The sequence below is a fragment of the Mytilus trossulus genome, chromosome 10, assembly GCF_036588685.1.
Source record: "Mytilus trossulus isolate FHL-02 chromosome 10, PNRI_Mtr1.1.1.hap1, whole genome shotgun sequence".
NCBI lineage: Eukaryota > Metazoa > Mollusca > Bivalvia > Mytilida > Mytilidae > Mytilus > Mytilus trossulus.
Genome location: NC_086382.1, coordinates 62,413,077 through 62,485,165, shown reverse-complemented (window position 1 = coordinate 62,485,165; position 72,089 = coordinate 62,413,077). Strand labels below are relative to the sequence as shown.

At 31.9% G+C, this 72,089-nt stretch overlaps 2 protein-coding genes across 2 annotated transcripts; both read left to right on the top strand.

Moving 5' to 3' along the window:
- Positions 1 to 25,756: 25,756 nt before the first annotated feature.
- On the top strand, positions 25,757 to 53,863 carry LOC134688060 (uncharacterized). The gene is made up of 19 exons (XM_063548527.1): positions 25,757 to 26,018; positions 32,089 to 32,290; positions 33,036 to 33,139; positions 33,629 to 33,783; positions 34,363 to 34,531; positions 35,333 to 35,545; positions 36,111 to 36,337; positions 36,857 to 37,038; positions 37,796 to 37,947; positions 41,171 to 41,368; positions 44,245 to 44,449; positions 45,604 to 45,707; positions 46,589 to 46,743; positions 47,078 to 47,246; positions 48,250 to 48,462; positions 48,905 to 49,131; positions 50,326 to 50,507; positions 52,095 to 52,246; positions 53,487 to 53,863. Exons 1-19 carry the CDS (start codon positions 25,873 to 25,875, stop codon positions 53,581 to 53,583), a joined length of 3,252 nt encoding a protein of 1,083 aa, XP_063404597.1. The 5' UTR covers positions 25,757 to 25,872; the 3' UTR covers positions 53,584 to 53,863.
- LOC134688345 (organic cation transporter protein-like) lies at positions 36,089 to 39,220 on the top strand. The gene is made up of 4 exons (XM_063548967.1): positions 36,089 to 36,337; positions 36,857 to 37,038; positions 37,796 to 37,947; positions 39,054 to 39,220. Exons 1-4 carry the CDS (start codon positions 36,094 to 36,096, stop codon positions 39,151 to 39,153), a joined length of 678 nt encoding a protein of 225 aa, XP_063405037.1. The 5' UTR covers positions 36,089 to 36,093; the 3' UTR covers positions 39,154 to 39,220.
- Positions 53,864 to 72,089: the final 18,226 nt, after the last annotated feature.

Below are 72,089 nucleotides of genomic sequence, written 5' to 3'. Positions count from 1 at the left end.
GCATTCCAAGTTTTTACAATTAGCAAAAAAAAATGAAGGGTCATTATACACCTTCAAATTTATTTCTGAATAGTAAAATGAAAGTACAATTAAGGTAGCACAATACAAAGATTTTTTACTTCCAATTACTAACCTTTGAAATGCTGTAACTTTCTTATGAATGCATAGAAAATAATAAAAGAGGTAAAAATAGACAGATAAAAGATTAATCTTTTTAATGAATGCACTATTTTTATAATACATTCATCATGTAATCAATTATTATGTAATTAGTTACAGAATCTAGGTATATTCACTTAAATGAATTTAGCTCTATCATCTATTTAACTATACAGAAAAAATTTACGATTTATAAATCAACACATCATAGGCTTCAAAGGGGTGTCTTTCAAATTGTCCCTATGGTATTTCATTCTCTCATCAATCTATAATTAGTGTAAACATCCTAACCACATAAAAGAAGATAATGTTGAATTAGGTGTAAAATTTGTTCAATGCATTCTATCTGTAATCTGAGACACCCTTTTGTAGATAATGGCCATAGGAACAACATATAATAAAATCAACCCTCTAGGGATACCTAGACACAGTTAACATTATAAGTTGTTACATAATTGTCGCATAATACTAAAATTGAATTAATTTGAAAGAGTTATCTGTTAGTTATCCAAAACTACCAATTTTATAAATTTTCATGCATTATTAAGAAAGTTACAGCATTTTAAAACTTGGGAGTTGGAGTTATAAAATCTTTGTATTGTGCTACCTTAACTGTGAATGTTGAACTTTTTGCAGTGTTAGAAAATTCTAAAAAGGTTGTCATTATCCCTTATGGACCGGGAAATACTACCGTGCCATCTATAGATAGCACGGTAGTATTTGCTTTCCGGAACTTATGTTAACATTTTGTGTACCTACCTAAGTCAACGTATCTGAATAGTGGGATTGGACAACACATACAGTATCAACTGAACATATTTTGTAACTGCGAGATGAATCAAATGTAAAAAATATGAAAACGTCGTACATACAGATGAAAAGAAATTTTGGAGATATTTTTAAAATTTTGTATGCACTGCACGATAAAAGACCTAAATGCACCAGTTGCCTTATGTTTTTAAAAATAGCCGAAAAAGGAAATGGTCATGATACACATTCAAACTCATTTCCTGAATAGTAAAATGAAAGTACTTCAAAATATATGAATATAGAATTTTTGGAAGTGTTAGAAAGTGGAAAAGAGTTATCAAAGGTACCAGGATTATAATTTGATACGCCAGATGCGCGTTTCGTCTACATAAAACTCATCAGTGACGCTTAGATCAAAATAGTTGTAAATCAAAACAAGAACAAAATTGAAAAGCATTGAGGATCCAAAATTCCAAAATGTTGTGCCAAATGTGGCTTAGGTAATCTATTCCTTTGATAAGAAAATCCTTAGTTTTTCGAAAATTTTAATATTTTGTAACAGGAAATTTATAAAAATGACCATCAAATTGATATTCATGTCAACACCGAAGTGCTGACAACTGGGCAGGCAATACCCTCTTGGACGAAACGTCTACCAACAGTGGCATCGACCCAGTGGATTAAATAGTTACCTAAGGTACAAGGATATCTGACAAAAGTTATAAAAAGGTTATCATTATCCTTTACGGCACTGGAAAAACTACCGCGCAACTTTAAAATATAACATATTTAGAAAGTACACGAAAGAACTACTGTATATAATCAAAATTAAAATAGAGATATTATTTTACAATTTTAAACAATATCCAGTCGTGTGTTATTCCGGAAAATTAAACTTACTAACTAAGCCCCTTTGGTTTTATTTTAATTATAAAACATCATTAAAATTAAATTTAATGGTGTATTGCCATTTAATCTGCTTCCATTGCAATTTGGTAACAGTTAATTGTTTACATGTATATTAGTTTGCGTACTGTTTAGTCCTGCAACTGACCTCAAAAGGGCACTGAGTTTACTTGTTTCATGTTAAATGTTTAATGTTCCGGAATAACACACATCTAGTCGTTACAAGTTTCTTTGGTCACATTTTTGTATTTAAGACGTTTAATGAGGTACTAAATTAACGGTTTGGAGCAGTCACCCTAACATACAAAATGTAATTATTTTTGTTAAATTTCAGGTTCTGTCTGTAAATATTAAGGATGCACATATCAGGAAGGATCGAGGAAATGATTAAGATATAAACTTAGTAACATGTCCGAATAAAACTTATAGCTTGTATGAAAATTTTACGCATTTTGTTTTTTGAAAACTAGAAAATTTGTGATTGAAAAACAATATTTGACATTTGAGAGGAAGCAGTTTATTATTGTGATGCTACTCTCAAAAGTGTAGGTCCGGTAAGGACCGATTTTGGCCTCAAATTTCAGGTTTATCTGACAAAAGATTTTGACCACTTTTCAAACACTTAAGTGTCTATTTCATTTGAATCAATTTGTTTATCTGAAAGATTTAAACTGATTTAGTCATTAAAAACGATCCGATTGAAGCTCAAATATAAAAAAATCAACCAAATATGCCGAAAAATGTCACTTTTCGGATGTTTTTGTCAAAAATGAAAGTGGCCGCATCCGTGTTCAACCTTTATATATATTATGTATTATCATAAAATACAACTTCCATTTCAATATTAAGGATGAACACGAATGCGCCCACTTTCGTTTTACACGAAAACCGTCTAAATTTAACTAAAATGCTAGAATTGTGAAGAATTCAGTAATTTAGCATGACTTTAAGGTGCCAGTACCTGATATATGTTCATTGTATAGTAAAAAAAAAAGCCCATATTTATGTAGCAGAAGCACTCTTCTGTTCAATCAATAACTAAAAGTTAACATTTTATCAATTTTGTAAAACTGCTATATTTTGAGGGCAAAAGAGACTCTTACTGGACCTACTCCTTTGATTGGCAAGTTTTAAACAATTCTGTCGAAAACTCAAAAATAAAATATCACTTGTACCTTTTTTTATTACTGATATTGTATAACCGTCAATTCGCTCCATCATTTACTTTTTCCTCCACAATAAATTTGAAAGTAATTATTGAATTCTGTTCATTTTATTTGATCAGTAAATGAATTTCAAGTTTTGGTTAAGTGTTAATTGATTATATCTATTATATTATATTTTTTACGTTTATTTTCTAAATAAGTTATAAGTATAGTGATTCAACTTTGATTTTTTTTTTAGAGTTACCCAAATCCTCTGAATAAGATGTTTTCCCGGTTAATGATTAGTTGTGAATTTGCTCCTGCTGTTCCATACAGGACCGTTTAAAATTTATCAGTTGGATCGACCGGTGCAAAATGGGACGGGGCAAGCGCTCTTTTGTGGAAATATTTGGAAAGAAAAAAAGCTCAAATTTTCAAGATGGAGCTTTTTGAAAGTTGTTGCTGGTCAAAACACATAGTCGTAATGAATGATATTATATGCGATGTATTCAATAAAAAATAACATCATGGCTTCGATCATAAATGTTATGTTTTCAATATTGTATAAATAATCTGACCGTTAAACCTTGGTACAGTATTATATATACGTTCCTTGTTCAAACCATAATAAAATAATTCCCATAAAATCAAACAGCTACAGATCGTCATATGGAATGAAAATCTTAGCAAAAAAGCCGCACCCACTTATAAGATATATACATGCAATGTCTTTACTCTGACTGTTGCATTTTGAACAAACGAGTGAAAGTCCAGCGCCATGTAGAACAAAATAGTTTCATCCTTCATATATCATTATCATGATCTTGACCTCATGGATATATGCATTTAACTTGCAACTGTACGGTTAATCAAAACGGTTATTGATGGCTGCACGAAAATCTTTAACCTCAGACAAAACATGAAATTAACTGTTCAGGAAAAACGAAGTCCATCTAGTAATAAAATACGGAAAAATGAAAATAAATATATGCAAAATTTTGCCCTGGATACTGTATTTTGGACATACAGAAGCCAATGTCCCAATTTCCCGAAATTCCATTATGTTTGACAACGATTTTGATGTAAAAAAAACTTTAACCACAGACTGATCCTTAATGCTGACGACGGAACCTAGCATCGCTAAGTATCGCTTTCGCAAAACCTGTCAAAAAGAAGAACGTATGTCAAAAGATCCAAGTAGGCAGCTATATAAATATATTTAATTTATAAAAAAAAATCTGTTTAAGATCTTATACTGGACCACCCAGACCCCCTCCTTTCAAAAATTGTCAATATCCGATGCATTTGAATTAGGCACAACCAAATTATGTAAATACACGCATGCAATTAGGGCTAGCAGTTTGAACATATATTTTAATGGTACCTAACTGTCAGAACATGATAAAGATTTATATTAAGGGTATATTAATTGTGTCTAACTGTCGCCTGGTGAGATTAATAGTTTAAGGTAAAACTTTATGATACCACATGGCCTAGGTGTTGATTCACTTTTATTTTTATGATCTAAGATCAGTTCCTCAGATATGGTAATGAAATAGCACCCGTACCTTCATGAATATACAGACGATCTGCTAAGTGAACATCACAGCATGGATCTGTCCATTTTTGCGTGTAGGTAACACTCAAAGTCAGGTGACATATATCAAACCGTTCCTTTTGTAATCAAGATTAATTAACATTACGGTCAAAATAGTCTGTTTCAATATGTCAGAGGAATCTTCAGCTTTAGAAAGAATGTAACAAACTTTGTATTTATTAACGATATAAAGTAGTATTTGGCTTTGAAAGATACTTAGATTTTCATTGTAATGTATCTATATTAACAAAATTGCGTATCAGCACATTTAGAATAAATGTTGAAATTGGGTGTTATCTGAATACTCAAAGAGAAAATAGAATTTGTATATGATGCAGTATGAATGTTTTGAAGGACGAATATCATTTTGTTTTATCATGTCCAACGTATAGATATGTGCATATAGGATTTTATATTTATTCTACTGTTCTTGGCCAAATCGGCACAAATAAGATAATTTATTCTAAATCTCTAACAGAAAAACTATGCATTTATTCAAATGCAGCCGCATGGAAAATTAGATCACAAATAATGTTAGTGTATACTCTGTAACTTCTGTTTTCTGATGCCTTTTGTTTGTCATATGTTGAACTTGTATAAATTTTCGTTTGCCATAGCATGTGAAAATAAAGTATGCATTAATCTGACTACAGTTATAACGATGCCGATCTGATAAATCAATAATGCCCCCAGTTTATCAAATCTCGTATCTAATTAGTCGATAACGCAAAATCACGATCGATCTTGCACATGCGCATTGTTTCCCTGAACTAGAGTATTAGGTTTATATTATTGTTGTAATTTTTATGGATTTAATTAATAGGTAATTTAACGTCTTTAGCATAATATAACGTGTTTACTAGTTGAGTCTAGAGTTCTATGGTCACAAAAGAGGGAAAAGTGGTGACTCTCAATTATTCAAAAGAACAAAGGCCTAAAAAGAGATGCATTAAACTGTTCAAATTTAAAGTGAACTCAGATTTCCGGGAAAAAAGACTAAGAACATTTAATAGAATTATTAATTTTTCTTTATATTTTGTTTTACTATTGTGAGCACTGCCGAAGTCTCTATGAAAGGCTGGCTGATATGGTATGCTATTACTTGTGTCTTGAGTTTTAATTGTGCTATTGTATCTGAGGCTACATATGTAAAATCAAATCAATACATGTATATTCATAGTTTTATCCTCCTGATTTTAAAAACCATAAAATGCATGCTTCTGTTTCTACATTTACAATTTATTTATATGGAATCATAAAGCAAACTTTGAATTTTGTATTTATACACCAGTCTATTCTTTGGTTTCCAGACGTAAATATGCAAGCATTGATGATGAAAAACAGAAAAAAAGAACCAAAATCACTTTTGATTATCTTTAAGTTTTGGAAGGGTAAGTACTTTGTTATAGAGTGTTTTAGATGACTTTTTTTAAAGAGTTTAAACTGATGGGCATCAACTTTGTGAATGAAACAGTATTAATAATGCAATATTAAAATATTCGTGCGAGCGGTGGGGAAAAAAGTATAATTAAATTTTCGCAGATATTTTGTATGCAACAGGGTGATGCAACAACTAATCTTTCTTGATATTCTTCTTTCTTTGGAGGAAAGAGTTGTCTGTCATCAGTGATTTAGCAAGACTTACATCAGAAGACAAAATTGTAGCATCTTTGAGTTAGAAACAGAAAGCAAAATATGTAATCAATTCGATCCACATGTATCCTCACAACTTGGCACCATTTTACGATCTCTCGCTCAGTTTCCTCCTTATAGTTTGGATAAGAAAGCATTTTTTTTTGCGTAAAAACGAAACCACAAATAACTTCATATTCTTATTAAGAAAAAAATCACTTCCCTAATTAACTGGGCAAGGGAAAAGTCAGAATATGAGTACATATGTTCAAACTCTTTTGGTCATTTTTCAGTAGCAACAAACAAAAGAACTATGTCAATTGGACATGCTTCGATTTTATATCTCCTCTTGAATTTTTTATTTGATAACATTTTTTTTTCGTTTTGGAGATTCCATATATCGTCAAGTTATTGGAATTCCAATGGGGACTAACTGTCCACAACTTATTGCCGACCTGTTTTTTGTATTGTTATAGGTTACAATTTAGGACTTAAATTGGCAAAGACCAACCGAAACAACATTTGATACAAAAATTTAACAATGCTTTTAGATACTTGGATGATATTTAGGTTCTAAATAATGACTACTTCAGTATGGACACTAAAGCAATTTATCCTGTTGAACTTACTTGAAATCAAGCTAATACTAACAAAGACCACAGCCCTGTCCTCGATCTTTATATCTATATCATTAACGGGAAGCTTAATACAAAAAAATATGATAAATGAGTTCCTATCGTAAATTATCCATTCTTAGATGGTGACGTTCCCTTGTCACCACCTTATGGTGTTTACATATCTCAACTTGTACGATTTGCTCGTGTATGTAATAACGTAGATTATAGCGAAAAAATGTATATAGGTTGGAAAAATATTACACTAGGGTTTTAGTAGTTATCAAAGGTACCAGGATTATAATTTAGTACGCCAGACGCGCGTTTCGTCTACACAAGACTCATCAGTGACGCTTATTTCAAAATTGTCATAATAGCAATTATTGTTTATCAGATAATTGAATTTAATGAGGCTACTGGCGTATGTCTTTTTGGATTATGTGTTTGAACTATAAATCAAAAGTGTCCACTTACACTGTCTTACATTTTGGAACGCCTCTTTCTGTTTTAAGAATTATCACGTGCAGTTTGTTCTTAAGAGTGTAAAGCACGTTATAACTTTCTCACATAGCATCTGTTTAGCTTTATACAAACATTTCGTTATAACAAAAAATAATTTTTGTCTTTATTCTTAGTATTTTGTGTAATTTCCACCTGCGTAGTAATTATTGCCGGAGTATCACCACAAACAAACATTTTGCTGACTTTAGAGTTTGTTTATAAAGAAACATTAGCCGTATATAAAAGTGTGACGTTTGTTGTCAAAAATACGAACAATCCAAGCTGTTTGTTTGCTGTCACTTTTTTTCAATTTGGTGCTTCCCTAGATTTTCATTTGCTGACCAGTTTTCCAATCTACCATTATGCCAAGAGAGAATTCAAAGAAAGGAACGCCAGCTAGAGGGCAGGGGATAAAACGCCGTAGAATGGCCGACCCTAAGCAGAAGGAACAAGCTACAGCTAGTGTAGTTAATCCAAGAATATCTGGTGAGTCGGTTATTGATTTTAGTAGTGACCCAGGGCCCTCCCAAATGTCAATTTGGACAGAATCGAACATATTTAACGAAAACATTCAGTTTTCAGAAAGCCTTCCGGGTCTTGAGGAAAGTGTGTTTGACCAAATCGGGTGTTATGTACCCATGAAACTAAAAGATAAAATTTGGAAACATGAATTTATCGACTTAAATTTGTTGATTTAATCTCCCAGAGAACTGGCAAATTTTCCTGACCATGAAGGTGATTTAGTTGTAAAAGGGGGTCACATGCGGATTGAATCTTTACCATGTCGCACTATACCAAATATACACACATTGACAAGCGCTTTCATGATTTATATGAGTATTTTGCTAGAGAAACAGAGTTCTTTGGCTCAAGAATTGCTAAAGTACATGAGAGATATTCGTTTTGCGGCAAATAAATCACACGGTTGGGGAACATGCGATGAGCAATTCAGACTCCGCAAAGCACAAAGACCTCAGTCATCTTGGGCTGTCATTAACCAAGACTTATGGTCATTTTATATAACAACAGCTATGAAAGATCAAGGTCAAAGTAATGAAAGTAAAGTAGGTTACAGTTCTCAAAGTGAGCCTCTTCATTCCTTTCGTCAGTCCTCAGGCCAGCAAAATGGTCAGCCACCTAGAACATGCAATGCATACAACACAAAAGGGAAGCGGTGTAATTTTAACCCCTGCAGATTCAAACAGGGATGCTCAGCATGCGGCGGTCAACACCCAGCTTACTTTTGTAAGAGACATTAAAACGGCAAAACAAAGAGACACATTTTCACTTGGTTTTTCCCCAGTTAAAGTTGAAAATATAGAAATATATTTACATGATTATCCCCTTGTAGAAAATGCCTCGTATTTATTGTCCGGTTTCAAATTTGGTTTTGCTTTACATTACTCAGGACCTCGTTTACCTACAGATTCCAAAAACTTGAAAAGTGCTATTGAGAAACCAGATATACTTCTTCAATTGGGATTAGTTCCAAAGGGAAAGGACGGTCAGTTTAGAGTAATTCACCACTTATCCTATCCCGAAAATTCATCAGTCAATGATTTTATTGATCCAAAGAAATGTTCAGTTGTCTATTCAAATATTGATGACGCTGTCGATGTTATAAAATTATACAGAAATATGACATTAGCCAGCAAGTCCGACGTCCGCTCAGCATTTAGATTGCTCCCTATCTCTCCGATTGATTTTGATCTTCTTGGTTTCAAAATTAATCAAGAATTTTATTTTGATAAAACCCTCCCTTTTGGGGCCTCAATTAGCTGTGCTTTATTTGACAAGTTTGCGTCATTTCTAAACTGGGTGGTTTCTGTAAGAAAATCTGAGGGCGCCATTGTACACTATCTTGACGACTTTCTATTTTTCGGGAAGGGGCGGAACCAGCCACTGTGCTGACCTGCTTCATACTTTCAAGGCTAATTGCAATGATCTGGGAATTCCTTTAGCGGATGAGAAAACAATCTCTCCCACGACTCGGCTTACATTCTTGGGTGTAGAAATTGACACTTCCGACATGACTCTCCGCTTGCCTTCAGATAAGCTTGATGAATTGCTTCGAAAAATTTCCTTTGTTTGAAGAAGGTCACGCTAAGAGAAATGCAATTCCTTTTGGGTTCATTTAACTTTGCATGTCGTGTTGTCGCGCCGGGGAGAACTTTTTGCAGAAGATTGATTGATTCAACGATTGGTTTAAATAAACCACATTACAGAATAAGAATAACTTCTACCATAAAAGCCGATCTTTTGATGTGGAAATCATTTTTGATAAATTTTAACGGTCTTACCATAATGCCAGATAGATTATGGACCTCTAACGAGTCGCTCGAATTTTACACAGACAGTGCTGGGGTCCACACTTGGTTTCGGCATATATTTTAAGGGTAGATGGGCCCACGGGTTATGGTCGAGAACGTGGCATAAGCGCGGTTTATTGTCTAACATTATATTTTTGGAACTATTTCCAGTCATGGTAGCGATCATTCTGTGGGGGTCTGAACTTAGAAATAAACAGGTGTTGTATCATATTGACAACGAGGGAGCAGTGCACATTATTAATAAGAAATCACCAAAATCATCGGATGTCATGATTTTAGTTAGACGTTTAGTTCTAGAAACATTACATTAAAACATATTAATTAAAGCAGATCACGTCCCAGGTAAGGTCAATACTATAGCTGGTGCTATTTCTCGTTGCCAGTGGTCCCGTTTCCGGAACCTAGCACCAAATGCATCTCTGACACCAACTCCAATTCCGAACCAAGTATGGATTCTATAACAGAGGAATCAGCTAGACTTTTTTACCGATTCGTTAGCTGGAAAAACATGGAAAAGCTATTCAAGAGCGAGATCTGTTCTTGATTCATTCTAACTTCTATATACACTAGATAAAGTATGGCCAGTTCCTGTTGAACAGTTAGTACAATTCATCGCTTATTTATCGTTGAAGCATTTTTCACCAGCTACAGTTCGATTATACATAAGTGGCATTTCTTTTTCTCACAAGGAACGTAATTTAGAGGATACTACTAAGAATGTTGTGGTATCAAAAATGCTTGAAGGTTTACACAGTAATCACCCACAGAGAGACAATAGGGCCCCGGTAACATTACCATTATTACGACAGATTACAGACGCTCTCCCTAGTATTTGTTCAATCTTTATTATTTAAATCTTCATTTATTTTGGCATTTTTCGCTATGTTACGTGTTAGTGAATTTACGACAAAAAATAAATCTGATTCTAGTACCGAGGCACTGCAATTGTCGGATGTGGTCGTGTCAGATGGTCAATTAAAAATTAATATTAAGAAAAGTAAAACAGATCAGAGAGGTTATTCAACGTGCATTGTAATAAATAAGTACAGAGATAACGCGAGCATTTGCCCTGTGTTAACCTTGAAGAAATACTTAGCTGCACGTCCTGCTGTTTCAGGCTGTAATCATTTATTTATACATTTTGACGGGTCACCGCTAACACGTTATCAACTGTCAGCTATGCTACGAAAGTCAGTTAATTTTTGTAACATTCCAAACCCTCACCTTTTAAAATCGCATTCATTAAGAATTGGAGCCGCCACAGAGGCGAGCAAACGTGGTATTAATGATGAAGCTATTAAAAAATGGGGAAGGTGGTCGTCAGGTGCATTTGAGCGTTACATCAGGATTCCTTGGTGAAAATAATTTCAAATTTTCAATTTCTTTATAGGTACATATAGAATATAAAAAAATTTGCAATCAAAATTATAACAACCTCCTTATATAGTTCTCGGTTTGTAGGTCATGAGCTGCAGTCATCTGTTGTTTGGATAATGGGATCTTCTATTCCCCATTGAGCTGGTATAACAGCTGCTAGCCGATCTGGTGGGAAAAACCTTACTTTGGATAGGCTAGGAGTACAAGTAAAATTGATAACTAAATCGGGAATGAAATGGAAAGATCTGGATTCATCTTTTGAAAGCGAAATTAAAAAGTGGCCAGGCCCTTATTATTTATTTATACACCTAGGTGCAAATGATTTGGTATTTATGAAATCTAAAGAGCTAATGGAGAACATCAAATGTTCAATTTTGAGAATAAAGGTTTTTGCACCTGACATCAGAATTATATGGTCAGACATTTTACCAAGGCCCTATTGGCATGGAACATTAAGGCCAAAATTAGTAGAAATATCTAGAAAAAGAATCAATTGTGCCGTAAGATCGTTTATAAAGATCGAAGGCCAATATATTTCGAGGTATCCAGCTATCAAAGCCTCTGAACACAATTTATTTAGACATGACGGCTGCCACCTTTCACAAGTCGGTATTGGTATTTTCCTTAATAAAAACATCCATTCTTAATAAGTCTTGTTAAATGTTTTGTAAGCTTACGAGGGGAGAAGTAGAAATATGCGTTTAATTAAGTTTTTATGTTTCAATAAAGAAATAATTCCTAATATATAACTCAACATGCAGACATCTTATACATTCAGGTATTTCACATCCAATCTTTTATGGTAATATTCTTAACATAGCACACACATGTCAGTGTTCCCCTCGAAAGCTTATAAACCATTTAACAAGACTTATTAAGAATGGATGTAGTTACGATCCTGGTGTCAGGTAATCAACGATTGCATATTTTGGCTTTAATATTGATTCACTTATAGGATCTCTGCATCGGAACTAAACACATTTATGTTAAAAAAGCAACAGTAGTGGCATGACACGGGTTATGTTCTTCTCATATATTTTATGATAGTATGATACTAAACCCCTAACGGGAGGGATGGTGCCTGATATTCATATGATGAAGACATAATCTTTCAATCAGTTTAGTTGGAGTCTGGAGCTGGCATGTCAGTTAACTGATAGTAGTCTGTTGCTATTCATGTATTATTGTCATTTTGTTTATTTTCTTATGTTACATCAGCTGACAGCAGACTCGGACTGAATTTTAATGTGCGTATTGTTATGCGTTACTTTTCTATATTGGCTAGAGGTATATGGGGGTTGAGATCTCATAAACATGTTTAACCCTGCCACAATTTTGTCCCTGTCCAAAGTCAGGAGCCTCTGGCCTTTGTTAGTCTTTAACGATTTTTAATTTTAATTTCTTGTGTATAATTCGGATATTAGTATGATGTCCATTATCACTGAAATAGTTTACATAATTTCTAAGAGGCCAGTTGAGGGACTATTCCGGGTGCGGGAGTTTCTCGCATCATTGAATTTCCATTGGTGGCCTTCGGCTGTTGTCTGCTCTATGGTCGGGTTGTTGTCGCTTTGACACATTTCCCGTTTCATTTCCCAATTTCATGTATTTAGTTTAAATGTTTAATGTTATATTTGTAATTCTCATCGGATTTTGTCAAATGTGTTGACGTCTTTTTTATTATATTTATGTGTTATGGAAAGAAAAAATTAATCACCACCTACATTTCTGAGATTTTAATTTTGTTCAACGTAATCTGTACGATAATTTACGTTTCAAGTTGGATTCATAACAAACTGGACATCAAATTACCATAGTTTTTGGATGTTTAAAAACGCAGTCTCTGTTGCAACTGCTCTACAGTTGTCATATTTAAAATATTATACCAGCTTAGATCGGACTGTTTATTGGGACTGTATCTCCACGCAGTTGTTAAACATCTGAACTGTCGCCACTTTTGGGAATTTAAAGTTGTGGCAGTTCACATCGTAAATTGCTATTTTTATTTTGCATATCTTTGTAGTCTTTGCACCGTATTTGGAAATTTTAAAATTTAATTGTATAAATTCAATAGTTTGATAGAGACTTAATTTGAATTGACATGATTCATTTGTCATCGTGCAATTACCGAGGAAGGATATCATTTATCCGCAATTTCTAACATATTGTTCGTTTTATTGTGTTTTTTTGGTGATGTTGTACTCTTTTAGACTTGTTATAGATTAAAACTGACGAGGAAAGGTAACACACATCCAGCGAAAGCTCTATCATTGTACAGCCCATGCGGGACGGCTGCAGTGCAGGCAATTTGGTGTCATGATATCACAGTAGCATGGGTTCGAATCCAGGCAAGGAAAGAACCAAAAATTTGCGAAAGCAAATTTACAGATCTAACATTGTTGGGTTGATATTTAGACGAATTGTATATATGCATATATATTATAGTTAATTGCTATTAATAAGTATTGCAATATGCGTTGTGTTTCAATGTAATATCAGTATTTAGTTCTATCTTACTTTTGAAAAATAGTTTTTCATATGTGACATCATTTTTGTGCTGTTTCAGAAATTTCATAAATTCAAATATGACGTCATTATTGTGCCTTTTCGCAATCGAAGGTGACGTCATTTTTATGATTTATTGCGTTGAGGCCTGAACTGAGTCGGGTGTGTCTATTCTGTGTTGGTCTTAGCATTATTTATTCGGGTTTTGTTTTCTGTAATTAGTTAATACATCAGTTTCATTATGTATATCTTTTATATTCATTTGATAAAATTTACTGTTTGCAATAGCATTAATTGTTCTAAATAATAACCAGTTTTATTTGCTAATTGAAAATTAAGCGGAATAAAATAATTTAAGACAGCAGAGAAGATAATTCTGTTTAATTGGTTATTCAGTTGTAACTATATGAAATAAAAATCATAAAACGTTTTGGCAGGCAATGCTGACCCAAAACAAGACAGTTGTAATTATATGAAATAAAATCATAAAACGTTTTGGCAGGCAATGCTGACCCAAAACAAGACAGTTGTAATTATATGAAATAAAATCATAAAACGTTTTGGCAGGCAATGCTGACCCAAAACAAGACAGTTGTAATTATATGAAATAAAATCATAAAACGTTTTGGCAGGCAATGCTGGCCCAAAACAAGACAGTTGTAATTATAAGAAATAAAAATCATAAAACGTTTTGGCAGGCAATGCTGACCCAAAACAAGACAGTTGTAATTATAAGAAATAAAAATCATAAAATGTTTTGGCAGGCAATGCTGACCCAAAACAAGACAGTTGTAATTATATGAAATAAAGATAATAAACGTTTTGGCAGGCAATGCTGACCCAAAACAAGACAGTTGTAATTTATGAAATAAAGATAATAAACGTTTTGGCAGGCAAAGCTGACCCAAAACAAGACAGTTGTGATGGTATGAAATAAAGATCATAATGTTTTGTCAGGTAATACTGACCCGCAACAGCTGACGTATAAAGTTCTGATACTAAATTTATTCTTTTTAGCTGTTAAATTCTATAAACGTATTTGACTTCAATCCTTGAATCACGGATACTATAAGGACCATTCCATCCATGAACTGCGGTAGAAGTCTTTGGTTGTAAAGATATTGTTTCGGTTAATCAAAGTACTAATTGTCTGTGCTAAAATATATAAAGGATTCTATATTTAAATGTCTGGATGTAAGAAGAAATATGAATTCTGAATCATACTTACATTGTAACTGCGATTCTATTGTAATTTAATTGCTGTGATCCTGGTCGGAATAAGATTTACACCTTTTATCATTTTTACCAGTAAGAGATAATTTTAAAGTAATATCTTGGTATATGAAAATAGGAACTTTTAATATTTCTGCTAAATGTGGAAACGTTTTACATAGTAAAGTGATATGTGTTTGGTGTACATGTATGTGAATGTATTTTTTTCCCAAGTCATATATAATTATATTCACGTCGCCAGAGTCCTCGGGTGGGGGATCCACTCTTTTAGCTTTAGAGTGGATTTCAGATCCACTCTTTCAGCCAAAGAGTGGATTTGTGGCAGGTTTTTCTCCCCACCTTTGCTATTCTTTGTCATTTATTCAATTGACATGATATTAGTTGATGTAATTTCGTAGTAATTATGTATTATTATTTCATATTAAATATGAACTTTTATGTCAAATGTTTTATTTTCAAAATGTATTTTTTGCATTTTATGATTTTGAATAAATGACCTTTTTTCGTCAGTTTAGTTTTTATATCATATAGCAAATCAAGCTCAGACTCTGGCTTGTGTATACGTAGTATGTTTATGGTATCTAGCTGTCTGTCTTAAAACCAGTTTTATTTGCTAATTGAAAATTAAGCGGAATAAAATAATTTAAGACAGCAGAGAAGATAATTCTGTTTAATTGGTTATTACTAACCGACTTAAATAAAAGAGTGAGCTTTTATTACTGTAAATGTATAATGTCTCTAGTCTGGTCAAAGGGTCAGAGTGTCCTACTTAATTAAACGATAAATTGTGGAAATTAGATAACTTGTTTTCACGTGCAGAGAAATTTCTTTTATGACCAATGCATGATTGGATATCATCTTTCTTATTGGTCAATGGCCTTGCGGGTCAGCACGAGTTCACGTGTAAGTGCATTGTGGTCACTTCCTTTTATCATCAGCATTTGATGTGTTAACTTGTGATTCTTATCAAACAATTTGTTCAAAATTCCCACCCACATACCGCCCTTTATATTATCTTTTGAAGTAAATATGTTTATTTATGGGGCAGGTTTTTCTCCCCACCTTTGCTATTCTTTGTCATTTATTCAATTGACATGATATTAGTTGATGTAATTTCGTAGTAATTATGTATTATTATTTCATATTAAATATGAACTTTTATGTCAAATGTTTTATTTGCAAAATGTATTTTTTGCATTTTATGATTTTGAATAAATGACCTTTTTTCGTCAGTTTAGTTTTTATATCATATAGCAAATCAAGCTCAGACTCTGGCTTGTGTATACGTAGTATGTTTATGGTATCTAGCTGTCTGTCTTAAAAGGATATTCTTATCCCAAGCATAAAAACATAGTCGTATTTGAAACAACCTTTTTCAATGTTTTCTCTTCAGTGCTGAACAACTTTGTACTTTTTTTCACTCTCGATCTTTTATATCTGGGCGTCACTGGTGAGTCTTGTGTGGACGAGGCGCATTTTTGGCGTATTGAATTTCAAACCTGATGCTTTTTGTTATCTATTTATCATGTGTTTCTTTGTCTAATACGTTCTCCTATTTATTTGTATTGTAGTCCTGTAATATTATGTTGTCATTTCAATGTTATATTAAACATTGCCATTAAAGTGCGAGGTTTAGCATGCCACAAAACCAGGTTCAACCCACCATTTTTTCCTTTAAAAATGTCCTGTACCAAGTCAGGAATATGGCCATTGTTATATTATTGTTCATTCCTGTGTGTGTTACATTGTAACGTTGTGTCGATTGTTTTTTCTTAATTTTGAGTGTAAATTCACATTGCGCGAAGACGTGTCACGGTACTTGTCTATCCCAAATTCATGTATTTGGTTTTGATGTTATATTTGTTATTCTCGTGGGATTTTATCTGATGCTTGGTCCGTTTCTGTGTGTGTTACATTTCAGTGTTGTGTCGTTGTTCTCCTCTTATATTTAATGCGTTTCCCTCGGTTTTAGTTTGTTACCCCGATTTTGTTTTTGGTCCATGGATTTATGAGTTTTGAACAGCGGTATACTACTGTTGCCTTTATTCAATATGTCAGTAAAAGTTCAATAATTTAGTTTAAATTGATATTAAAGAGGGACGAAAAATACCATGAGGACAGTTAACTCATCATAGAACTTTTACTATTAATATAATATCCCCTCATGGTGAGCTGCTTAATCGGCATCTAGTCCATCTACTAGCTTTATATGAAGTAAACAACTTTGATAGCTTGTATTTATCATACAAAATGGTTCTATTATATTTTTCCTTAACAAAATGAAAGAGCACTGTAATTGTTGTTATAAAAAATTTATGTACTTCTTGAAGAGTTTGAACTTCTATTACCTTGTTTACCATATTATAAAGGGAATACTGTTTTAATAAAAAGAAAAATTAGTATTGAATGAATAGGGAATATAAATACGAAAACGAAAATGATAACAGGAATCACTAATAATACTTAGCAGTTCTAAAGACAACATCGTTTAGGTGCAAAACTTGCTGTAGCATATCGATGTAGAAATCTCACAAAAATCATTTAGAACATAGAAAAAACACCATGGAAATTCGCTCAGTCAAATTGTTAAAATATAAAGCTGTATTCAGGTCAAATAACTACTCTTAGTGGTAACTTGAGTTTGAAGACCGCGTAATTGAGTCAATAGCGAGTTGGTTCCGGTTGATCGTATCGATTACCTGATCAGGTGACCGTAAAACTTATTCAAAAATGCGTTTATCATAGATTATTTGATAGCAAATTGTATGCACCTGACGTCATGCGTTTTGTTTGAAAAAAAATCATAAGTATAAAAGGCCGAAAAAGAACGACGTAAACAATCATTGAGGACCCAAAATTGCGAAAGGTTTTGCCAAATAAAGATAGGAGGGTTACACATTTCTAGGGTTGAAACTCTTGGAACATCTTTTTGGGAGAAAAAAATCTAATTTTTTGCAAACAGTTAATTTATACATGAAGTTACAAAATATATCACCATATCATTATTTATTCATGTCAACATTGATGGCAAAAAGTAGGTAGTATTGGAGAGACAATCAGGTTTCATCAACTATTTTGTACATGAGAAAATATCTGTATAAAGTCAGGTATATGTGATTTTACTTTAAATCGTTGATTTCATGCGTTCTATCGCATATTCCTATTGAAGGTTTGTGTGGCGTGAGGTTTTCAAAGAAAAGATCAAGATATGAATCAGACAATCAAGTCTCTGAAGTAGCATTACGTTTTACGGAATAGCCTCACTGAAAAGTGGTTTAATGAGTGACAAGACGTCATTAATATAAATAGTTGAACGATGTCGTCTGACGCTTTATTTATTATTCATTTTTTTTTTTTTTTTTGCCTTTTCACACTTTTTGTTAACATTTTTTGCATATTAAACCATATTCAAGAGTCTAATGATGTCTATACCACCTAAAATGCGAATGCGGTCCACTTCAAATAAATCCCATAACACACATATAAAATATAATAAATGAATTATTATCAGCAACCAAGGATTTGTATAGTAAGATCTCACTATACAAATCCTTGTTACGACTATCAACTTTCTAAATAAATGAGTTATACGAAGTATGTGCATCCACTTTAAAGAACTCTAAAGAATAGCCCTGGAAAGAAGAGAACAGAGGATTTTAGAAACGTTCTCAAGATACGATGTATATTTGCTGAATGTCTATCATAAAATCATAATTAGATATTCGATCTACTTAAATATTTACATTGTTTACCATTAATGTGTAAATATGTAGAAATGCTAATGATTTGCATACATTATAAATGTTCACGAGATAAAAGTAAAATTTACAGAAAGGTCACATAGTTGAGCATAAAATCATAACATTTTATTTACCTTTCATCATTTGAGGGGAAATTGTTTTTGTGTTTACAGTTGAAATGTTATAAACAATTAACATGGGCAATTTAAAGATGAACTTTGACGAAATATTAACAACATATCTGGGAGAATTCGGTACTTATCAGAAGAAAATTTACTTTTTATTATGTTTACCGTCCATTAGTGCAGGATTTCATATGGTTGTGTCTGTGTTTCTTCTTGGAACTCCAAAATACAGGTAAGAGTAGTATTTTCCAACATTAAATAAACTGACCGTTAGCAATTCAGAAAGTTTTCTTTGAAATTTAGAAAGTTTCTTATGGTTTGCAATAACTATTTTTTCAGAATATATGGATTTTACTTAAACAATAATTCAGAGTCGTGACCCTTTGGTCAAACAAATGTCAACCATTGACTGAGCTAATTTGTAAACGTTTATTTGAAAATAATTATTATCAAAAGCATGATTTATAAAATGACTCTGATTGTCCCAGATATTCCTTATTGGTTCTAACACCAGTGAGGAGCAAGTCATTCATAATCAAATTATTTCTCTCAGTAAGGAAATCCTCCGTGAGTCCTCAAAATGTTTTCATTTCTATACGCTTTATTGTGATTTGAAGATCAAGGACAAAAATAAAATATTTGTAGTCCTATTTGGGGTTTTAACCATGATTCATATATATCAATATTGTCTCACGTACATTTACTCCATATCCCTTCATATTGTCATTAGGTATACGACAGACTGGGAAACTGCTTATATACTAAAACTAAAAATCAGAAAGCTTCAGACAGTTTTGCTAATTATTATCTTCGTATCAGCTGAGAAATCCTTGGCAAAGTGTTTTCGTTTCTGTTGGTTTTCAGTAAAAAAAACCAAAGAGTTCATATATAACAAACACCAAGTGGATATTTGAGAGGCTTGAAAGTCACTTTCAGTTTCTGAAACATGCTCAGGTAACATATTACCTATTAAAACTCCCGAGTTCGTTTACGTTGAAAGTAAAGATATTTTTATCATGATTATCTTTCTAAATGATTGTTGATTGATTGATTGTTGGTTGCTTAACGTCCAGTGGAAACTATTGCATGCATTTTCAGGACGAAAACAAGTTCACAATAAAAGGAATATGTAGTTCTTGTAATAGAGGCCATCCGGGATGATGGTCGGGGAAATTTGAGCTGTCACTGGAACGTAAGTGAACATTGAATAGGGACAGAAATTTTTCCTTGCAACAGGTCACCAACGGACCCCTCAAAGAATTGTTGCAAATGTTCTTAACGTGCAAAGAGTGCGTTACACGAGGCGTCGGATTTAACGTCCCCATTCTGACCGGACTTGGCTGCAAACTTGATACATTCCGCACAGCCAAACGGACGCCCCACTTTGGCAAGCGTTTTATTGCCGGTTTGGAGAAGACCAAGTCACCCTTGGGGATTTCTAAATAATGTAAACTGTATGTATAATAATCAAAATAGAATTTTATATAACTATTTTAAGAAGATAAAACGCAAACTATAAATTCTTTCCCATGTTCCGACGACGAGTTATTGTGAGGATTTACATTTCTAAAAACAACCCGGTTTGGAAATTTACACGAATATATTAGTCACGCATTCTTTGCATAAAAAATGAATATGCATTGCTATAAATAAATTTAAGTTTGTTTTTTTGCATCTTCCTTCATAAAAATTAATAAAATGTATATATTTCAGTTACCTACAAATCTTTAATTTGCAAATTCAGAAAATAATGTAGATCATTTAACAATTTCAAACACATATCACAAAATATACCGGTTCATAATAACTAATTGTTTTAAAAAAAAGTATTTCAGGTTAGCGCATAAAATATATATATACCTCTAAGAAACAATATTTTCGCCAACGCAACATTGCCACACATGAATTCTGGTGGAGATATATATGAGAGCAAAAGTAGAATTTCATCAAAAAGAGTTAGGATTGATATAAGGAATTCTGAATAATTATGGTAAACATATACAGTACGTACTACCTATGCGCTAAAATAACCTGCCATTCTTTCACTAGACTATGCTTAAACATTAGTAGGTACTAGTAATTGGTGCTACAAGTAGTAAGAATTAGTGTGTATGTGTGTGAGGGTTTTTTTCTTTTTTTTTTTTTCCTCTCTTGTTTAATTTACATATATTTGTTGTATGACGGATTTTTATTTGGTTATTTATGTTATTTATCAGTTATAAACAATTTCAATTTTTGTAAGCTCTTCTTTGATTTACGATTTCACACATGCTACCCATCTTCGAAGATTTTGATACCTATAAATCTTTTCGATTTTATTTCAATTGTTGTGAAACTAATGATTATCATACGAGTTTCATACTTATGTCTAACTTAATCTTTTTTCGACATATTTAACATGAAAAACACAAATAAAGTTGCATTCTTTATCGATAACTTCTGTTGCCATGACTACAAATCTTAAAAGGTTTTTATTTTAGTACAATGTTTCTTGTTGTGATATATATACACTGAATACATATTCATTAGTAATTGCAGTAATTTTATAAACATCTATAAGACGTCAATGTAATAAATAACAATACATGAATACATGTTTACGTTGACAATTGCACAAGTTTGACATGTGATCTTTCAATTTTAAACAATTTCACCTGAAAAGACATGTAGTTACTTCAAGTTTTGTCTCACCGCAGTCGATAATGTATGCCGTTATGAAACCTAAAAAAAGTGTATGACATGCATCTAACAAGGTTGACTAATTGTTTTCAAACAAATATTTACACGGTCCTACATTCTTTATCATATAAACAGAGGTAATTGTCATATGTGTCGCATAAAACACATTCAAATACCATATTTAAGGAACACCAATTGACATGTTATAAAATCTTAATGAGATGCATTTTGACGATCTCTTAGTAAATGATATTGGAGAATTCGGAGTTTATCAGAAGAAAATCTATTTTCTATTGTGTTTACCATCAATCAGTGTAGGATGTCACATGGTTATTTCTGTGTTTCTGATGGGTAGTCCAGAACGTAGGTAAGAACACTTCAGAAATCGTTTATGTTATAAAAATGCATTAGTTAAGGTATAGGGTACAATTAATGAAGGAAATTGTGTATAAATTCCTAACACACCATCCCTTGATGCTTTTGACAAGACAAAAAACTCTTCTGTTCGCATTCGGCACGATCTTGATGCAAACAGGTCTTGAAGGCATAAAACTTTGTTCAGTGCTCTGAGCACAAAAATCGTGCTCGAAACATGAAATCCAGCAATTTGATTTGTTGATTTTCGAGTCTGAGTACAAAAATCATGCTCGAAAGTGTTATGACCATGAGGCCTGGACTCATGCACGTTTATGATGACGACGTCCAGAAAACACAAAACATTATTACGATTTTATTCTGATACATCAGAATCTGACACGTCATAGTCACGATTTTTATCTAGCTAGACAAATACGGCTGACTTCCACAAATGTTACGGGACGCATCTAACGGTCAGGGTGCATTTCCTACCTCTACGGACCATTCCTGATTTGTAGGAATCTGAGACGAACGTATACTTCTTCGTTAAGATAATGTTAGGACATCCCAGACTTTTCGTCGGCTCGGTTTGAACGCTGCATTAGTCAAGATTCCAAATATACCGAGACTTTTAATTCTGAATATATATATATATATATATATAACTCGTCTAAACATCAACCCAACAATGTTAGATCTGTAAATTTGCTTTTGCAAATTTTTGGTTCTTCCCTCGCCGGGATTCGAACTCATGCTACTGTGATATCGTGACACCAAATCGCCTGCACTGCAGCCGTCTCGCTAGACCACACGACCACCTGGGCTCTCAAAAAAAGAGCCTTCGGTGGGCATGTGTTACCTTTCCACGTCAGTTTTAATCTAGCGGCGTACTACAGTACATGATATATAAGGCATGAAGATGTTATTGTTACAGATCAGCTAAATTATCTATAGTATATATCATTGTTTATCCCGTCAATATCGTCTTTTCATTAAGAACAAGGATACAGTGTAGCCCAGTACAATCATATAATGAACATATACCTTTAAATAGAGGATTGAAAACATTATTAATTGATTTAACATATTATATGAATAAACAAACACAACAGTGATGTGAAATACAACATTTAGTGAATATTAAGTTTAAGTTTGATTGAAGAAGATATGATGAATATATTACAAGGTTTATAACTTGTTTGATATAAGTGTAAATAACACCAGCAGTGTTATGTTTTTTATTGTGTGAATTATACTGATGAAAATGCCTACGAGCATACAAAATATACCACTTTCCTTTTCATCAAAGAAAGTATTATGTGCCTAATCCGGCCATTTTTGTTCATGATAAAGTTGTCTTACATTTGAATATAATAAATCTATTACATAAGTGTCAGAATTCTTAATTTTAATTTTGATTTTAATAAATTAACATGCATTTCGTCACATGGCGCGTGAAATTTTAAAACTTCAGGGTTTTTTCAATGGGGTTCAAAATCCAAGGCACACTGTCTGCATCGCATACATATATTCTACTACTGAATCAAGTGAGATACGATGTTTGACAACTCAAGGCAGTTTAACGATAGAAGTCAAGATTGCATATTATGAATGGTTGTGAAAATAGCCATATTATATATCATATAACGCAATTAATCGTACGTGCAGATGGAGGTGAATAAATAAACGTCCATTTTTAGGTTACATCATTGTTCGATCAAATATCACTTAATATCAGGGACTTCGGGTATTAACATAATAATTAGTAAGGTTAAATTTTTATAAGGATCTATAATTCTTTGTTTTAATTAATACATGAAAATTATGTTCATCAGTATATATTAGACGTGTCCGTAATTTTTTAAACATCATGTGTATCGTGTAACGCATTCATGCTTTTAGTTCTTTGAAATCCAGCTTTTAAGATTTTTGATTAAGAAACAATTGATGCAACCTATACTTTATTGTAGTTTAAACATGGTAATAGGCATTATATCCATGAGTATTTTGCCCAAGCGATAGTGAGGGCTAAAATAACACGAATATAATACATACCAATGTTAAAACTACAATAAAGTATAGCTTGCATCAATTATTTCGATACTGATTAGGACAATTAAGGTAATTTATATGTCCAATGTGAAGTGTGGACTATTTGTGTAAGCTCTTCCATGAACCTCCCATTCTTGTTTTTAAACAAGTAAACGACTGCCAATGTGATTTTTAAGAGGGGGGAGTTTGAACAGCCAGCATGAACGGTTGTCGTATCTAGTTCAAATATGTCAATTTCGAATTGCAACACGTTACAGTCATAGTAAATGAATAAGTTACCACATGTGCATCATTAAAAGGTTGGAGGTGTTTTAAGTTGATCAAATATATGAAATGCATGCCAATTTGATCCAACTCATTATTCTGCAGTAGTCAATGTACGCATTTGCAAACAAATTTTATTTGATTTAGAGCATGGGTCACAAAGCGAATGAAGCACGTCATGTTAGAATCCTATTTTAATATATCATTCTACATAAGAAATATATGGCGTATACAGTGAAAATTGCATTTCAGGATTCGCAATTTATATACACTGATTAAATGAGTATGTCAACAATGAAATTGCCATTGTTAGTACTTAAAAATATTCGTACATCTAGATAAACACCAAGCTGTCGTTAAATAAAAATTGATACCTGCATTTATCATGATTATCAATATCCACAAAAGTCTTTTTTCTTCACACAATTTTCTATATATATTTATAAAGCACTCAACAAAATAAATGATAATGTGTTTTACTGTTTGATATTTACTTAATAACCATGACAACGCAAACCCTACACCGCATAGGGCTATAAGATGAATTTTAAAGTACATCTATTTTAATTTATTACTTTCGTTGCACTGGATGCGTATATTTTATTGTCGCTAATGCACAATCTACAGATTACAATTTCATTTTTGTCATAACTATTATACACAAATTTGACAACTATAAGGCTGTTTGCTCCTCTGCTAAAAAAAAATAAGCTGGCTGAATAAGTTATAAATCAGTAGTGTATAAATAACTGAATTTAACAAGTAGGAAAATGCATAGGTCTGTATCCTTGCTTTTAAGATATAAGTAACTGACACTTTGGCGATAAATGATTCTCTGTAGATTATTTTTTTTATAAATATTTCATATTAGGACCCTTTTCCTTCAAAAACCATGAAAAAAACAAGATTTTCAATATAAAGTGCAATACAGTTATGACAGAAAAGTATGGATAGTGGGTAAAATTGTAATTGCCTTACATGGATAAAAGTAGAGGATTCTGAATAACTGACAAAAATATCAAAAACAAGAGTACCGAACATCCTTAAAATGTTGTTCACTACAGTTACTGAGAAAAAAATAAAAATATCACTTTCATCTAAAACTTTTAAAGATGTGCATTCTTACAGATGTAGAAAAAATCGATTATAAGAATTAATCACTGGAGTGCGAATAGAAATGTAGAATAAATATATAAAAAAAAATCTTTTGCATTTAAGAGTACGACAAAAAGAAGCAATTAACCCTGGCGCCAAATATAATCTGCTAGTTAAAATTTACAAATAAGTTTACCTACAGTTACATGTACACTGCTAGATGTAGATTTGAAACCATTATTTTTGTAATATTATTGTTCTGTTTGGCGTTGAGTAGAGTGAACCGTTATAATTGATAAAAATCATTATTATAAAGTAAAACGAAACCCGAAAAATTGTTAAGTTTTAAAAAATCCGGTTGAAAGACGCACCACATGCACTTTAAGTCTATTTTCATCTTTAACAATTTAACATTAAAAGAGTGATGTCCTGTTTAGAAAACAAAGCTATCCTTGTCCTTCTATAATAGAACATTTTTATAGTTACAGATTGATTTAAAGTTGTTTTGAATAACTTTGATGTGATCTTCGAATAGATAACTATTCATGACTCTATAAAAAAATATCAACAATTGTGACCATTTTGAGTCAAAATTGAAAACGGTTTCAAATTTTAGTAAATACTATTTGTTAAAATGAAAATGATTTTTTGAAACGTAGGTAATTTTAATAAACTCAAGTGTGTTTACCGTATCGACCTCATCCTTTCTCCATCAATTTCATATTTAAATTCGCCATCAACACATACACACCTATTTTTCTCAACTGCCATTTAACTTTTCGCTAAATTTGGAGATAGTGGATGAAGAAAGATGCATTTTGACGATCTTTTAGTCGAAAAGCTTGGTGAATTCGGCCCCTACCAGAAAAAGACATATTTTTGGTTGTGTTTGACGTCAGTTAGTGCAGGATTTCATATGGTTATTTCTGTGTTTCTCCTGGGGACTCCTAAATACAGGTAAAGATGCATTATGCTATTATTATATGAATGACACATATATTTTTAGCTAGATTAATTCCAAATACAAAAAAAATATGCCTCCAGAAGTACACTAATTAAACAAAACTATATAAAAAAGAAGATGTGGAATGATTGCCAATGAGACAACTATCCACAAAATACCAAAATGACACAAATATTAACAACTATAGGTCACCGTACGGCCTTCAACAATGAGCAAACCCCATACCGCATAGTCAGCTATAAAAGGCCCCGATAAGACAATGTAAAACAATTGAAACGAGAAAACTAACGGCATTATTTATGTAAAAAAAATGAACGAAAAACAAATATGTAACACATAAACAAACGACAACCACTGAATTACAGGCTCCTGACTTGGGACAGGCATATACATAAATAATGTGGCGGGGTTAAACATGTTAGCGGGATCCCAACCCTCCCCCTAACCTGGGACAGTGGTATAACAGTACAACATAAGAACGAACTATAAAAATCAGTTGAAAAAGGCTTAACTCATCAGATAGACAAAAACTATATACACTTTCTCAGTCATTAAAGTACCTACTGACATCAAATGCTAAAACAGGAAATTTTTGTAAAAAGCTTTATCATATGGTTACATTTGCTATAATCCATTTATAATATTTCATTGAAATGTCTTACAATATTTTTTTAATTTGGTTGAGACTTTCAAATTATAATGAAAATCAGCGAAAGAAGGAACATCGAAAGTAAACCCTCCTTCCAGGGAACACTTTGAGCTTGGACCATTATTCTACATATATTATTTCCCCTCCTCTATATACATGTAAGCCACTTGTGGTTCCATAATTGGTAGTAAAGTACGTTGTTGTTGTTAAATAGATATTAATCATATTATCGTTAGCCAGATATATTTATGGTGCTTGCCGCAGTTTATTGATGTTGCCATACGTTTTATACTGCCTACTAAGCTTGTTATCTATTTTCTTTATATAATATTTTGCTCCTTGATGAAAACCTTCCTGTGACATTGAGATGAAGAACAGCAATGAAAGAGCGGTTCCTTTGCTTTTTGTGCTTTTTTCTGTGCATGTATTGATTTCGAGTAATTGATTGATACCCTATATCATCTCATTTCTATTCCATACTCCACATAAGATAATACACTGAATGTTCAACTAAATGAAAATCCAGAAACCATAATCGTCTTTTGATAAATTTGGTAATAAACGTGAATATTTCGTCTATCAACGAAATAATAAGTCAAGCGTCTTCTTACACTTTATAATAACTTTTGATTATGTAAAGTTTATATGGTACATTCGGTACTATCGCTACGATTTATCTACTGAGACTCTACATGTGTATTGTCAACCAAAGCTCGGTTATGTAATACTTATAATGAGTTGTCATAAATAAAGAAATATACAAATTGCTGCAATTGAATGCATTTATATTCTTATTTATGTATGTATATTGATTTAATCGAAAAGAAATACTTTATGAAGTTTATACATGTACTAATAGTCAAAACTCTTATAAATTAAATAAACTTTAATAAGACAGTTTCTCATACTGTATGTCTGACTTCGTGTCATGCTGACTGTTACAAAAGGAAACAGTTACATGTATGAGCTGTTAGATTTTCACTTACATTTAATACCCTTACTTTAAATGTTAACAGTGGTATCGTGTCTAACAGCTGACCTACTGGCTCGCTTGAATTAGCTATCATTCATTAGCGCATAACTGATAACAATTTTGAAAATATGTAATTTTTTGCAATAAAATTTGCTGAATCCTAGGCTATCTCACGTCTAATTTAATCAGTTAAAACGGACACTGATAATACCGATGCTGCTGATGTTTTTATTGATCATACTGACGTCGGCATCCTTATTTCTAAGATCTTTGACCACATTGCTTGGTATGCTTGTTGTTTATTTTAGGTTTTCTAGGGGGCCTTAATTTTTCAAAATTAACTTGACATATTTATCACACAAATATAGCTGCATTCAAATTGGAAATTGTGGGTGTAAAGGTAGAACTTCGAATTCTAGACTCTGCGACTAATGTTGTTACGAATTTACATGTATTGCATTGTTCAGTCGTAAATACGCAATTTGTTAGAGAAAAAAAGTTCCTTTGCATAAACAGAGCAAACGCAATGAACCCAATGGCACGTATTTGTTTTAACAGCGCGTAAGCTTAAAAAGACTTAAATGATAGAAAACGGGTTGATTTATATCAGATTTAATTGTTACATATTTTATATGACAAAATTGATTTTTGTAAAACGTGGCAGCTTTTTTTGTAATGTAAACATTGGGATTTTTTTTTAATTAGATCAAAGGGAAGCTAAACTCAATTCTTGTGCTGGTATCATAAAAGGTACCTTTTTGCTCGACTTTAATTGTTATATGAACATGGACCTTGGTGTGTACTACACCGTCATCCTATATCGCATTTGAAAAGTTCAAAAGGCACGTTGTTCTGACTGACAAACAGTTTTTGGTCTAACTCATTAATGCCGCGTGCTAATTAGAAATGCAGCAAAATTAATGCTTATTTCCAAGAATTTGGCTTCCATCCCACGACATCTTGGCGGTTCACTCAGGCTGACATCTTCTTGACTAAAAGATTAACAAAATTAATATTTAGTCAACAAACTCAATGAAGTTAATTGAATTGCTTCCAATACTTTATCTGGAACTTACCATCAAAAATCGTTTTTAATCAAAAGGTTCAAAACGTGAAAGTTAAATTAATTCTGAAAATTGGTGGATTGATATCTCGATTATATAGCTGTTTCTTTTATATACAGTAACAAGAAATATACCGAAAAGTAAATATTCTGGAATTTAAGTTGAGCATGCGTTTTAAATTTGTAGGCGTTATCGTACTTGGATAAAGCAGTTTTAGTCATTGTAAACTTTCTAGGATCGTATATAAGAGATAATTGAATATAAAAATTCCAAACTTTATATCTTTCTCTGTAACAATATGCCCTTGCAATAGTCCTAACATTCTTCTTCGTTTGTGTTAATTTTGTTTTCTATCCAATTTATATAAATAATATGCATGCACTTATATATTTTGTATATTGAAGTGTTTTTAAAAATTGGAGAATGGAGAAGACAACATTTAGTATGTTTGACTTGTGTCTAATCCAATTTGTATATCAACTACATATATTTTCAAACTAATTTAAATTACATTATATATCGAAAGTTTCAATTGTATACAAAACATGCATATATTCTTATTAAATAATGAAATACATTAAAGCAGATGGAATATTAAAAAAATAAAAATAAAATTGTGTTGAGTGGTGAACACTTTATATAATAACGGAACCTTGGATTGATTGATTAATTGTTGGTTAACGTCCAGTGGCAACTATTTCATGCATGTTCAGGACGAGAACACGTTAACAATAAATACAATAGGTAGGTCTTGTAAAAATAGAGGCCATTCTGGATGTTGGTCGGGAAAATTTGAATTGCCACTGGCTAGGGACAGAAATTTTACTTTGCAACAGGCCACCTAAGAACCCCTCAAAGAGTTTCCTAGGAACCTTGGAAGAGCTATTTATTACAATATACAAAGTATCCAAGTCCAGATAATATCAGTTCTGGTTTAGGTCATTATTATATTTTAAGGCTTAAATGAAGATCATTTTGTATTGGAAAATGATTTATTCTAATAGCGTTTCGAATTGTTTATATTTCCATATGTTACTTTTCTGATAATTTCATTACAATGCGAAATGGGATGCTCACTTCTAAGTTATTTGGTCTTTTGTGAAGAGTTGTCCACATCTCATTATTTCGAATTAGAAGTAAATTTTACACTTGAGTATTAAGACCACACTGATTTTTTTTAAATGTACAAGGTTAGATCTGGATCAAAATACCTTACCATAATTTATATTTACTTTTAGATGGAAATCAAATATCAGGTATCTAATAACTTTATGTCAATGCATTTTGAAGTTGTTGACAGAAGATTATAATTACATTTCGTGTGAAAACTACTAAAGCATTTATTTTCTTGTGCCAGAAGGTACGTTTCTTCATTGTACATGTAATGATATGTGCCATGATAAACGGTAAACAACTATAAAAATGTAAATTGCAAATTTTATCTTGACAATCATCTCTCAGAAGAAACTGTTGTTCGCGTGCACTTTAATGCCCAATAAAGGATAACCTTTGATGAAAGTTTTGTTATTCATAAAAATCTAGGTGCTCTGGAAGTAAACTAAACTAATCATGCACTTGGGAAATTGTTATTTGTATTTCCGTGATCCACCTTATAAATCAAGGCGACTTCAAACATATATATTTTATATATATTATCAGGTAAACGTACTTTTATTTTAGTTTTTTTTTGTGGTATATGGTTACTGCCTCTTTCGTGTATAACTAACCTAAGCTAAATATCCAAGCTACTCTGAACAGTTTTAAAATTATTATGTGAAATGTACTGCAAATGTGTTCTGTAATATATACTAAGACTGTAGCAGTGGTTACATTGGAAAAATTGAAACTGGAATCGGGTTTTTGACAAACACAATTACTGCACTGGCGTTAAAAGTGCGTAATAAGCTAAATGGTTATTTGAGGTTAATTGAAAGGGTTTACTATAAGTCGCATTTCACTCTACCAGTCGGACACATTATTTGAGGCGATCAATATCTGTTCCTGCTCACATGTCACATGTTTGGAAAATAAGAACCAACGACAAATTTTTCATTGTTTGTATTTACCTGGTCAGGGAATAAACCCACTACCTTTAGCACTCGGACATGCTATACCTTGATAGCACCTGAACAGTGGTTGATATAACTAATGCAAGGCAAGTCCTTTATTATCATCAATTTAGATAAAAGGCAGTTATCGAAACATTTCTAATAATACCGGTATGAGATGGAAGTCATATGAAGACAGTACGCCTATATTAGGAATTAGAGCGTATCAAAAGGAAAACATCCGTTTAGTGTTGTATTTGTCTTTTTCCAAGTCAAATTGATGTGTTAAAGAACGTCTCGTCCTTTAAAAAAAGTTCATCGAAAGATACCAATACCTTGAAGATAACTATTCCGTATCAACCTCACATATAATAAATGATGGTCTTGATAATTTAATTATAGGTATTATAGTACTCTTTCATTTGTCTTTGTAAATTATTACTTTTATCAACTCTTTAGTCTTTTTTGGAAATATCTGTATGACGTGGCTCGGTACTTATGCATCCTGTAACGTTTAATTGTGCTATGGTAAATTTTTGTATTCTTGTGTTTCGTTTTTGCTTATGTGCTTTCTCTCTATGCCTTTTTTGCTTTTCTTTGTTGACATATTTGTTTGTTTTAAGATTATAATACAATGTTGTTGACTGCTGTACCCCTAATTTTGACAATTTAACCTATAATGATCGGGTTATGTTCTTCTAATATATTTTATAATGGTATGATAATAAACCCCTTATGGGAGGGATTGTGCTTGATTTTCATATTATAAAATAATAACTTTTCATTCAGTTTAATTGGGGTCTAGAGCTGGTATGTCAGTAACTGATTTAGTAGTTATAGTAGTCTTTTGTAAATTCATGTATCAGTCATTTTGCTTAGTATCTTTTGTTTCCTATTCTGACATCGGACTCGGAATTCTTTTCAACTGATTTTTAATGTGCGCATTGCTGTGTGTTTCTTTATTCTACATTGGCTTGATTTCACAAAACATATTTAACCCCACCGCATTTTTGTGTCTGTCTAAAGTTAGAAGCCTCCGTTCTTAGTAAGTCGTGTATGTTTTTTAATTATACATGTAGTTCATTTGTTTTGGTGTTTAGTATGACGTCCATTGTCACTAACTTGTATATATTTATGTTTAGGGACCAGATGAAGCACGCCTTGTGTGGGATTTCATTACTGTGTTTAAGACCAATTGTTGGCCTTCGGATGTTTCTTGCTTCTTTGTCGGATTGTTGTCTCTTTGACACATTCGGTTCCCTATGTCCATGTTCAATTTTATTACAGTTATAACAAAACATCAGACGTGCATTCAAAATTTTATTTTAGGTGTGCATTGCCCGGATGGTCAAATGATACATATGAAATCCAAAACGAGGTGCATCGTCAAATGATCAACTTAATGATTCCTGATTCCACGGATGAAACGTTGAAATATTCACAGTGCGAGTTAATCAAGAACAATATTTCTGTAGCTTGTAACCAATGGGTTTACGACAAATCTATTTTCAAATCGACATTCACAAGTGAGGTAAGAGAATAAAGATTGTATATGTACATGAAATTTATTGGTTGAAAAAGTTTCCATTTAAAACATTATGGTTGCTGTGTTTTGGTCAAATAATGTGTTTGCTATTCTTAAAATTTCGTTTTTAATTTTTCAAACTGTTAATCACTAAGATCGTGTACAGAGTTATTTATCAACAGTTTCACTCATACTAACTGTGGAATCCATATTTTTTACATTTCTCAAATGATGTCAAGTTGTCGCAGACATTGATAAAAATAAAAACACATGAAAATAATCAACGCGTCCGGAGTGCTATAATCGTTTTATGAACAACAACAACGCTCACAACTCAAAACAATTAAAACTAAAAGGATTTTTAAATGAAAAATAAGAAGATGAATGATGATCGTCAATGAGACAACTCTCCTACAAGTCACAATTTGTAAAAATAAACCATTAAAGGTCAACGTCAAAGTACTGCCTTCAAACCGGAGCTTTGACTCACACCAAACAGGAAGTTATAACGGTCCCAGGAATGAAATTGCTATATTGTTTTGCTCTCCGCTTTTTCGTCGTATGTTTGTGTGTTATTTGTTTCCCTCATTTGGTTACCGCTTTGTTTTGTCAACAAAAAATATATTCCTAACAGAGAATTTTGAATATTAAAGTTACAGATGATAATAATAGTATTCAACTTTTCACATAAAGTTCCGAAAATGTTTAATTTGAACATCTTACGTCTGTGACATGCCATCATAACTTTCAGCAAAATTTGGTATGTACGGACGAGTTACGGACATCGCATGCGTCAATGATATTCTTTGGTGGTGTACTAGCAGGGGCATTTGGTCTTGGTACGCTGTCAGATATGTAAGTATTGTATTTTGTTTTTACCACCAAGTTTCTTAGAATTGAATTCAAACAATATCAAGTAAGTATTGCAAAAACAGCATGGTTTAAAGTTGTTTGCATTTATACAAAGTCTTCAATAAACAAGGTATTTTGGAACCAAGATTTATAAGAAACACACAAAATACAGCTTCTAAGGACAAGGACAGTTGAACTATATATATATATATTGCTGAAGAACAAAAATTTGCGAAAGCACATTTACAGATCTAACATTGTTAGATTGATGTTTAGACGAGTTGTACAAATTGCTGAAATATACATTAGAATTCCAGTGCTTTTGGAATATATAGATTTTAATTTGTTCATATATCTCTTGTAATGAAAATAACTAACACGAACATACTCGTTCTGAAAAGAAATGGTAAGAAAACCAATACATCATTCCAAAAACTTCTTTTATTTGACAATGTATTTATATTTCTAAAACAATTACTTCTTTATTTTAAGGATAGGAAGAAAAAAGACGTTGTACCTGTCGAGTTGGCTACTTTTGATGTCTACAATGGCTGTTGCATGGGCACCCTCGTTCTGGGTGTTTTGTGTATTGAGATTCATTGTTGGTTTTTCCTGTGCCGGATTATTTATGACTGCCTTTGTTCTAGGCGAGTGTAAAGATTATTATACAAAATGAAAACCTAAAATTCTGATAACAGCTATTACTAATTCCATTTTTTAAGAGCAAATTTTGAAAAAAAAGTTGATGACGTCTTTGTAGAACGGAACATGTGTCCGTTTTTTACTTAATATGTTAAAGCATAACTTGAGCCGTTAGATATTTATGTACATAAGCTTTGTTCTTACTGTATAATGATCTCGATTCGAATATTTCCTTGCCCTTGATTAATTTAGAGTAAGTTGAGTTGTGCTCCGTGTTAAAGGCATCACTGTGGCTTTGAGACGAAGATTGTAATTTCAAGCGCAATCAACAGTCGACGTCTTCGGAAAGGTCAGCAATTCCTGCATCACTAGTGATACATGTTGTGATACTCCAAATACGATGATAAGTCGTTAGCCATTAACGAACATTTTAATAATTCCTAATTTGACAATGTTTATAAGTTAAAAATACTAATGAGTGGCTGTTTTACGTCCAGCCTCAACTTAAAACTCACCTTTATGAGTGTATGTTTTATACATGAAATGATAAAGCTTCTTTTATCAATTACAATGTATCCTTTTAGGTATGGAAATAGTTGGGCCATCCAAACGTGTTTGGGCTGGTGTTGTAATAGAATATTTCTTTGCCATTGGTCTTGTTGTTCTAGCTGGGATTGCCTACGCCATCAGAGAATGGAAGTATATTGAAATAGCAGTGTCAATACCATCAGTATTCTTTCTGTTATATTGGTGGTAAGAAATGTTTCTGAATCACATTGTTCCGAAATTAAATTTCGACTGACAAATGTTGTTGTCCACGCTAACAGTGCCCTCAAACTAAATGCTTTTGATTGTCAAACAAATATTAAAGTAACATTAATTTCTTGATAAATTCACTCGGAAACCCTACATACACCTCCACTAGAAGTACTGTTCATTCAAAAATATTATTCTGAAGAATAATATGACTTTTTTGTGTTTTGATATTCTATCAACCTTACTTTCAATCGACGTGAAAATCTGGAATTTTCTCATTGTGCTGGACATCTAATTTACATAAGTTGTGTTATTTTACTAAGTCTGCCAAATGCTCCCCGAAAATTCTTTCAAATTTATTATTTTTATGGCATCTATATCTTTCCTGAATTAAAACCGAACACATAGACTTGCAATCATAAAGCTTTCGAGCACGATTATTGTTCTTAAACTACAAAAAAAAAAACCAGTAAAAACTCTGGATTAAGTGTTTCGAGCTAAAATTATGTACCCTTAGTACTGATTAATAAAGTTTAATAACCAAAAGCTGTCAAACTACCTACGTCTGGGCGATTTAAATGAGATGTGGATACAAACAAATCTAAAGTTACAGATTTAAAAGATCTATTAAAAACACCAACTTCAAAGGTCCCTAGAATCCACATTTTGTCTTGCAATATTGTTTTTTTCATTAATTATTGCTTTGTTATGTACACTTAATCTTTTCCTAACAGAACATTTCAAATGGCTAAAAAAATATAAAAAAAAGTTGTTCCGTTATATCTTGTTTTCCAATAGGTTAGTCCCTGAATCACCGAGATGGCTTTTATCACAGGGAAGACACGAGGAGGCGGAAAAGATTATCAGACAAATTGCAAAAGGAAATAACGTAACTCTACCAGAAAAAGCTTTGGTTAATCTTGAAGCAGACAAGTCAACAACAGGACGGGTTTGGCATCTGTTTACTGATCGGGTTCTTCTAATCAGAACATTAATCATTTTCTTTAATTGGTAACTCTAATGTTTAAATGATATTTAGGGTTTCAAAACGACTCTGCTTATCTGTAACTCAGTTCTCAGCTTAACTACTTATTACGTATAAGGTCGTATAAGACTTTATTTCCTTCGTTAAAAAAATCTGTTACCATCCGCTTCATGTATATATGAATAAATTGTTTGGTATTGTGATACTACAGGCAAAAAATAACAGTTCCGCTTATTAAACAGTATGTGTTTTACCCGAAGTTCGAGTAAAACACATAATGTTCAATAAGCAATTTCTATGGTATAAAATTGAGAAAGGAAATGGGGAATGTGTCAAAAAGACAACAACACGACCATAAAACAGACAACAGCAGAAGGTCACCAACAGGTCTTATTGCAATCTATATTAATCAAACAAGACTATTGTTGTATTAAAACTTATAACAGGGTCTACAATTCATAAAACCTTTGACGTTATTTTATTTATCACCATTTCTGTAGGAAATAATGAGATTGTATATGGCTTTGCCTGGTTAATTTAAATATATAAATTAAACAATACAATTTCAAATGTTATGGTCATTATTTTCAGGTTGGTAGTTAGTATGGGGTACTATGGTCTCTCTTTGAATACTGGTAACCTCAGTGGAGATTTTTATCTTAACTTTTTTCTCTCCGGACTGGTAGAATTTCCAGCTTATACGTTATGCCTAGTGTTACTTGACAGAGTTGGAAGAAAGAAATTACATGTCTGTTGCTTTGTTGGAGGTGGTTTAGCATGTATATGTACTATTTTTACCATGCTGTATGCAGACGAAAGTACGTACTCTATATAGGGAACATATCGTCTAATAAAAAAACTATCATTGAATTGTTCCGATCATCCTTAATTTTTATTTTTCATTTCGAGTGAGACTTGTCTTTGAACTCTGTTTTATTTAAGGAGAATGTTTTTATTTACGCATAGTTTATATCTCCTTTATTCGAATTAAAAAAAATGGTTATGAGCAACAGTAAAAACGTTATTTAAGACTCATACATATTACTGATTTTGCATTTTGAAAGATATAATTTTTTGGTATGAAAATTTTAACACTGTAAAGTTACACTTTGTGCTGTGTATATTAAAATACGATTTATATAATGCAAAAACGAGAGTTAAAGTAAAGAAACGTAAAAATTGAAGACTAAATGTAGAAATTCGGAAACTATTGATAACAACCGTATTCCAAAGATACAGTAATACGGTTTTGATTAGTTGTCAACATGTGACAAATCCAATAAACTTGCGTTAAAACCTTAGTACTATATTTCTTCACCATTTAACTGCATTTACAGGCTTACAACCAATAACAGTTACGTTAGCTATGATTGGTAAAATTGGCATTGCTGCGGCGTTTGCGGTAATTTATGTATGGTCAGCAGAAATTTACCCGACAGTTGTCAGGAATGCTGGTATGGGTGCCAGTTCAGCATGTGCTCGTATTGGAGGCATGGTATCACCATATATTGCTGACGTTGTAAGCCATAACACTTCATTATATAGATAATTTTAATTCAGCTTATTTATTTCTCACAAGGTCTGTTGCATATTTATTCAGTTTCAGTATTTAGGGTTTTTTTAAACAGATAAGTCTTTTACGATTTTATCAGCTCTTGCAATTTCTCATATTTTTGGCTCGAGCATAACTGAAGAAATATTATTTGTCAAAACTCACACACAGTTTAGTAAAATTAGAACAGCTAATGTTATTCCAGGAGTACTTATTAGTCAAAATGATACTTGTACAGTACTATGTTAACAGCGTGAATGCCAAAATTAAAGCAGAAACAACAATAGGGCAGTCTTCAAATAGGTTAATATGAACGGTAACTCTAGAAGCATTTTTGTCTGTGGTGTTAGATAATGAACAGCAACAATTTTTTACTATTTATATATTAGACGATGTGGACTGTATGCACAGCCGTAGCCAGGTGAGTTCGAGGGGTTCGAAGGAACTCCCTCTCTCTTGAAAACAAATACGCACTGTTCAAGTCGACGTTCTGTTTGAATTGTTTAAGTTAAATGCGATTTTAACGAACCCATCTGGAAATTCCTGGCTTCGGGCATGGAATAAGTGCCAATGAGACATTCTCCATCCAAGTAACGATGTATAAAAGGTAAACAATTATACGTCAAAGAATGGCATTCAACACAGAGCCTTTGGTCACACCAATATCTTTTACTAATTAATTTATAGCAATTAACATGGACAATCATATTTTATTCATTTATAGAGCAAAGTTGTGGATGGCCATCTAGGTAGAGCCTTACCGTTGGTTATATTTGGTGGGTTCTCAGTCCTCGCAGGTCTTTTATCATTACTACTACCAGAAACACTCAATCACAAGCTTCCAGAAACAATCCAAGATGGAAAAGAATTTGGAAAGTAAGTCTTGACAAGCTTTTTATTTTGCAGGTATTTTACAATGAATAGGAAGATTTTAATTCCGGTATCGAGCTTTTTATTTCTAAATGTAACAATGTTATAGGCATTCACACAAACATGTGCCTCAATTAGCAAACAACACGTCAGAACATTTTATTAAAGAAATAATAAGATCCCCATAAACAATTAGCTACCATAAAGAAATAGACGAAGAAACTTCTACGTTTAAAGCCGATCTAAAGTGTGCTCAATGCTTCATATACAGATATAAGAAGATATGGCATGAGTGCCAACGAAACAACTCTCTTTACAAATTACAATTTATAAACGTAAACAATTATAGGCTAAAGTACGGTCTGCAACAAGGAGCATTCAATTTGGCTCACACCGAACAGCAAAATATAAAGGACCCCAAAAAATTACTAGTGTAAAACCCTTCAAACGGGAGAACCATTGGTAAAAAAACAAGAAACGAGAAACACTTATTAATCACATCTACAAACGACAACTACTGAACATCCTATTCCTGACTTAGGACAGGTGCAAACAATTGCAGCGGGTTGAAACGATTTAGTGGAATCAAACCTTCACCCTTATCTGAATCAATAGTGTAACATCACAACATAGAAAGACACACTATAAAATATCAATTGAAATGACTTAACTCAATCAAAAGACATATTAACACCAGTGCACATACACTGAACGAATTTGATATAAATATTATGATACAATGTAAACACAAAATCAATAAAATATGGGATGAATAATTAAAGTATTATGTCACTGTGAAACCATTTCAGAAAAAAACAAAAAATAAGCTGGCATAAAAATCCGCCATTAGCAATATTAATATAATGTTTATTACCTCACAAACATTTTGTTATAGAAATGCTTTATAAAAACAAATGTCATTGTGGCGTATTTAGATATTTTTATAAATTTATCGGTAATCATTGCACTAGTATTTGTACAAGAACAAATTGTCGATCTTTAGTGCATTTTTTTTTTTTTTTAAACGAATTTCAAGACAATTTTCATATAGAAATTTATGTATGATTTTATATTATGTATTCTCACATGAAATGTTTATTTTGTTTTTGCAGGAAGGAAAACAAATATTTTTCAAGTAAATCCTATTCCAACCAAGCCTTTGCCACCGACGACAATATTTCTACTACAAAAACTGAGTCATCTAGACTGTAGATCACTGATGCATTGCTATTTTTTTATTAGTATCATTTTCATAATTAAAACTTTTATAATTTTTAAATACACGTCTTGTGTTCTTTCTAACAGTCTAGTTAATCCTTTCCCCGAAACACAATTACGGAGAAGAGGGTGTGATTGGGATGCTCGTACGTTAGTTATACACTTGTGGACACATTCACAGCTATCTAACACACTGTTTTCTGATCAACTGCCTCAACTATCATTCTGAAAAGATATCAACACTATGCGAAAAAAAATCAATACCATGCAAAAATAGTGATTGACCAATTATCATGGCTTCCTGATAATGAACAATATCTTCAGAATGATGTAAACATTCTTACTTGTTAATAGAATCTTTTTCTGCAAAAAAAATCTTGTTCCAATGCTGATCCTAATATTAAATTTCAAATAGGAGTCTATCAGTTGACAAGAAATTTACTTACACAGGCAATGTTACTGAGATATAACAATATCAACCCCAATAATGAATTAAAAAATGACTGGCAGTTGTTGGGCACTTTTTTGAATGGACAACGATAATTACAATCTCGCCAGCAATTGTCCATCATCCCACAGCAAAGATTCATCTCATGATCTAATGGGTTAATTTGTTGACAAATACAACTTTCCAATATGGTCTGGAGAAAGTAATCAATGCACAGATTTACACGGTACTTTACAAATTCATGTAATGATAAAATAAGAGGATGTATTATGAGTGCCAATAAGACACTCCTCCATCCAAGATAGAATATAGTTAAAATATAGAGCAATCATAGATTACATTACTGCCTTCAACACCAAACAGCAAGCTATGAAGATCTGTAGAAACATTGCTACTGTAAAACAACTCAAACCGGATACACAAAAACAAACTACAATCCCTGAATGACAGACTTCTGACTTGGGATAGGCACGTAGTTTAAAAAATGTTAGCGGATCCTCTTTCTTCTAACCTCGGACAAATTACAAGAACAACCTTTAGTTGAAAACGAATAAGATAGATCTAACTACCTAAATTGGTAAATAGTAACCAGGTTACCTTGAAAGGGAGAAAAATGCCCATTCATTTAGAAAGTTGTCTTCATATTGATTCCATGTTATGCTGAGAGTGTGAAATCATTATTCATTATACTAGTGAGGGGTTTGGCTAGTTTTCAAACCAGGTTAAATCCACCATTGTCTATTTAAGAAAATGCCAGTACCAAGAAGCGAATATGACAGTTGGTATTCATTCGTTTTTTGTGTTTGCGGTTTTTATTTTGCCATTTTCCGTTTTGAATTTTCCTCTGAGTTCAGTATTTTTGGTGAGTTTACTTTTTGTTTACTGTTGTGAAGACTGCATTCTGACATGATCACGATGCAAACTGGAGAAGGTTCACCAGCATCAACTTAAGTGTATAAGATTTAAAAAACTGAAACTTGCTTACGATTTTAAGATGGGGGTGAATTCAATATAAGTACTTTTAAAGCAGCTTTAATTTCATCAAAGGTAATTTTCTTTAATGTTATTATCGATAAAAAAAATATTTCATAATCGATTATATATCTTGTATTAGGTCACTAACACACCCTGTTACTAATAATTATATACACAAATGAATTTAACCATTATACATACAATGTACATGTATTATATTGTTTTTCACCGCATTATTTCACTTCATGGTACATTTTTGAATTGTCATTGTAAAATTTGAAAGGTAAGGCCAAATAAAAATATATTTGTGGTTCATGTTACCCTACATACCCTTCTTTTTAGTCTTAATATCTTATCCTATCCTATAGATTTTTTTTGTAATTTTTCATTAAGCACTATTAAAGTCAGAATGTTGCTTCCATAGAATCAATTAATAAAACACAAAACAAAAATAAATCCCAATCTACCTACCCATATTTTTTTTAAAATGTTACTGAAACTACACATACTATTTTTTTGGCCTAACTATAGAAGGTCATCTGTTATCTATCTCTTGTGTTTATATTTATGACGTATCATAAACAAATACATATGTATATCTTACTTCACAAAGGTTGTAAGTTGTGTTGAAAGAATTTCTAATATGGATGTGGATTCGACGTTTGAAATAGTTGGTGAATTCGGACCGTATCAAAAGAGGATTTATTTTTTATTATGTTTGATGCCATTTATGACGTCATTTCATACTCTTTTATCGTCATTTATTCTAGCAACGCCTGATCATAGGTCAGTTGTTTTAAATGTTTATACAAATATATGTTCATAAAAACAAAATATATATACAAAAAATCAAAAGATGTGTTCAAAAAATAAAATATATATGCATAAAACATGAATAATTATTAATAAAAATAATATTTGTTCTTAAAAATGCATATATGTTCAAAGAAAACAAATAATTGTTCATAAACAAAATGTATGTTCAACAATCAGCTTATGGTGGTTCGATTGGCGCAAGACAATCAACTGCAACCATCTGCGCTCCTCTCTATGTTCCTTTTTCCATATTACACAGACTCCATAAAATGCTTTGCAACCAGAATAAAAAAAAAAAATATCCTTCTACCCCACGTTTCGTTAAACAGATTATGTTCTTTCATTGATTACTACATTTTGGTGACTTAGTCGAGGCTGATCTCATTAAAGAAAAGAAACCACGCAAATACATCCTAATCTGCTACATAACTTGACGTAAATTGCAAAATTACCTATAATGGTCAGAAATGAGCAATAACAAACATCTGATTTTTTTAGCCTTCCCATTATGAACTTTCCCATTCACTGTAGCAAAGTTAAAGCAAATTGAATGCCTGATTATGAAGTAGATAACGTCGTTATAGATCTACAAATGTAACATGTTTTTTTTGATAGAGTGTTGCTGCTGACGTTGCATCTGTTGAACTAATGCTTTGTTGTGGTAAAAAAAAACCACTTCAAATTTGAGGTAATTCCATGTTCCATTTCTCGTATGTTACATCATTCGAATATGGTTTGTCACAGCATGTATCTCGAAGAGAACAACCCAACTGATTGCCTCTTGGTATATTTTGCTTTCTTTTTTTGCAATATAGTTTCACAAGGTCACTCCTAATAAAATTGATGTTTTATTTATTTGAATATAAATGAACTTTTGGTAAAATTCCATATATTTGTTTCTTGGGGTCAATGTGTAGCGATTATCCGTTCGTTTTGGGTGAACTCATACTGTACAATATCAGCTTTGCGTCCTAATATGAATCATTTTACTGGATACTCAAACAGAGTAGGAGCATAAAAAACTTCACTCATATTTTGGTTTGTTATGGTGAATGATACGAATTAAGGGACCGTTGACTATTTACCAAATGGATGGGCCGGTGCATTCTTAATATTGTTCCATTCAAAAAGTTAATGTCCATCCTTTTAAATTCTGAAAAAAAGTCCTTGCCCATCTAAAAAAATATATAAAAAAAAGTCCTTGCCCCTCTTAAACTATAAGACAATCAAAATTATTTAGGTTCTTTTTCTATTTTAAAGCTTTTAAATTGTTATGTCTTGAAATCAAAGAATAGACTTTGGTGTTAATACAAAATTTAAAATGTGCTGGTTAATTCAATATATATGTATATATATATATGTGTGTGTGTGTATCAGAACCATACATTTTATTGATTTTTAAAACCAGTATGAATATACATGTACAGATTTGATTTTATATGTGCAGCCTCAAATACAGTATTGGTTTAAAATAAAGGAAATGATTTAAATTTAGGGACAATACATGTATCTCCTGGACTAGTAAACATATTATGATATGCTAAATAATTTATTATTTTCTAATAACAGAGTATGTTTAAAGTTCAAATATCAATGTCCTTTTATATATCCTACTTTTCAAAAAAGAAATTATGGTCTTTTTAAGCAAATATAGGCAGACATGTTTTTGACTTTGATGCAGCCTTTTTTGCCTATTAATTATTTCCCTAAAGTTGACAGCTAAACACCAAACAATCAAACTATTTGGCATTCTGTAAGATCAATATATAAATAAGATAGCTGTACAGTTATATGAAAATCTAAGTTGATTTAAAAATGTAATAACAAAATTTAAAGGTGACAATCTGAATTTAGTCTAAGCTTAAAATTGTAGCTTTTTTTAACCAATTAACTAAATCCATAAAAATGACAGCAAAAAACAAAGTATTAAACAGCCTGGCATTCAGTAAGATCAATATGAAAATGATATAGAAGTAGAGTTTTATAAAAATGCATGTTGATTTGAAAAATTTATGAAAAAAATTAAAGATGACTATCTTGAAATAACCTAAAACTGAAAATTTGAGCTTTTTTTAAATATTCTTATTAAATCCATAAGAATTACAGCAACAAACAAAACTACCAAACGCTTCATCATTCTTATCAGATCAATATATAAGTGAAATAGCTGTAAAGTTTTATGAAAATCCATGTTGATTTGAAAAAAGTTGTAACACATTTTAAAGATGACTATCTAGATTCAGCCTAAACTTAATATTTTAGTTTTTTTTACCTATTTATAAAATCTACAAAAATGATAGCCATACACCAGAGCACCAAACAAACTGGCTTTCTGTAAGATTGAACAATGATTGAGATAGCTGTAGAGTTCATGAAAATCCAAGTCGATTTGAAAAAGTTACAATAAAATTGTTGACCATCTGAATTTAGCTTTAACTAAAACTTTGAGCTTTTTTTTCTTACCTATTAATTAAATCCATAATTTAGAAAAACAGCAATACACCAAATTATTAAACAACTTGGTATTCCATAAGGGCAAAATTATTTAAAACACAGTTCCGAACAGAAAATTCTAGCTTTTTTATTCCTTAATTAAATCCTTTAAATTGACAGAAATGAACCAAGCTACCAGTTTGTTGAGATGTTTCGAGTGCCCGCGAAAGAAATTTCCTACTCATCGATAAAATTGATAGCAAATTTTTTCTTATAAAATTTGTTCTGGCCCATCCACTTAATATTTTAAAAAAAGTTCTCACCAAATATTTCCACAAAAAAGTGCTTGCCCCGCCCCATTTTACATTGGCCCATCCATCTGATAAATATTAAACAGTCCCTAAATGTTTTAGATGCGCACTACCTAATTGGCCGAATGATACATACAAAATCCAAAGCGAGGCCCACAGGGAAGACGTTAATCGGTCGATTCCACTGTCGTCGGAAGATGGATACCTTTACGATGGATGTACAATATATAGTAACACCAGCAAACTCATAAATTGTGAGAAATGGGTCTATGCCAAGACTGTTTTTGAATCAACCTTTACAAGTGAGGTAATTAGCAATAATTCTTAATTGTACTTTAAACAACTATTTTGTTTTTAATTTACAGTATCAAATGCATAGTGTTTATTCTATCATTGAAGGTATAATTTTTTTTTAATTTCGAAATTACTCAAATGCAGCAAACGGAAGCTTAAAAAATAATACCAGGAAATAAATTACAACACTTTATCTTCCAAAAATTAGATTAAGAATGACACAAAACAAGTTATTTGTTTTATATTTCTTCCTGTGAGACATGTACGTTTTGACGTCAAACACTCGACTCTACACTAGAGTTGATGTAAATGCAGTCACATGACTTCAAATATTCAATCATTTATGGGTTGATTTAAAATACATATATAAGTAAGCACTGCATGTTGTTGTTAAAATTGATAGATGTCTGTTTTGCTTCTTTGTTAAATATTTGTTTGTTTTGTTCTCATTGAGATTGTGACACGATGATGACGACTGTACCCCTATTTTGACAAATTTACCTATTATGTCTGTTTTGTTTACGCATCGCATCGTTGTAAATATAATGTAATTTGTTGCGACTGTCATACCAGTGAGAGGTTTGGCGCTATTAAACCAGGTTCAATCAACCATTTTCTACATTTGAAAATGCCTGTACCAAGTCAGTAATATGACAGCTGTTAACCATTCGTTAGATGTGTTTTTATCATTACATTTTTTCCATTTGATTACGGACTTCCCCTTTTTTCTTTTTTTTTCCTGGGAGTTCATTATTTTTTGTGATTTTACTGTTTGATAGGACCGACGATCCCCGTTTTCGCACTTTTTGGATAAGATATTTTAATTTTAAGCTTATTAAAAATATATTAGAAATATTTGACCATTGATAAAGAAGGGATGCCTTTCTTCAATACAATTGATAAGATTTGTAGTAATTACTACAAGAGGTCTACACAAGTTTTCTGAGATCGATTGATTATACATTTTAGGTATGCATTAAATTTACACACATATGCATGCAAAGTATGCATATTTAAACTTTTAAGAAGATTTTTTGTTTTACAATACTATGATGTGCATTGATTCATAATTGGTTTATTCCGCATATATATATCGTAAGCATCTACATTTTAAAATGTTTTTATTTCTGTTTGTCACCAATGTATCTTTATTATTTGTTAACCTAGCAAAACTTCGTTTGTCACGATGAGCTGAAAACTTCGCATGCGGCCATGGTATTTTTTGGTGGAGTTTTGACAGGAGCACTAGGTTTCGGATCTTTGTCTGACCTGTGAGTTAAAATTTAATTTCTAACTTTAATCTTGGTTTTTAAATTTGACGACACATCATATTGACTGCGGTTTGTTAAAAAGTGGTCAGACACTTCGATTGTTGTCTTTCCAAATATCTTCAGTCTATTTGAGAACGTACACTTTAACTTAATTCACCTGCTTAGAAGTGTTGCATTTGCGACGATCTGTACCACTTGCGCTGATTTTGCCTTTCTTTTGCGCCGGTTGTGTACAGGTATATTACAGGCGAATGCTCTTTTTTTATTTATCATTTATAAACCTATTCGGTCAGTCAGTTGTACATATGTTATGATTTGTCAATTATAACATGTTGTCCCCTGATCACAATGGAGAAGTGGAAGTAAGATTTCTAGCAGGATGAGTCAATTCCATAGATAAAATCACTCTGTTTGCATCCACTTAAATCATGGAGTTAAATATATTTACTGCATTCAAAACCTCTCAAAATATGTTCTTGTCGAGTATGCATATGCTTACATCTGCTATATTCCTTCCTCCAAGTACAAAATAACATTCACTTGCAATTTATTAGTACTCAGTAGGCGCAAAGACGCAAATATCACACGTCCGCCTGTGTATACATAATTGTCATAAAAAAAACGAAGCAAACTTCTATTCTTATATTACTGAGGGAAATTAACAATTTCCTGTTAGCTGATGAGTAGTTTCTTACTCAAGTTATGAACAATTTTATAACTGCAGTATTGTGTTCCATGTGTAAATATGTCTTACCTGGTTTTTGTTTTTATATGATCCGTCAAATTAAATGTGTGTTGCAATGGGATAAAACAAAGCATTGTCGTATTATTATTTATTATATGTATTGATTAATTGTTTTCTGAAATATTAATTTTATTAGTTTAGGAAGAAAAAAGACATTTTATTTTGCTGTGTGGTTACTTCTCGTATCTAGTTTTTCATTAGCATGGGCGCCATCATTCTGGGTGTATGGACTTTTGAGGTTTATCATAGGAATGTGTACTTCTGGGTTGTATGTTGTCCCTTTTGTACTTGGTAAGTATTGTTAATGAAATCATTATATTAAATTGGTTAGAGCGTTCTGAGATGTGTCATACATTGGCTAAACTAAACTTATATAGATAGAAAAATGTGCGAAATTGGATTAGAACTTATATACATAAAAATATACGAGCAGTTCCATTAATGATTGAAACCCAAATCTTAACTTAGCTCCTGTATTTAGTTTGAGGATTATGAGATTTTAAGCCTGGTATCTATGATAAGTTTATTTTCTCTTTTAAGCGATTGGTACGTTATTATGTCTTATAATGTTTCCCTGCTTTCCATGTTAACACTCATTTATAAGACGTGCATTTTTGTTTTGTAGGCATGGAATTAGTAGGTCCTTCTAAACGTGTCTGGGCTGGGATTGTTATATGCTACTTCTTTGCTGCCGGTCTTGTCGTTTTAGCTGGAGTCGCATATCTCATTAGGGATTGGGTGTACCTTGAAATAGCTATTTCTATACCATCTGTATTTTTTCTTTTCTACTGGTGGTAAGTCACTCGTGAAATTGCAATCTAACTGGCATACCACTGGTGAATTTACATGCTATTTTAAATGGGTTACATTTGAAAATAAAACTGTTTAAATACATATTCTAAAATAATATATAAATAGTTCTATATAGACACAGTAGATGATGACAGATTATAGATCCTGCCATTGAATAACTTTATGCATGTTTGACCGTTTATTGTTACAATAAGGTGTATACTACACTGTTACTGTGAATAAGTAGTAATGACATTTTCTAATTTCATTGTAAAAATTAATAAAATTGAGAATGGAAATGGGGAATGTATCAAAGAGACAACAACCCGACCATAGAAAAAAAAAGCGGAAGGTGACCAACAGGTCTTCAATGTAACGAGAAATTCCCGCACCCGGAGGTGTCCTTCAGCTGGCCCCTTAACAAATATATACTAGTTCAGTGATATATATTACTTGATTTTGCATGATTTCTGCCATAATAGTGTTTTCCTCCCGCTTGATGCGTGCTACTATATTTATTATTAACATATTTCTTTTCAAAACACATGGTAAAGCTGAATGTGTTTTATTGTGTTCATTTAAATAGTATGTTCTTACATGTTAAAAGTAGTAGACAACGAAAATGACTAGAAGTAAGAACTTATCTTCATTTCTGTTCCGTTGTTTTCCGCTTATAGTTTATGTATTTTCCTTGGTTTTGGTTTTTTGCCCAGAAATAATTCAGTTGAATCTATTTATGACTATTAAACAGCGGTATATTATTGTTGCCTTTATGTACAACAATATGAAATAAGATAGAAGAAAAATTCAATTATCAAAATCATATTTTATTAATTTTTTAATTCAAATTTCCATTTGTTTACCTATTTATGTGCAGTCATATATGTTGAAATTAATAGAAAAATTGCATGTTTTGTGGTTGTTGTCTCCTATTCATTATAACGAAATGTTATGATATGTCTACGTAATCGTCAAGTAATGTTTTTATTTTTAATGTATGAACAGGCTAATCCCAGAATCACCGAGATGGTTGCTTTCGCAAGGCAAACACGAAGAAGCAGTGGAAATTCTCAAAAAGATAGCTAAAGGCAATAACAGGAATGTTGATGAAAAGGCATTTGGTAATCTGACTGTCCAAGAAGAGCCATCTGGTCGATTCTGGCATCTCATAGATAACCCAGTTCTCTTCAAAAGAACTTTAATAATTCTTATAAACTGGTATGTAGTGTTACTTTTTGAAAATAAATGAATACAAAAACTTTTGTTCAGAATCAAAACTGTCCTTAACAAATAAAATACCAGTATCTGCTCTTGAATACAAAATTTTGTGTATGTGTGTGTTTGTGTGTGTGTGTGTGTGTGTGTGTTTGTGTGTATTGAGTTTTCACATCTCGTATGGATGTTTTTTTCATGAAAAGAAAATGATATTTGCCTTACAAATGCGATATTATTCAAACTCTCTATCATTCTCCTTTACAAAATAAAAAAATTAAAATGCACTATTTAATGTCTATCAATATACAATTAATGACATTTACCCTGATGACACACTATGCATCACAAGTAAACCTTCAAAAGTGTTTGTGAAATCCTCGAAGGTTTATGGCAATTCATCCAATATTTTACTGTAATTCATAACTCCTTAATTGTTATTTTTCAGGATGTTTGCAAGCATGGCTTATTATGGTTTGTCTTTGAATACAGGTGATCTTAGTGGAGACTACTATTTGAATTTTTTCTTGTCTGGCCTAGCTGAATTTCCAGCATACACAATTTGTTTGTTATTACTGGATAGAATCGGAAGAAAGACGCTGCATGTATCGTGTATGGTTTTTGGTGGCATCTTTTGCATATGTGCTATTTTTCCAATGATGTATGCAAGTGAAGGTTAATATAACATTAATTACATTAAGTTAAAGTGCATGATTTTGCAACAAATATTATTATATCATTTTTTTAGGGGTGTTCATAATCCATAAATTTAAGTCATAAAAAGGCAACAGTAGTATACCGCTGTTCAAAAGTCACAAATCGATTGAGAAAAAATAAATCCGGGTTACAAAATAAAACCGATGGAACATCCACTTTTATTTTTTGTCTATCTGATGAGTTAAGCCTTTTTCAACAAATTTGTATAGTTCGTTCTTATGTTGTACTGTTATACCACTGTCCCAGGTTAGGCGGAGGGTTGGGATCCCGCTAACATGTTTAACCCCGCCTCATGATTTATGTATATGCCTGTCCCAAGTCAGGAGCCTGTAATTCAGTGGTTGTCGTTTGTTTATGTGTTACATATTTGTTTTTGTTCATTTTTTTACATAAATAAGGCCGTTAGTTTTCTCGCTTGAATTGTTTTACATGGTCTTATCGGGGCCTTTTATAGCTGACTATATGCGGTATGGGCTTTGCTCATTGTTGAAGGCCGTACGGTGACCTATAATTGTTAATGTTTGTGTCATTTTGGTCATTGGTGGATAGTTGTCTCATTGGAAATCATACCACATCTTCTTTTTTATACATTGACTATAAGAGGATAACACCAGAAAAACAGTAACACTGAACGCCAACAAACTAGAGACGAAAATATTTCGTCTTTGACGCAATGTGGTCTGAATAAAATAATCAAACAAAGGTTTTTTTTAAATTATCAAAATCAAATGAACGTTTGTAATAAGAAAACGGAGAAAACCAGTCATTTAGTGTAAAACATCAAAAACATATTAAGCTTTTATATAAACAAAAAAAAGTAATTACATGGTTGTCTTCATCAAATGGCTTTTATTTTTTCATCTCAGAACAATTGAAATTTTATTACTCACAACATTTTCATAGAATAATGATATTAACGTCACTATCGGAAGAAGAAAAAAAGAATTTCTGCACGATTTATGTTCAAAAGGACTGTTCAACACTGTGCTACATCACACAACTTAATTTATAATGGCGTAGGAGTGCTTTTCATTCCGAAAAAGGGGTAGAGATGGTGCAGCATTTTGTGTTGTCTATGAAATAATGTATCATTCATATATTTCATATTCATATCATAAAAACGCATGTATTTGAGTTAGACTTAAATTGTAGATCTTCAGCCGATAACTGTAACGTTAGCGATGCTAGGAAAAGTTGGTATAGCTGCTGCGTATGGTATTATATATATATGGTCAGCGGAGCTCTATCCAACTGTTGTTAGAAACCAAGGAATGGGATTAAGTTCAACAATGGCTAATACTGGAGCTCTTGTCTCGCCTTATGTTGCAGATCTTGTAAGATCCTGTCATATTTTCAAAATGTGTTGTATTTACAATTCCCTTGCAATAAATCATAGAAGTTACTACAAGTGTTAGTAAGAATAACTTATATATTTCGTGTGTTGATACTTTTCTGGATGAACCTTCTTCAGAAATGTTCAAAATTAACATTTGAAATATAAAGATTTATGAATTAAAACCGGAATGCATGAGGAGTCTTATAATTCAAAGTGACATTAACATGCCTTATTCATCTAAAGTCAACATAGTTCAAAAGAGTTGAAACTTTTATTTTACTTTATATATGATTGTTACCATCTATGTTAATCAAGTTAAGTTACAAAAATGAACTCCAAAGAAAATTCAAAACGGAAAGTCCCTTATCAAATGGCAAAATCAAAAGCTCGAATGCATCAAACTAATGAACAAGTGTCATATTCCTTACTTGGTACAGGCATTTTCTTATGAGGAAAATGGTGAATTTTACATAGTTTTATAGCTAGCTAAACCTCTCACTTGTATGACAGTTGCATCAAATTCACCCACTTGCTGGTAAATGAGAAAACGTTTTGAAAATTTCGTGCGCCCGAAGTCCCTTTCTTGATTTACCTGCTTCCGGAATTTATAGCAAATCACACATCATGAAAAAACGTTGATGACGTCACGGTCACGTGAATAACTTATGTCTATGGGCATCGTGACACTAAACTATTACAGATAAGCCATAAAACGCAATCAAAGATTATATCTACATTAGAAATGTACCTGTACATGATGTGTCATAATACCTTTCGGAAACATTAAAGACCTATACTACTTTGTTAGAAATGCGTTTACATTGATGAAATATACAAGATATATGTTATAAAAGGATATCTTTCAAAAACCATAATTATCTCATTGTCTACATATTTTGAGTAGAATTACACCTTATGTAAGAATCCTGGGTTTTGATTGGTTGAAAGCCTGTGTATATTTCACCAATTTACTTTTATCAAATGAATATCGATCATTTTTCAACGCCTCCGGGGTAAATTCAAAAAGGATATGCCTTTTTTAACCTCTCTGTAGTGGTCTTTGCCAAAAAATATTCTATCCTACTGGACGCTTGTAACGTCCGGATCATCAATGCGTTTTTGAACGTTAACATTCAGTGTAATTAAACAGATATAGCATGTTCTTGATTGGTGTATGCGAAAAATATCAGTCTTGAGAATGAATTTCGCGAGCCGTAAGGCGAGCGAAATTTAACATTCTCTCGACTGGTTTTTTTTTCTCGCAAATACCCCTCCTTAACATGACACATGTGTTCAATACTTAAACTTGTCCAACGACAGCAGTTCAATGTTAGTAATCACGGGTTCACATATGGATTGCGAAGCTTTATATATAGCTTAATCAAATACTTCTTATTAAATGAATTGTATATTAGTTTGCTTGCGATCGTTGCATACAAAACAAAAATAAGCGATTTATGTTATATACAATTAAATGTATACATAATTGATTTTGCATTATCCTTTTGAAAAACATTGTATATATAGCTTGATCTGTTTGTCATATTTACGTTCCCGAAATGAATAACAATGATTTTTATCTCAGAATAAAGCTGTGTCGGGTGATGTCGGGAGAGCTTTGCCGTTTGTGCTGTTTGGTGGCTGTGCATTGCTAGCTGGACTTCTAGCTTTGATGCTGCCCGAGACACTCAACCAACACTTACCAGAAACAATTGAAGACGGAATAAACTTTGGAAAGTATGTCTTCAACTATAAGTCAAGTTGATCTGAACACCAATTCAATCAATACTAATAATATTAAGTAAAAAAAACCAACACAATTTTAAAATTCTCCTCTTCCCAGGCAATCCCCTTTTTTTTTTATTAATTCCTAACTACTAACTAGTATATTTATTCCATTTTAGATTAGGATTTGATTTTTCAAAACATTCACTTGTTTTATAAATCAGAATTAAATGCTTGCTGCAGAATAAGTGACTTCAATTGTAAATAGGTTAGACGATACTAATTGTGGAAAAAGCAAATTTAGATAAAACAGAGACATCTCAATGTCAGTTGAGATGACGTAGCTTATCAAGGAATGACACTGATGAGTCTTATGTAGACGAATCGCGCGTCTGGCGTACTTAATTAAAATCCTGGTACATTTGATAACTATTATCAATTCTTGTTCTCTAGCTTAAGTAATTTGACCGTCGGTGTTTTCCTTTAATTTCAATTTCATGTGTTTTGCACTTTAGTGATGATAGCAGATTTTTAAAGTGTCCGTCAAATATATCAACACTGTCTTATGTTAAAGGCCTTATTAAACTTATCATAAATAAATAAATTTTCGTTGCAGATGGCCATTGGACATGAGTTTTGATTGCAATGTCTTAGAACAAAGATATTACGTATTTTATAAATATCATTGTAATTGTAAGAATCAAAATTTTAAGAAATATCACTTCCTGTCAATCAAATACAGTTTCATCGTTTTCGAATAATTCAATATTAATTTTGTGTAAGAACAACAGCTTTTGACAGTTTGAAAGGAGAAATTAAACTAAAAAAAAAACGAATAGTCCAAAAAAGTATTAAATCTTACAAATAAGTCATGACTAAAAATTGCCTAAAGACTAAACATATGGCACTTAATAATGGTTCAGCAAGTTAGGATAAGTTCAGATTTCAAATCGAACATATGTTTTTGTTTAAGAGGTATATCTACCTCTTTTTTTTCTTTTTTTTTTTGTTGTTTTGCTTTGTACTTCTCCTTGAACTATCCCATAATCTTCTGAAAAGTTGAATATCAAGAAACTTTGAATAGGGATAATGTTAATATGTATGAGTTTTGTTTTGGGTTTTGTATTGAAGTATTTCCCTATAATTCTCATATTTATCCTTGATTAATGAATGTTGTAATAACAAAAATGTAGATACAACCCTTATTTATGATTAACTTGTTTTTACCAAAATACTATTATTTTTCTTTCAGGAAACCAAACAACAAATATAAACCAGAAAAAGAGGACAATTCTGTAAATTCACCTGGCGTTGACGTCAACGATGGAGTATACTCATCAAAATTATGATATACTTATACTCATTACTCATTACTCTGTCTGACTATTTCTATATAAGACGATAGCAGACAAATATGGCATTTTAAACAGACATGACGTAGCCTTATCTTCGACAAGCCTTCTAAATGGTGCTTTATGTCTAGTTTAGAAATATATAAAGAAATAAATTATGTTTGACTAGCAGGAGTGTGTTTTCAACTACCAATATTATGAGTGTCATGCATGATGTGCAAGCACAATAATGATACAACTATACTGAAATTGCTGGTAAATAAACTCATCATATATACCAAGATTTAAATTTTTATATTTGCGCCAGGCGCGCGTTTCGTATACAAAAGTCTGATCAGTGACGCTGGGGGGGGGGGGTGGAGGGGGAATTATCACCCAAAAGCTACCATTTGCAATGTTACTTGTTGAAAAGAAACATATAATAGATAAAAGACATTTGATATAAGGGTCAATGAGACAACTCTTCATCCAAGTCACAATTTGTCAAAGTAAACCATTATAAGTCAAAATGAATACATTCTTAAATATGTTTTTAACATTACTTGTCTTAATGAACATAATTTTCCGAATGTGACTGTAGCTGTCTTTTTGTCAAGTCTACACACAAAAGCAAGATATCACAATTTATCTTACCTCCTATACATTTCTAAGGATATGATTGGTTAAAAACGTCCGCGTGGACACCGTGTATATTCCATATTAGGTTAGTAGAGATCAAAGGCTAATGCAACATACGGTTAGAAGTGGAGGTACTACATTGGCACCATATTTGAGTATTTAAAAGTATTGAAACTTCTGTTTAATATTGTTATATCAATGTTGTTGAAATTAAATTGTTGTTGTTGACATTGGTTTTGTTGGTGCAGCCCAATGGAAGTAGTTTCTTAGAATAAAACATTTGAACAGTTAAATAAAAAAAAAGAAGATGTAGTTTAATTGCAAATGAGACAACTCAAGTCTAAATTTAACAAAAGAAAAAGACGGTAAGTCATATTCGTTACACAGTGTGCTAGTGACCTAATACGATAAATACGAGGTCAGTAAATTCCATATGGAGTTGGAGCTTCACTCTCACCCTATATGAGTTTTAGTGACCCTATATATATCGTATTAGGCTACTAACACATTATGTAACTAATAATACCGCCAATATTTTAATTTTCAAAGAATACATAAAGACACAAGACATCATGATACAAATCAGTATAAGTTTTTTTTAGCTTTTAGGTTTAACAATGTGGCATGAGAGCCGTGGTGTAGTGGTTAGTGCATCGAACTACTAACACAAAGGTTCCTGGTTCGAATCCCGTTTGGGATGAAAATTTCAGGAACTCAATTTTCGGCTCTCCCTTGACACCATTTGCGAGTATGGTCTTGAGGAAACGATGATAGTCCGTCGGACGGGGACGATAAATGTCTGACCCGTGTTAAGAGAGAGCCATTTCTCTTGCACGTTAAAGACACCCTTGTAGATTTCGAAAAAGAGTAGGCTAATGCCGCTACAAGGCAGCACTCGCACCCGCAAAGTGGAAAGGGATTAATATAAGTTGAAAACTTGTTTTCCAATCCACTATAAATAAATATGTTTAAACTAAACTAAACTAAACTAAACAATGTGGCATCATGTCGATTTTAAGAAGTCACACTGTCTCCGTGGACACAGTCGATCGAGAAATTAACTTTACGACAGAAAATATGATTTGAATTGTCCTAGTGTCCCCCTTTGTTCGTACATGAACAACACGACGGGCACAATGAAATATTTTGTTTTCTATGTTGTGGTTTATGTACTTTGTTTGTCTATTTTTCTTTGTTTTAGCCATGACGTTGTCAGTTTATTTTCGACTTTGGTATTTTTGTCTCTCTATTCTCTATGTAGCAACACATCAGCATCGCCTGCATTAGAAGTATGTATCCTCTGAGAAATCTTTTCATTTTTTTCATGATAGAGGATTGTTGCTTTCAATGCAGCTATTGCGTCAAGGGTTCAAACCGATATAAGGACTGATTAGTCATACATAAAACAAGAACATAGTTACATTTTTAGACAAAATTTAATTAAAACGGTTTACCACAGTCTAAATATTACGAAAGTGACATGATACACTTGTCAGAAAATCATCAACGGTTAACATAAACTGATGAATGATAAGTTGTTTTGTATAAAAGTTGAAAGTAACTATTAGATCGTTTTTCAGCAGTGTCTATTGGATATCTCCAACCTTGCATGTTGGTATAATGTTTGTGACAAAGTTCATTATTGACTTTCCCGTGTTGAAGCATGTCCCTTCAATCGTAGTTTGTAGTCGTCGTGGCCATAACTTCATCCAGGCCAAACCTGAACATGTACATTCTATTTTTGTATTGTTCATATTGACCCATGAAACGTTTGTGTTCGCAATGGCTTCTGGTATTGTTGTAAGCAGTGTCCCATCTAGAGACAAGTACTTCAGTGAAGGTAAATTCCTGAATGCGTCTGTTTTGATCGAGGTTATAGGATTAAAAGACAGCACTATATTTGCTAAAGCTGGTAATTGTTTGAAATCATTTGATTGAATAGTTCCAATACTCCCGTTTACTAAACTAATAACTGTTACGGTTGACATATTGCTGATTGCCTTAGGAACAGTCATCAATTTTGTATTTGTCAGAGTAAGGTAATAAAATTTGAGTTGCGATTTTGCCGAGTGCCGTGTGTCTGTCAAGTTTGTGAGTTCATCTGACTTAATTGTTACTTGATACATTTTATCGGAGTCTTTAAATATTGCTGGCATTGTTATGATGCCATTGCCTTCAAAATTCATAGTTGTTATATTGTGAAGATCAGTAAATGCCTCTTCTGGTATTTCTGTTATGAAATGGTTGTCCTTGAAGTTTAAATAATTTAGATTAGTAAGTTTATTCATACTAACGGGGATGTTATGAAAATTCGTAGAAATGACTTCCAAAAAACTTATTTTTTTTTCAAATCCTTTAAACGCATTATCTGGAAATTCACAAAAGGGTAAATTATAAATGCTTAACATCAGCAAATTGTTAAGCTCCGGAAGCGACACTGGCCAAGATGTCATAGAAGACGATCCAAATGATATTCCAGTCAATGACTTTGACAGGTTTTTTAGAATGGTTTCGTCTAGCTCGATTAAAGGGTTATATTGTATGTTTATTCCTATCAAGTTCGACAACCTCGTTAATGCGAGTGGTATGGATTTCAGCTTATTCCCATCCAAACGAACAACGTCCATTGTTGTTTCTGATCCAGAAAATGCATCGTCATCAACAATTGAGATACTGTTATTGGAGAAATATACCTGTTCTAATTGAACATTTCTAAAAGCCCCAGCATTGATTGTTTTAATGTTGTTATTACTGAAATCAATTATCCAGGTACCGCCAGATTTGATCGAGTCCGGGATCTGTGTTAGATTCAACTGCGAACAGTAAGCACGTTGACCGGAATATGCTGTACATTTACAAGGAGGAGGTACAGGGCATATTGTGGCAAAGCTTTTGTGTACTAAAAGCATCCAATATGCAAGGAATCTAATCTACAAAATGAATGTTTTAACATTAGGGTAATATTCCAAGCGGCTTTTTTAAATGATTAAAAAGTTAACAAGTTGTTGTTTTTATATTTCTGTTTTTGGTGAACTCAAAAGACTTAAGCGGTAACAATACTAAACAGGCTATTATTTGATCTTGGAATTATTTTTAATTATGGAATCTGCATAATTTCTTGTGTTTAAAGTTTTTTGATAAATTCCATGTTTATTTGGTATAATCTTCTTAGCGGTTAGTAACACTTTCCATACAATGTATTTTGGTTAGATAGTGTTGTGCGCGGCACAGTACATTCTATTGAAAATATACTATTTTCTTTGCAATAGAGAGTGGTGTGCGCAGCACAGAACATTTCAGTACAGAATAAACATTGAATTTATTAAAAAAAATCAATAACAAAAAATCAAGCAAATTCCATTATAAAAAATAATTCCAAGTTCAAATAATAGCCTGTTACTAATATAAGATGGTATTTCACGAATATGGTGTTATGAAATCGTGTTGACAAATATTTCGGCGTAAATATATATAATAGTCTCAAAGTAAGCATAACAATGTTGGATGTTCAAATTTGCGTTAGCAAATCTTTCCTCTTCCCTCTAATGGAATTTGATTCCCTGCACCTTAGACATTATGATAACATCTCTTGCACTTTACCAAATGCACTACACCTTTCTATATGTATATCAAATGGTGTTTTAAGATCTATGACGGGAACACATACTTAATCGCTTATCATAACTTTGATATATAATAAGATTGATGTATGTGTTTCATATACAGTCGGATTTCTTTTGATAAAGTTACTATTTGAGTAAGAGTACGCTTTTGTTAAATTAAATAATGATTTATTTATAATTGTAAGCGCAATGGTCGTTGATTAACTAATTGCATATGATCCTGCCTGATCCAAGTATTCGGATTTTAAACACTCTACATGTCTAATCTACACAATTATAGGTTCAGTCATGGCAACAAAAAGGTATTTGCTTCTTGATGAAATGGGCTTTTGTTTATTAAAAAAAGAAATATCTATAATGTGCGGTGCAAAACATGTGTATACTGAAATAAACACTGTGTGAAATAAGCTACTACGAAAACACTTCTGTAATACATTTTTGTGATTGCGTTTAGTGGATGTGCATTCAGTTCGAAGTAATCGAAAGTTTATGTTCTTTGACAAATCATTTCTGGTCATGACATGGGGTTGATAATATCAGTATTCTAGTAGATAACGACCTTTATTCGAAAGAATCGTTTTGTTGATAAAAGACAAAATTTTAGAATAATTTGTCTTCTTGAATATCAACGGAAATTGCAGCTGGATGTTCACCTCCAATAAATCATATTTTCAGTATATGCAGTAACAGAATATTTCTTAAGCCTATCTAATTACGCTACTGAATTTACGTTAATCATCAACCAAATTGAATTTTGTTTTCAGTAACGCAAGAATGGTTAAGAATACTTTACTTATTTATTGTCAATCGCTCGATATTTATAAATATTTGCTATCACCATCAAAAAGTATTATTAAATGGTTAAGAGAGGTGGGGAATGTCACACAAAAATGTGTGTTTACTACTAGCTGAAACTTTACAATATGACACAGATAATAATAGATGTACATTTGACTGTTCCTGTGTTATGTTTTTATTGACGTCTATGTCTATATGTTTGTTATTTTTTCCGGAGGTTTTGATGATTGATCTGGTATTTTGTAATGTCAATTATTTGGCTTGATTCACTTTATCCATTTGTATAATGTATTAGACAGCAGGACATAAATAATAAAGAAATCATTTTATGGAAAATACACATTGCAAATTTTAGGAAAAATTAGAAAAGCAAATATACCAAAGTCCCAAATATTCAAAAAGTCATTTCTCAAATGGCAAAATCAAAATTGATAGAAATTTGATAGCTTTTATAAATTCTTTCAATGTTATAATCTAATGTTGTTGAATCTTTTTGTAAAAGATAACTTATCATACATCTTTTAAATTATCTCTCTATATGGGCTGGGTTTTTTTAGAATGGTTTTAGACTTTCACTCGCGAAGAACTAGCAATCATATATCGTTTATCTAACAGGTATAAAATATTTGAATTATATAGTACTGTACTAATTCCTTATATAAATTAACTTGAATCGAAAGTCTGATAAGAGTTAAAAATGCTTTCGTTGTAATGCATTCAGCCTGTTTGATGACTCCGTTTTCCTCAGATACACTTTAATTCAGAGCATCACCTCTTTAAAACAAAACATTTATGTCTAATAGGTGTTAAAAATTGTTATCGACAGATACATATCAAGTACTGTAAAGTTCAGTCAGCTCCGGTATACTACATACTATATTTCAGCAGAGTATTTATCAACTACAAAGTTGAACATATATGCGATCAGACTGAGAATAAAAATACTTATATCTCATGTAAATTTCAAACTTGAACGTAATGTGAAAAGTAAAATCACACAAAATACTAAAATCCGAGTAAAATTCTGAAAGGAAAGTCTCTATTTAAAAAGAAATGGTGGATAAAACGTAGTTTTAATGCTATTTAAACCTCTCACTTGTACATCAGTTTCATCAAATTCCATTATATTGACGAAGAAGTGTGAAGAAAACCAACAGACATCACAAGAAAAAATGTCAAATGTAAGAGTTCTAAAACTACGAGTGTATCTACCTCAGTCAAATTCTGCTGTTGGAAGTGGTGTGCGTTCTGTGTAGGCTCATCATGATGTAATACTCACACAAAGTTGTAAATGTGTTTGTGTGTGTGTAGAAACCCGTTCCATAAATGTTTGAGTGATAATGTTGTCGTTACCACCGTAGATGACGTTGAACTAAAATGTATACTTTGCTTTTAAAACGTTCTATTTGCAAAAGCAGATAAAGTTTGCCACAATTTAACTCAACACTAGTGACGACCTTACCTAAATTTCCCTTGTATTTGAACCAACACTTGAGCATCGGACAACCCAGTTACTAACGATCGTTTTCATATCTTTATATAATGTCAATGATTTAATAAAAAATGAAAACTTACTTGAAATTTACCTCTCATCACTGACTGTTTGATACATAGGAATACAATTGATATATTCGTTATAACGAAGACAAAATAGTCACAATGATATCTTAGTCATGAATTGGGACTTATACGAAAACACTTGTTAAGTCGGTTAATCTTGGAATAATTCTGTTGTCATCGAATGAAGATTAAATAAACGTTTAACATTGAAAAAGTAACCTGCAATTCGGCTAAGATATGTCTCATTTAGTTCTATTCAAATTCAGTACTAATGCTCAAAAGGAAACAATGACGAAAGTACAAACGACAATGACAACCTAAACTCTACACAGAAAGGAACGGTAAAATGGCATGAGCCCACCCAAACGCAGGAGCGAAATTGTGCGTGCTGGATGTGTATTTTTGCTTCAATATTGGCACTTTTTGTAGTTAAAATTTCAGGCATAAATCTGGTGAAAATGACGCACTCTGTAATTGCACAATCGTATAAGGGATGCAAGAATTGTGCTAATTACGACAAGTGTAATATGCTAGCAAAATGATATGCTAACAAAACCTTTAAATAGACTTATCAAGAAGGGATATAGTTACGATACTATTGTCAGGTCATTAAAGATTGCATATTTTGGCGTTAATATTGATTCAATTATAGGGTCTTTGAATCGGATCTTAACACATTTATTCAAAAACCAGTTGTTGGCATGACACAGGTTATGTTCTTCTCATATATGTTATGATGGTACGATACTTAACCCCTAACGGGAAGGATTGTGCCTGATATTCATATGATGAAATCATAATCTTTCAATCAGTTTAATTGAAGTCTGGAGTTGGCATGTCAGTTAGTAGTCTGTTGTTATTTATGTATTATTGTCATTTTGTTTATTTTCTTTTGTTACATCTTCTGAAATCAGACAAGGACTTCTCTTGGATCGAATTTGAAATGTGCGAATTGTTATGCATTTACTTTTCTACATTGGCTAGAGGTATAGGGGAGGGTTGAGATCTCATATACATGTTTAACCCCGCTGCATTTTTGCGCCTGTCCCAAGTCAGGAACCTTTGGCCTTTGTTAGTCTTGTATTATTTAATTTTAGTTTCTTGTGTACAATTTGTAAATTAGTATGGCGTTCATTATTACTGAACTAGTATATATTTGTTTACGGGCCAGCTGAAGGACGCCTCCGGATTCGGGAATTTTTCGCTATATTGAAGACCTGTGGTGACCTTCTGTTGTTGTTTATTCTATGGTCGTGTTGTTGTCTCTTTGACACATTCCCCATTTCCATTCTTAATTTTAGTATCCGTTGTGGTATGTGACACATATTTTATTTAAAGAGCAACATAATTATGATGTCAGTAAACCTTTTTGGGAAAGACTTCGATTTGACCATTTAGAACCATTGATACATATCTTACTTACGTGTTATCGAAAGGTCCGAAATATCGTGAGCCTAAATCCATCAATTGGAAATACAAATTTAAAATTTTAATGGATTCAGTAGAGGATTATGCCAGGCAATGGGCTAAGCGCGAGAAGGAATACATAGACACTCTATCCGAATGGATTAAGGCAGTGAGGTCGTTAATACAAATCATAATTAAGAAATTGAATGGGTCCATCAATGCCCATGCTACGTCAATCTTCAAAGATCCAAATGTTGCTAAACACCTATCTGACCTCCATGATAAATATGTTGTTGTCCCCGCAGACAAAGCCCCAACTAACATCGTTTTTGTCTGTAAAAGTCATTACATTAATTGCTTGATAAACGAATTAGGTATAGACAATTCACTTGGAAACCCAACATATACCCTCACGACACTTACCAAAGAGGAAATCCTGGATAATCATAGGTCTGTTCTTTGTTCCTTTGGTATTTCAACCAAAGATGAAGAACTGGATCTTTCATCACTGTATTGGATACCTAAACTACATAAGTGTCCTTACAAACAACGGTATATTGCTGGGTCTTCCAAGTGCTCCACGAAACTCTTTCTTAATTATTAACATCAATTTTATCAGCAATCAGAGACCGGCAAGTTATTGTGAAACTGCCTATTTTAGTGGTGGCGTGAATCGGATGTGGATACTTAAAAATTCCAAAGATCTTTCAGAGTATATAAAATCTAACTCTCTTTCATCTTGTAACAGTATTAAAACATTTGACTTTTCTACTCTTTACACAAGTATTCCACATTCCAAACTTAAGGTTGCACAATACAAAGATTTTTTTTTACTTCCAATCACTAACCTTTAAAATGCTGTTACTTTCTTATAAATGCATACAAAATAATAAAAGAGGTATATACAGATAGATAAAAGATTAATCTTTTAAATGAATGCAATATTTTTATTATGCAATCATTATGTTATCAATTATTATGTAATTAGTGGCAAAATCTCGGTCAGTTCACTTAAACGAATTTAGCTCTTTCATCTTTTAAACTATACAGAAAGAAAATTTGAACGAAATCTAAATCAACACATCATGGGCTTCAAAAGGGTGTCTCAAATTGTCCCTATGGTATTTCATTCTCTCATAAATCTCTAATTAGTGTGAACAACCCTAGCCACATAAAAGAAGATAATGTTTAATTAGGTGTAAAATTTGTCCTATACATTCCATCTCAAAATCTGAGACACTCTTTTGTAGATAATAGCCATATGAACAACATATGATAAAGTTAATCATCTAGTAATAACTATGAGGAAGCTAATTTCAATTGAAAGTGGAAATTTGAGGAAAAATATTTTAGACACAATTAACATTATAATTGGTTACATGGTTGTTGCATAATGCTAACATTGCATTAATTTAAAAGAGTAATCTGTTAGCTATCCATAACTACCACTTTTATAAATTTTCAAGCATTATTAAGAAAGTTACAGCATTTTAAAACTTGGGAGTTGGAGTTATAAAATCTTTGTATTGTGCTACCTTAAAAGACAAATTGAAAGAGTTGGTATTGCTTTGCTTCGAACTCCCATCGAACGAGAGATAAAGGATACTAAAAATACAGTTAAGTCGGTCTCATATCTTGACTGACATGTAGAAATTGACAATGAGGGTCGGTTGAAAACAAAACTTTACGACAAAAGAGATGATTTCAGCTTTACAATTGTGAACTTTCAATTTCTAAGTAGCAACATTCCAGCAGTACCTGCATACGGTGTATATACCTCCCAATTGATACATTATTCCCGTGGTTGCATTTCCTATCATGATTTTCTTGATAGAGGGTTGCTGCTCACAAGGAACTTATTAAACCAAGAGTTCCAAATGGTGAAGTTGAAATCGTCCCTTCGTAAATTTTAAGGACGCCATCACGAGTTGGTTGACCGTTATGGAATACCCTCTTTTGTCAAAGATTAGAAATCTGCCATTGATATGGAACCCGCCATAGATTTGAGTCCTACATATATACTCCGTATGCAGATGCTGCTGAAATGTTTCTACATAGAAACAGAAAGTTCGCTAGAAATATCTCTTGTGTCGTAAAGTTTTGAAATCAGCCTCCAAAGAATAAAGATACCCGACAACAAGAGGGACATAGTTGGTTTCCATGGGAGTACAAATTGTTTGACACGTCCTCAAAACGTAACAGATATGTTGTCAATTAAGGAATCAAGCATCGTAATAATATAAGTGAAAGATTTTTGTCGGTGTGATTTTTCCTTCCCTACAGCAACATGCTTTATCTACGTTGGTCATTATTTTTTATGAAAAAAGTAATACCGACTATTTTTTTTTTCAATTAGTCTTGTAGTTTGAAAAGGACAATACTCGAATTGTGTAAAGTGCAGAAAATTAAATGTTATAATATTATTGCTAGTTGAAAGAGTCCAATTATATGTTGAAGATCCAATTGGTTTGTCAATACCTATAATTCATCTCTAGCAGTTTATGTAAAGTGTTAACACACATAAAAAAAAATTGTTTGGGGGTTTATCTGTGGGGACAACAACATATTTTAAATGGAGCTATGACAAGTGTTTCACAACATTTGGGTCTTTGAAGATAGATGTAGCATGGGTATTGATTTAACCTTTAAGTTAGTTATTTCTGACTTTGTATCAACGACCTCACAGCCTTAATCCATTCGTAAAGAGCATCTAAATATTCTTTCCCGCGCTCTCCTTTTACTTATTGACTGGCATAATCCTCAACTAAATCTATCAGTATTTTGAAGTTGTGTTGAGGATCACGATATTTCGGATAACACATTTCGCAGGTAAATGATATTACCAATGTTGGGGTCACAGTTAAAAACTCGACCAGTCGGATTATGTATGAATGGGGAACCAGCACATGTGCAATCGGTAGATTTAGTCTTGAAGTCGTCAATATTGAGATCCTGCAACAAGTGTTTGTAATTGAACATTTTAGTTGCAATTGGTTTGATATAGATATAAGAAATGATAGAAACAGACTAATCTTTAGAATAGGGAAGTATTTTCGATTGAACTAATTGATGATAAAAGATATTGCCCAAGTTGACGGCATTGAGACCTTGTCGGCAAATTTTTTTTTAAGAAAAGATCTTTTTCTCTTTTTCATCTTTCCATATCTAACTGGTTTGAAAACTCTGTGCCTGTCCAAAGTCAGAAGCCTGTAATTCAGAGGTTGTCATTTGCAAGTTCCTGGACTATGCGGTATGGGATTTGTTCATTGTTAAAGGCCATACAGTGACCTCTAACTGCGTAATATGGTCTCTTATGGAGAGATGTCGCATTTGGTAATCATATCACATCCTCTGTTTTTTTTAGATAATCATACATTATCGATCAGTTATTAATATTTATAAGACAGTTTCCTGTCGATACTTAAAATGGTGTACTGCACAAGGTCATGGTTTTTCTCAGACTGTTTATTATATCTTTATTGCATCTGTAAAAGGTGTACTGTACTAATTGATATTCTATTCTGGTAAATATAATTGAAAATTAACTTGTAAACTGGCAATCACTCACTCTAATTTCTTCTCTTATATCGGTACTATGTCTTTTACCCATTTGTTAGTTGTTTAATGGTCTAATTCTAGTTCCCTTTAATACAAGTTCTTTCTACTGTTAAAACTGCTACAAAAAATTCTCAGTTATGGAGAGGGATAAGCGCTCACAAATATGTTCAATACATTTTAAATATACCCATTCGAAGCCAGAAGCATATATCCACAATCTGTACGTCTGTAATTGTCATGCATTGAGGTTGGCTATGAATGTTTTTCATTAGTTGTTTTTACATAAATGAAGCTGTTTGTTTACTTTTTGTAACTATCTCTTATATTGTCATCTTGAGCCTATCTGAATTTACGTAACAGTATGGTTTTTTCTCCTTCATTGAGGGATGTATGATGGTATGCAGTTGTTCATATCCGTGTCCTCTAGTCCGGTGTATACTTGTCTCATTATCAATTATACTACATCTTCTTATTTTTTCATCTATTATTGTTACTTTTTATTACATATACCAAATTCAGCTTAATTTGTGGGAAAAGCAAATACATACTTTTTTTCTGTTCTTAAACAAGTACTTTTTACAAATACGATGTTCAAATTACCGGCTGATAAACAAATCAAAGTAGATCATTATAAATAATTCAGATTAATTTGGCTCCTTATTTCTTTTTACGAGTTCATGATTAACTGACCATGGACTCCAAACAAGAAAGCTGCCTTTCTTATTGGGGTTCAGATGAAGGAAATGTTTAATGATCAATCAAAGGACAGCTGAATACCACTGATTAAGATAATTTACACTGGTTCTATTGGCCTGAGTGTTAACTAGTAATTGACATTTAAAGCTCAAAAGTTTCTTTTATAGTTTTATTTTAATTATGCAAAGAACATATATACATATATGTCATGTACATTATGATTATTGCATTAAATCATACAAGTATCCATTTATCGAGTTACATTACAAACTAATCCAACAAATATTAGACCCTAAATAAAGTAAAAAATAAACACTAGTAGACCATTCCTGTCAATATCACATTTCTATATTTCGTCTTGAACAGACCTTGCAAAACATAACAGAATAGTTGCAGTGCATGACATTATGTTGTTTAACAAAGATTATTTTTACAATAATTACAATACCTATAGTAACATTTTTACAAAATATTTGTATATAAAAAATAGGTCAAAGTAGAATGTAATTCTTCAAATAACATTTGTAACTACAGTTATTTTTAAATAATATACATTTAATTGTGATGTATCCTAATATGTTTATTCTCCGTGACACAATTTTTCTTGCTTGATTGATTAATGGCTGCTTTGCTCAAAGACCGTTTACGAGTGTCACTCTTTACTAACTAAAAGCTTGAAATTTAACAATTGTATAAAATAATAAATATAATCAAAACTAATATAAAGAGTAAACCAAGGGGATGCATATCATGGCAAAAAAAGAAGTAAACATACCAATTTGCATACAAAACAGTGAAAACTATATCAAGCAACATTGACCTTACTAAAACACAGAGGTGAACTCAAGTACTCGGGTAGTATCAGAAACTCATGTTGCAAATAAACTCATCATAGATACCAGGACTATAATACTACAAATAACAGTAGCATAATACAATATGTTTGGATTCGAGCGTCACTGATGAGTCTTTTGTAGACGAAACACACGTCTGATGTATATACAAAATTAAGTCCTGGTATCTATGATAAGTTTATTATTAAATGTCAATTACAACCACACAAATGAGCATAGCAATTACAAGTTTAATATAAGTGTACAATTGATTGTTTGATTATTTTGCATTTGAGAAAAATAATAAATATATAATATATAATTCAAATATATGAAAGGGGGACAACAAACAAAGAGTTAACATGAACAAATCTGATAAAACAAAGTGTTGGAAGAGCTGGAGAACCTTTTGTTGCTCAACACATTTACAAATCTAAGAGATAATATTAGTTGAAAATCATCAAACAATGACAGGAGTGTGGCTATGACAACTTAAAGTGTCTGTTCAGTTGTAAGAGACCATATTCTATTAGTGTCAACCATGTAATGATTGCAGTTATAAAACTTTTTAAAAGTTAATTATTTTTTTTAACATATGTACATATATTCGCACTGGCTTCCTTTTTATCTTAAAAGTTATCGCAGATTTTGATATATCCTAAGCTGATAGATAAACTCAATATTCATGGGTTGTTGCTAGTTTGTTCCTTCATTAATATATAAGGTTCACAAAAAGAAATTTGAAGTATTTTTTTGTATTGATTGCTTTATTTCTCAAACAACCCTCACTGATATGATTTCTTATTGAAAAAAGCAATTCAACAGTGGCACTTATAACTGATCTAAAATGAAAACTGATACATTTGTACTAATCATGCTAATGTTCACAGAATCTCCTAAAAAAAAAGAATTTCAGAAATGAACCATTGCAGGTTTATTGCTGCAGAATAAAGAAAAGAAGCAATTCTTCCAAATCATCATTGGTATCAACTTTACTATGAAAGGAAATTATATACACAAAAAAATGTATCACAAAACCAAAATAACCATCTACTTATACAGACTGACAGCATATATAGCTGTGATACATACTATATTAAATTTCCGTTGCTTCCCTTCAACATAAACCATCTGTAATATTTTTCAAAACCCATCGAATGAAATAAAACCCAGAAAATATCAAGTGTGAAGAATATAAATGACATTTGTAATCTAGACCTCCTTTCTTCCTTGGTATATAAACTGTCTTTCAGCTGTCACCTGTTACATATGATATTGCTTTCCTGTACTTTTATCGAAAAGACAAAATGATACACAACGGTGACTGCCCACTTTTCTCTGCATCCTGCCAAGGTAGAAATACAAATGTCACGTATATTTAAGAAAGGAATTAAAAACTTTTTTTTTCAGTAATTTCTTGAGCACCAAAACAATGGCCTTTGAAATTGCCATGCAAATCATACAATACTGAAACTGATCACTCGCAAGTTGGCATATCTACTAATCAAACAGAAGCATCCTTATATAATTCTTACTTAAACCAATCTAAAATTCTAAACAATAAAAACCTAGAAAAAGGATGTCAAACTATTTTCAATACAGTATTATTTTACTTGCAACAAATCATTGCAAAAAATACTTTAAACAAAAACAAGTGCTGCGAGTCTTATAGTAAACATTTTTAACCTTTTTTTAAATGATCTAAAATTGGTAAATACCAAGAAATCAACAGTGAAGGTTGTGTTAAGAACTTAATTTGCAATAAAGACATGACATTGATTTGAAGATATCATCTGTAAAAGAAATTCCTTAAAGATATAGAACTCAAAAATGTAGAAATTTTTAGTACTATTTGTTTTAAATACAATCCAGTGTTTCTTTAATCATTGGTGACTTATAACTAAATATGATGTATCAACATATTTTCACTTGTTCCATGCAACAAGAATGGTGCAATTCGTTAGAATGGAATTGGTTAATCTTATATAGCACCTCAGTTCACTGGTATTCACTGTAGATAAGCATTTATGAATTTATTTATAAAATAAGTGGTATATGCCAATACGACCCAAATAAGAATTAAAAACTCATATTTATAAACACATTTTGAGATCAAAATACGGTATATAAAACAACTTACTGTAAATGAGTGTCAAGTTCCCAATTGTTCTCAATCAAGAAAATGAAATTAATACTTTATATTAAATTCCAGTGTATGAAACTTTTCCTGATTTAAAAAGATATCTTCTTTCTTCAAATTAATGTATCACAAATGTTTTCGTGTATATTACTAAGTACCACAATTTCTAAAGAAAATCCTTACAAAAGCAAAGTTTAGTTTAAAGGACAAGTTAAAAACTTTTATATTGTTACAAGTGTTTAGTGATATCTATACAAATTTTACAAATGATACACAAAATATTTTTCACCTGCATTGAAACCAGTTTTCTAGCTCATTGAATCTCATCATTCTTATATCTATAATACTTAAGTTATTAAAAGACTAATGTGTATAAATAGACAACAGTACAAGGTACAGGATAGACATTTAATTATATTTTATTTTTTGGCAAATAACTAAGTATTGTATGATGATGGATGGCTGCTAAATGTCCACTAAAGTATTGGAAATATCCATTAAAAATAAAAGCAAGTATAAAGTGGTAAATGAAACAGGTATAAATAAACATAATATATCTATATATCTATATACTTTTAAACAAAAGTTGAATGTTTCTAAATAAAATAAAATATGATCATACAATGCAAAAGCATCTTTCATTCAAGTATAAAGATGAATACATCTTAACTGCAGTAAATATAAAGAAAAAAAAACAATTTAATAACTATGACAAAAAATATATGAGCAATAATATATATCCAGTTGACATTCATTTTCTTGGATCCAATAGAAATTTCAAGTCAACCGAAATTTAAGTGTTATAATACTTTTACACTGTAGATTTAAAGGATGTCGAGCAAACATTTGAATAATTGAAATTTGACTAGAATGTAGTGAATTATATAAATGACTGTAGGGACCACATTATAATCTAAAACTGTTAGAATTTCAAGTCAACTGACTTAGATATGAAAATTGATTGATTGATTGCTGGTGTTTTAACACCACTTTAAGCATTACTTAGGGGCTTTTTCGGGGGTGGCCAGTTTTATTGATGAGGGAAGCAGAAGTGCCCCAGAGAAAACCATGACCTTTCATAGGAAAACCTGCACGGGCTGGGTTAGAAATTCACAAATTCAGTATTTACAGGCTAGTGATTACAGTACATTTACTATTTAGACCACCTGACCACTGAGGCCCTCTAGAGATGAAGATGAGAGTGGACTGTATGTTTTAACTTCATATATAAAAAAAATGTATGGGGTAAATATGTATTTGGTGAGTATCAATTATTATAAAATTAAATTGAAAACAAAGCATCATTCATCTGCCATTGTTGGCTAAAATTACTTTCCAACTTGGAAATATTTTCTGTTAATCAAAATGTTTAAGAACTACATTATGTATTGCTATCTCCAAATATGGATGATTAGGCAAGGAAAAATGAGGTAACACTACATATTATCACAAGAATGGGAAGCTATTACTGTCAAAACTTAAATTGTGATATTAACAAAACAAGATATGGGGGTATACCTCAATGGAACTTTAAACAAACTACAAAAATTATGGAGACACAAGTTTATCACCTTTAACATAGAAAAAAGCCCTTAATGCTTTGATCACCTTGTCAATAAGTTTAATATTTCTGAATACATAAACTTTAGCATGTTTTAAAATCATTTTAATATCTACATTTTACTGTAAAAGTACTTAATAAAAGTAAAATCACTGAGTCCATTACACATGTTACATATATAATTATTGGCATTTGGAAAAGACCACAAAGAAGTTATTTTTAGTATCTCATTAACATAGGTATTTAAATTTTGCAATTAAACTTGCATATCAACACAAAATTATATTTACTAAAATGTTATCATCCAACAGACTTCTTTTTTAATGTGGGTTTAAAAGAAACAATTATAAAAATCATCCACTATTCCAAATAAAACTTTTAAAGTGCTTCAAGTCATACATAATGTATTACTGTAATAACATTTACAATGATGAACAAAAAGTAAAGCAGTATACTAATTAATATATGACAACTATAAATGTATAATTTCTTTTAATAGGAACAACTATGAAACCACTAATTTTTAAAGGTATATACCCTTATTCTTCTTAAAATTTTACCTAGAAATTAAATGATCCCAACCATGTTTATTGGTTTGTAAATGAAATATTTTATGGTTTGCATTTTTTTTTTGCCTTGAATACTTCAAAACACATAATTGAGTCATAAAAATGGCATAAAGTGAAAATATTGTCATATTAACATTTAATAAGAAATATGTCAATATGCATGTATAGAAGAAAGGTAAAACTGAGAATGCGAAGAATGTAAACAATCTTTCTATATACATGTACCATAAACCAATCAATATTTTTGTAGATCTGAGGTCCATTTTCCAATGAAAAAATCATGAAAATCAACAAAAAAATTCTTTGTTTAGATATAATGATATGTGACAGCTGTGAAACTCAATGACATAGCTTACATGAATGAAAGGAGTTATGGGCTCTATTTTAACAACATAATGAAAAAAAATCACAAATACACATCTAAAAAGGCAACTCAACATTAGATTGGTGACTTTAAATCGACTTTCAAATGAATAATTGAGTTATTCCATTCATTCTTAGTTGTTCTGTGCTATTGAAAAATGCGACAAATCTTAAACTTGATGGTTTTTCAGATTTTGAAAGTTAAAGATTGTAAATTTATTCTATGTAACTAGTTCAGATCCCATGTCATCAATTAAGTGGTAAGTCAGTAAAAAAGAAGCAAAATTTCTGAAAAGATTTTGTCATGAAAAAATTTCTTTTCTAGGGGGTAAAGGTAGTTGCATTGAAAGCCCTTAGTGATAAGTCTTGAGGAAAAAGAATGTCTGATTGCCAATTTTTTTTTTTAAAAGCACTGTTTTAAACACATTTTTACCTTCAATGAGTTCCTTCAGTACAAAAAGTGACCGGTTTAAGCCAATAAAATGAATGTTTTAAATTTCACAACCTTTCAATTAAGTCTTTTTTACATGCTAATATTCCACTCAAAAACATTTCTTGATTAAACTGATTACTTATGAAAGTTTAACACTATAATTTAATGTTCACAAAACTCTATGCATATTTTCTATGACTTCTTTTATGAGGCAGTTTAATATAAAACTGTGAGATCTCTGTCATATTGCTCCATATTACTGTTTACCAGAACTTTTGCACTATGGATGATTGATTAGCAGCATATATCTTTTTTTTACATCAATATTTTTTTTTTAAATTACA

Bases quoted from the DNA above. Each gene is read 5' to 3' on its own strand.
- LOC134688060 (XM_063548527.1), top strand. From the start codon at position 25,873: ATGCATTTTGACGATCTTTTAGTCGAAAAGCTTGGTGAATTCGGCCCC. The intron at 37,948-41,170 runs GTAAGTCTTGAC...CATAAACAAATA, and splicing joins GATGGAAAAGAATTTGGAAA to CATATGTATATCTTACTTCA. The intron at 44,450-45,603 runs GTAATTAGCAAT...TTGTTAACCTAG, and splicing joins AATCAACCTTTACAAGTGAG to CAAAACTTCGTTTGTCACGA.
- LOC134688345 (XM_063548967.1), top strand. From the start codon at position 36,094: ATGGTCATTATTTTCAGGTTGGTAGTTAGTATGGGGTACTATGGTCTC. The intron at 36,338-36,856 runs GTACGTACTCTA...CTGCATTTACAG, and splicing joins CATGCTGTATGCAGACGAAA to GCTTACAACCAATAACAGTT. The intron at 37,948-39,053 runs GTAAGTCTTGAC...TTGTTTTTGCAG, and splicing joins GATGGAAAAGAATTTGGAAA to GAAGGAAAACAAATATTTTT.